This window comes from Lygodium microphyllum, chromosome 28 (genome assembly GCF_053477565.2).
Source record: "Lygodium microphyllum isolate KBCC chromosome 28, Lygodium_microphyllum_v1.1.10, whole genome shotgun sequence".
Taxonomy (NCBI): domain Eukaryota; kingdom Viridiplantae; phylum Streptophyta; class Polypodiopsida; order Schizaeales; family Lygodiaceae; genus Lygodium; species Lygodium microphyllum.
Genome location: NC_141162.1, coordinates 75,658,332 through 75,730,420, shown reverse-complemented (window position 1 = coordinate 75,730,420; position 72,089 = coordinate 75,658,332). Strand labels below are relative to the sequence as shown.

The following is a 72,089-nucleotide window of genomic DNA, read 5'->3' as shown; positions in this document are numbered from 1 at the left end:
TTGGATATGTCTCCATAGTCTCGTATTCTCCTCGAAACAGTATGCAATTGTTGATACATGCATGGATGTTATTGTAGTCCATACCAAGCTTCCGTAAAACATGTTGTGCATCATCACGAGACTCAGGCATGGTATTTGCAGGTGGTAATATATGATATTTCAATAACTTGAAAAAAATCATAAAACACCTTGAAAAGCACAAATGTTTGTAATAATAGTGCCGAAAAAAATAATCAATGAAGCGTATGTACAAGGTACCTGAACAACTCGGTTACACTCGTATCGCTTCCCCTTGGAACGGGATATCACCTCCCTGGATAGAAAATTTGCCAGCAAGACCCAATCTTATTGTATATGGTATTCAATTAGCTTGTGAGTACAATGCATGATTGATATTAACTTCAAATTACCGTTTGCTGAAAATTCGCAATCGCCTGATCAATGATCTCAGATTGAAACTTGCCAAATCGTCGTACGTGTTCTATAGACAATCGGCGTTTTTGTCTAATTGCCAACTTGCATTGAGAGCAAGGACATGGGACACGCTGATTAAGATATGCCTCGCGATCTTGAATAACATGACCTTCTTCGTTTTCCATTTTGTCTACGTTACAACAAACAATTTGTTTTTGTTATCATTCTTTTCTTTTCTTAGATTGTTATCCTCTCCTTCCATCTCTCTCTTTTTCTATGACCTAGCATATAGTATCATAGAACACTAGTATTTAGTACCTAGTACTCAGTACCTAGCACATAATATTTCGTTTTCTCTCTTCCTCTCCCTCTCTCATTTCCTCTCCCTCCCTCGCCCTCACCCTCTCTTTCTCTCTTTCCATATTAGGCTTAATGATATTTCTCTTTTTCTCTCTCCGCTCTCTCTCTCTCTCTCATTTCCTTTTTCTCTCTCCTCTCCCTCTCTCATTTCCTCTCCCTCCCTTGCCCTCACCCTCTCTTTCTCTATTTCCCTATTAGGTTTAATGATATTTCTCATTTTCTCTCTCCTCTCTCTCTCTCTCTCTCATTTCCTTTTCTCTCTCCTCTCCCTCTCATTCCTCTCCCTCCCTCTCTCTTTTTCTCTCTCCTCTCTCTCTCATTCCTCTCCCTCCCTTGCCCTCTCTCATTCCTTTTTCTCTCTCCTCTCCCTCTCTCATTTCCTTTTCTCTCTCCTCTCCCTCCCTCTCTCTTTTTCTTGCTCCTCTCTCTCTCATTCCTCTCCCTCCCTTGCCCTCTCTCATTCAAATTTCTCTCTCCTCTCTCTCTCATTCCTTTTTCTCTCCTCTCTCTCTTATTCCTTTTTCTCTCTCCTCTCCCTCTCTCATTTCCTTTTCTCTCTCCTCTCCCTCTCATTCCTCTCCCTCTCTCTCTCTCTTTTTCTCTCTCCTCTCTCTCTCATTCCTCTCCCTCCCTTGCCCTCTCTCATTCCTTTTTCTCTCCTTTCTCTCCTTTCTCTCTCATTCATTTTTCTCTCTCCTCTTGCTCTCTCATTTCCTCTCCCTCCCTCGTCCTCACCCTCTCTCTCTTTCCCTATTAGGTTTAATGGTTTTCCTCTCTTTTTCTCTCTCCTCTCTCTCTCTCTCTCTCATTTTTTCTCTCTCCTCTCCCTCTCTCATTTCGTTTTCTCTCCTTTCTCTCTCATTCCTTTTTCTCTCTCCTCTCCCTCTCTCATTTCCTCTCTCTCCCTCGCCCTCACCCTCTCTTTCTCTCTTTCCCTATTAGGTTTAATGGGTTTTCTCTATTTTTCTCTCTCCTCTCTCTCTCTCTCATATTTTTTCTCTCTCCTCTCCCTCTCTTGCTCCCACCCTCTCTTTCTATCTCTCTTTCCCTATTAGGTTTAATGATTTTTCTCTCTTTTTCTCTCTCCTCTCTCTCTCTCTCTCATTTTTTCTTCTCTCTCCTCTCCCTCTCTCATTTACCTTTCTCTCTTTCTCTCCCTCTCTCATTTCTTGTCCCTTCTTCACCTTGACCCTCTCTTTTTCTCTTTCTCTATTATTTTTAATAATTTTTTTCTCTTTTTCTCTCTCCTCTCCCTCCCTCGCCCTCACCCTCACCCATACCCTCTCTTGCTCTATTTGCCTATTATGTTTAACATCTTATCTCTTTTTCTCTCTCCTCTCATTCTCTCTTTTTTTCTCTCTCCTCTCCCTCTCTCATTTCTTCTCCCTCCCTCTCCCTCTCTCATTTCCCTATTATGTTTTCGTCTCTTCCTCTCCCTCTCCCTCTCTCATTTTCTCTCTCTTCCTCCCCTTCCCTCTCTCATTTACTCTCCCCCTCCCTCTCCCTCTCTTTAATTTCCCTCTCTTTTTGCCTCTCCCTCTCCCTCATTTCTTCTCCCTTTCTCATTACATACAAATTATACAAAAAAAAAAAGAGAGAGAATACACAGACACTCTCTCCCTATCTCATTCCCTCTCTTTCTTCCTCTTCTTTCTCTCTCATTTCCTCCCCCTCCCTCTCCCATTTCTTCCCTCTCCCTCTCTTTAATTTCACTCTCTTTCTCCCTCTCCCTCTCCCTCATTTCTTCTCCCTCTCACATTATATACAAATTATACAAAAATTAAATAAATAAGAGATAGAATACACTCTCCCTCTCTCTTGTTCTCTCATTTCATCCCCCTCCCTCTTCCATTTCCTCCCTCTCACTCTCCCTTCCTCCCCCTCTCCCTCCCTCCCCCATTTCCTCTCTCCCCCTCTCTTTCTCTCTCATTTCCTCTCCCTCTCTCAATATATATACACAAATTATAAAAGCAAAAGGGAGAGGGAGAGAGAGAATGCACTCTCCCTCCCTCTCCCTCTCCCTCTCTCATTTCCTCCCCATCCCTCTCCCTCTCTCGTTTCCTCCCTCTCCCCCTCTTTTTCTTTCTTTTTCTCTTTCTCTTTCTCTTTCTCTCCCTCTCTCTCCCTCTCTCTCGTTCTCTCATTTCATCCCTCTCCCTCTTCCATTTCCTCCCTCTCCCTCTCCCTCTCTCAATATATATACACAAATTATAAAAGCAAAAGGGAGAGAGAGAGAGAATGCACTCTCCCTCCCTCTCCCTCCCTCTCCCTCTCTTTCTCTTTCTCTTTCTCTTTTTCTCCCTCTCTCTTTCTCTTTCTCTCCCTCCCTCTCCCTCTCCCTTTCTTTCTCTCTCATTTCCTCTCCTAAACAAGCAAAAGAGAAAGAGAACTAAACCCTAAACAAGCAAAAGAAGGAGAGAATGGACTCACCGATGAGATATGGCGAGGGTTTGGCGACTCCTCTTTGCGATGAAGGCTCCTCCTCTCCTTCGCGAACGACGGCGGCGGCGGCGGCGGCAAGCCTTCTTCCTCTCCCTTTCTCACGACGGTTGCTCTCCCTCTCAAAACGATCGATGAAAATGCACGAAATGAACATGCGCTTGGTTTCGACCTATTTTTTTCCTTGTGGAGCGTCGCTATGTGCGTTGCAAATGTGATGCAGATAGCAACGCAAATAGTGACACCGCTACCTGCGTCACTACCCACCGTGGCTATAGGTTTAAATCCTTGTAGTGTATATTTGATAAAGGTTAAAAGTGTTTAAGCTTTAAGTATATGTGCATATAGGCTTGTGCATAGGTTTGTTTTTAAGTATATATGCATATAGGATTGTGTATAGGATTGTTTGTACATAGGATAGATAAATAGAAAGGTACTAATAGATTCATTGGAATTTAAGGAAGCCAATACATGTGAAATCTAGCTACCAAGTATATCAAATCAATAGGATGGCACATCATCAATGGCTTAAACTTGATTCCTTGCATCCCAAACACTTTGTAGGAATGCACCTCTTATAAGCAATAAATACTTCAAAAAGCTCAAAGTTATTCTGACTTTAATACCCAAAAAATCTTGCCTCTAATTAATTCTCTCATGGAAACTAGATTCATTGACCCATTTTGCACCCTCATCCACATACATTCTTAGCAATCTTGCATGATAAAATACAAAAAAAAGGTGTATTCTAAGATGGTTTAGAAATTGAAGAGTGGCTAAGGATGTATTTTCACACACACACACACACACACACACACACACACACACAGGGTGACTTCAACATTATAAGTTTCCATCATTGTTCATAATGTGAAATGGATTCCCATATCCAACACTTACGGCTAACTTCTTGTACTTAGCCCATCCAAAAATACAAAATTTTGTCTTAGAACCTTTGGGTTCTTAAACCATGCAGTGACTTTATGCCTCTTAGGTTTCTTAACCTTTGTTAGAAAGACACCTTCAAAGAAAATAATGATTCAAAGGTACTTTTATATGAATAATGCTAACCTTCCTTAGTCCTACAAAATATATTTTTGTATGAAGTATAAAGAGTGGGGGCAACTTCTACCCTAACAATTCTTTGAAAACTACATTCTATGCATTAACTACTTTTTCTATATGTACCAAGGCCCCAATACTTCTTTAATAAGCATACGCTTTTCCACCTTAAAGGTGGATGATTTCCTTCCTAGCAAATCAAATATAGATTTCTAGATAAATATGCTATTTTACAAAGTCTCTGACACCAACTTAACTATTGGTTCTATCAAAAGGGATAAAATTTCAGCATTACTATATGAACCTCATGATAATGGCCCTAATAATTGCACATGGGTAATATGGGGCCTCATTCAAGCCACCTCTATCCCCAAAGAGAGATTCTTATTCTAATGTGTGGACTAGTTTTGTCCATTAGGTGCATAGGATGGTTCTAGCACTTCTTTGTTTCTCTACAATCCCAAAGCACATGTGTGATTGTTCCTCTCTGTTCTACAAATCATGCACGTCAATGTAAAATGCATAAATTTGACTTGATCCTTCATTGGGAGCTTTCTTGCAAGCATCGTCTGTCATAATAAACTTCACTCTTAGTCTTACAATGTCTAACAAGTAGCTTGTTATGCCTTCTCATTTTTTTCCAAAAACAATATGTTTGAGAAAGATAGCCCATTGTTCACCTCCCATAAAAGTGAATAGCCCTTGAGCAGGGATCAACAATTCTAAGACCACCCTCACTTAAGGTGCTTGCTTCCAAATTGATTTCATACTAGCTTATTTGATCAACATTGGACAAAAGGAAATAACTCATCAATTTCTCCACCTTATCCCAATTGTCACTTGAAAATGGAAATTTGTGTTCATATGAATAGTCATTGACTAAAACATATGCTTACTAAAAACTAGTTTTCCTTTTAAGGAAACTCTACACATAAGTTCATTAATTTATTTTTTAGTTATATTATCATGAAAAAACTTTGATTCATAGTAACCCTTAAACTTATAGGGCATTATAAGGATACCCTTTTTCTCATGCAAATTCACATAGAGCTAGACACTTCACATAAGCCTTCTTGTGCTTTAAAGAAGTTTCTTAGATATTTTTCATCTTCATCCAAATCTTCAAGAACATTGTGCCAATCAAAGAGAGAGAATCATTAACCTAATGCACCATAACATGTAGTTCTAAGAAGAGAGTAAAAAATGATAAGTAACAAAAGGATCTATTGAGGATCCCTCTGAATGTCCTTGAGAAACTAATTGCTTGAGAAGAAAGGATTTCTTGACTTGTCAATTAATGTGAACAAATCTAGAAGAATTGGTAAAAATAGCATTAGTCATTTGGCATAAGATTTGCAAGACCAAGCTTTTGCAAAAGCATGTTTATTAAGTCCCACTTTCCTCTTTGCAATTTGTATTCAAATAAAAATCAATAATGACAAATATGTTCTTTTATAATGTAGTGCATATCATATTCAACGTGGCCTTATGAATCCTCATCCCATGGACTAACCAAATCACCTATCATGATCATTTCAAACCAATGCCAACGCATGAAATTTATCAAGAATATTGTAAGAAATATTTAACATATTAAGAGGTCACCAATCCTTACATTGCAACCTTTTAGGATTTTTGGGAATAAGATTTACAAGCCTTTCATTCATCTTAACACAAAGAGCACTGATTCTTCTCACCTGATTCAAGATGTTTCAAAGTCATCATCAACACATAATTACCAAAGCACTTGAAAATGTTGACCAAAAGTCCATCCCTATTAGGATTCTTGTGCTTCTACATTAAGAAGACCTCACATTTTGACTTTCATAGAAGAAGCCCTATCAAAGAGTTGGGCCTTCTCATTATTATTCAACCTCTTGGAAGGCAAGCCAAAAATCTTTAGGATTTCTTAGAGAAAGGATTTGATCAATTCAAATAATGTTAAACAAATGCTTACACAAATCTTAGCCACAACATCTCACTTGTTTGAAAATTCTGTCCTCATCCTACACTCCCTTTATGGAATCTTGCACATCCTTTTTTTTAACTATTTTGAAAAAGAAGCTTCATGAAGAGTCCCCAATTTTCAACATTCTAACTCTAGACCAAATTCAAGCACCTTATCTTCTATACCTCCTACTTTCTTAGACAGCTTTCAACAAATGGAGGATCTTGCTAGAAAATTTATGATTAGACTAGCTAAGCATAACATTAGGCAAATAATCCCAACCCATACTATCATGAGAGACTCTAATGTATCTTCTCCTACTATCTCTTGGTCCATATCCTTTAGAGACTTAAAAATGTATCCTATCCCAAAAGTCAATGGAATTAACTTTCGCATATATGGACTTCCAAGCTATTTCAATTAGACATTCATAGCCACATTGTCACAATAAGGAGACATTTAGTCAAAATGGAGATGAATCTTTAAAATAAGTGTTTTAGAATCTCTTAGCGTGCTAATTGATAGTGGTCAAAGGAGAAAGAAAAAGCAATTAAAAAAAATGTTGCTAACCATAGCAATCAAGCATAGGAGGTTTAAAAAGTAAAAAGTAGAGGATTGTGGATATTTTCATAGCCATTGACATAAAAAATTTGCATTATCATCATCTTCGACTTCACCTTCTCAAGCCCTCCCTTCATCTCTTCAATCCATCATGGTAGTAAATCATGGTAAGGGGAGCAAGTGATCCTCTTGTAATTGTAGCCTAGTTTTTTAATTCTTTCTCACCCTCTCAAGAACTTGTTGGAGCTCGGAGTGCCACAAAGTGAAGCATGAGTATCAAGAGAGCTTGAGGCAATGACTTGGGAGCATAGTAAATCAAAAGAGAACCTCAGAGCTACGTGGACGCAACACTTGGATTGGTTATTATATCGAAGTCATGTTCAAGGCTTGACTACACTCAGCAATGTAACAATATTATCTTGTCTTTCTTCCTCCTTCTTGCTTAGTGTTTCTTGTGCACTTGAGAATAGAAGAAGGAGAGCATATGGTAGGCAAAGAAAACTTGAAGTAGAAACTAATATGTGAGAGGCACTATGACATAGTGTACACTTGGATCCCTTAAATGAATAAGGATGTTCCGATTCATTGCTAGTTGTGGAGGTCAAAGACCCTATATTTTCAGTTTTGTTTGCCAAGACCCAAGACAAGAATCATGTTCTCTTATACATTTTATTTCCTATCAGGTAAAGGGATAAGAAGGATGATGGTTACTTGTGGGATACTAAGAGGATGTGAATCCACTCCCTCTTGTTGATACATAGTCCTCTCCAAGAACCTATCCAAGTAGCTAGAAAGGACGAATTGAAAGGTAATTGATCCATTGCACTTAGTTTTTGTAGAAGGAAAGAGTATATAGATTAGAATTGATCCATTGGACATAGTTTTAAATTAGAATTTTTTAGAAGGAAAGAGTATAGTAGATTAGACTTGGGAATTCCAAAATTCATCTCTATGAGGTTATGAAAAAACATAAAATATCTCACCTAATGTTTCTCCATTTAGTGGACTTTGAGTGAGGAATGGTAGATACCATGCATTAAGATGCATTGCGAGTTGAAACAATTACTCTTTTAATAACATAATATTTCAAAAAATCTAATATTTTCTTATCATTTTAAGGCTTCAAAATCCATATGCATAATTGGATGTTATCCATCTTGTAGGATTCAAAAATAGCTCCCTAGTGCTTGCAATTTATGATTTCCCTGTACATATTGATCTCCATAGCTTGTTTGCAACATCTTTACAATGAATCAATTAAGCATCATAAAAATATTTGGAAAACTAAACATTTTTTTCATTTGAAGATTTGGGAACCAATTTGTGCATTTGGAAGCTTTACATTACAAGTCATTGATGGAAAGGCATTATAATACAAATTTTGCATTGTTGATGCTTATGGTTCTGATTATGAATGCTTGAGGGAACAAAATTTTAGTTTCATAATAGAATTTGATGATATTGAAGGGAAATTTGATTGTGCTTTCGTTTTGTTCATGGTTGTAGCACTCAAAGTTTCTAAAACATAGATTTGATATAAGAAATGCATTGTCTTGCTATTTTGATTGTAAAATCACCTTCAAGAACCTCAAAATTGCAAAGTCAAGATACTTGATTGATGATTATTTTGAGTTACAACATATTGAGTCACCTTTTGGAAAACACCTAACTTCATGATATTGTACTCTCATCCTCCTAGCTTTCTTTATAACATTATCTTGAGCTAGGCTCCATGTAGCATGCAACCATAGACTCATATTGATTTGACTTGAGTCTCACCTTACACTTGATTTGAAGGCATCATTCTTGCCAAGAAGATGTTACCTCAAGGTATGCAAATAGCTTGAGCTGATACATTCACTTTTGATATCTTGAGTCAAGTCATTGACTTATTCCTCCACCTTTTAGAAACATAAAGACTCAAACCAAAAAGACCTAGACCATTACCACTAAGTGTTGAGAACAACTTGAGCTAGAAAAGGAAGAGACCACATTGATTAGAAATGAAGCTAGTTCCATTCCAAGAAACGTCCACCACTAAATCAAGGAAAATAATACATTAAGATACTTGAGTTTACTTTGGGCATTACCCTTGAGCCACTATCTCACAATATGAGACTACTTGTCAACATCAAGGATCTTGGACTTAGGCATAGGGTCACCTTGAATTTGATCTTGTTGAAAAGAAAGAATCCTTGCACCATAGTTTGATAAACTTAAAGTATTCTCTTGGAATACCTCGAGCCTACATTTTCAAGTCTAAAACGTATATCTCCATTGGACCTAAGTATCAGGAGGCATCTTTTGGAAACTTGAATTAAACATATTAGAAGCATCAATCTTTAAGCTTTATTGAAGGAGGACCCACTTGAGAGAAGATAATTACACTTTTCTACCCATCCAACTTAGAAACTATGTCATCTACTAATCTAACTGAACCTATGATAGTATGGTAGGTATAAAACCAATGATGATGTGGGTTAATATGGAAAGAAACCTCCAAAATAAGAAGCCAACACTGAGCATAACCAGATTGAACAACAAGTAATTGAGCCGTATCAAGTGATAAATTATAAGTATGTAATCATTTGAGCTATAGTCCAAGGAATTTATCTCTTCTATCTTAACACTGGACTTAGGAACAATGTTGTGATCATCAAGAGATTTGGCATGATCTTGCACTTCTCCTTTGCCTTTTTTGCAGCTATCATTGCATACCTTGTGGTATTATAGCCTTATGAGACCTTGCTTTCCACAATAATAACAAGTAAGAGAGGACTTAAGACCATGGGACTTATTATGTGATTTTCCATTAGACTGAGACTTACACTTATTGAACTGTGAGTCTCTACCAAGATTATTATTCCCATTACCACCTTGTTTGCCTCTCACTGTAAGTGCATGAGAAGTACGAGCTACATCAACATTCTTCATGTTCACTTTTTTGTGAGCAAAGCACCTACTACATCCTTGAACTAAGAACTGTCTACCTTTAGGAGGGTTCAAACTCATAGCAATGTGAAATGTGTCCCAAGACTTAGGCACTGTGATAAGCAAGAAAAGACACTTGACATTCTCCTCAAACTCAAGACCCTGTGAAGTAAGCTGACTAAAAATGGAATGAATCTCATTTCAATGAGAAGACATTGACATCCCTTCCTTCATGCGAAGATCCATTATTTCTTAAGCCAATACAGTTGCGTTACAAGACTATGCTTATCATATAGATTACAAATCTTTTCCATAATGCATAAGCAACACCCTCAGTCTCAATGAGATTATAGTATGCCTCCTTTGACAATGGCAGAATGATGGAAGACTTACATAGCTCATCAAGCTCTTCCCAATCATCTGCATCATAAAGTTCTGGCTTGATTTCCTCTAAATTCAATGGCTTGACTTGGTTTTTTCACCACTACCTGCCAAATCTGAGTCTTCTAATACTAGAATTTAATACCATCCAACTTCTCCATGTTAAAGATAGCATTGTCATTGGAAGTGTTTGAAGCACCTACTGCCATTATGTCTACCAAAAAAAGAGAATTTGAGCCACTGTAATAATAGTAAATCGATCCCAAAACCAAGCCAAAAAGCATGTAGTAGGAGGAAGATTGAGTCAATACACTACTATCCACGAGGAGGAAGCACTAGAATGCTAAAGACAAGTCTCTATGCTCAAAATAACAACAAATTAGCTCCAAAACTAAGCCAAAAAGCATATAGTAGCAAGAAGTACTAGAAAGCTAAAGATAAGTATCTTCTCTCAAAAGAACTGCTCAAATCTAATTATCAGCATGGCTATCATGAACTGCAATAAATAAACATATAACTGTAGGCAAATAAAAGAATAAGCTTCCACTACTAGGGAAATCTAAATAGCAACCAAGATGTACAATGCAACTAGGAATGCAAAGATAGTATCAGAGAGATTGTCAAAACATCCAAGGTATCAAGTACATAGATGCATACCAAGCATGTATCCACCACTAATAATCCACTGACAATAAGTAATACAAGGTGTCCAAGTCAAAGGAAAATCAGTCCACAATCATAAACCTCTGCAACAACAGTATATACATAAACTAATAAAGCATAAGAGAGTCCCCCATCGACTCAAATGAACCAATCTCTATGAAAAAAATACCATGTACTCTCGTTGGAAGCAAATTCAGAGTATGCAAGTAGCAAAGAACCTCAATGCATAGAGTTCATAGGATCCAAATGCCCAAAATACATCATATATACATTAGCCGCTATCCAAATGCAACCAATCAAACTCAAATCTAAGACTTTGAGCTCAACATAAGTATATTTGATAATAAAAAACAACCAAGGATCAATATAACCATGTAGCATACGCAAATAGAATGTAGGCATTCATTATATATTAATCGCAAATGCTTATTATCCAAACCAGAACTCTTTTATTCTATATAAAAAAGAGAAGTAAAAAGTACAAAAAATCAACCCCATGATTACTTAGATCTGTGGTTTTTGTGGCACTCTTTGTTTTGAGCTATATTAGAACACCTCAATCTGATATTGTATGCAACAGTTATGGCCAAAATACGAAAGTGTTGTTAAGCTCCCATAATTGTCCATGACATGTGTCGTATACTCTAAATCCACTCAAAAATGGATAAAATGGCTCTAAAATGAATTCTTGAAAGATAGTTTTACTTTCTCCTCTATTGCATTTGAGAGGAACAAATTGGAAGAGAATGTTGATTTTTCTTGATTTTTCTTCTCTTGATGAAAGGCTTTAATGTTTCTCAATCTCTTTGAACATCCAAAACCTCTTTCTGAGCATCAAAAGTAAAGCTATTTTACATCACTTCTAGCCACTAAAGGCTACCAAAATCAATGTTAAAATGGGCTATTGCAATCTCAAATCAAGCCTCAATGTCTTAAACACCTACTTGACTCAGATCTAAATCTTGACTATGAGATAACATCTCTATCTTTCAATGCTAGTTACTTGATTCAAGGACTTCCTTTCATGTGACCCCATATTGTAGTTGGTTTTATACCTACCATACTATTTTTGGTTTTGTATGTCTTGGAGATGATCATATATGTGATATTATTGATATTGCTTATGTACATTTGCAGTTTCCCATATATACTTCTTTTGTTTTGCATGATGTATGTCATGTCTCGACTTTGAGAAAAAGCCTTATCTATGTTGCACAACTGGATTATACTAGTTATCATGTCTCTTTTGGCAATTTTGCATCGAAAATCACTCATAGCAACCTTTTTTTTTGTAGAGGTGCCAAATTAGTAGTCTTTATCCTTTGCTTGTTTTTGGGTCTATTGATCATGTATTGGCCATCACTGATCTTTCTTATGTATCTCTATGGCATCATCACCCACTCAAAGGAATGAAATATTTGACTTGTTTGTAGTATCTCTACCGACCCTGGATATTCTTGTTTTGATTCTTGTGAGCATTTTTAATATGGGAAGAAAATGTGTAATGCTTATAAGAAGTTTGACTCTACGTGCATGGATGAGTTCTTGGCTCTTATGATGTTTGTGATCCCATGTCCTATTAGTCTTTGCACAGTGCTAAGTATTTTGTTATATTTATTGATGACTTTTGGCATAAATTTGGGCCTATACCCTACATAAAAAAAAGAGGTTTTAGCTTTCAGTATAGACATAAGATGAACTGCCTAAGATCAAATAATGGGCATGAGTAGGTTTCATGTGCTTTTGAGCAGTTTTGTGATGATCAAGGCATTAAGCATCAATTGACTACTCCATATACCCCATCCTAGAATGATGTGGTAGAGCACATGAATAGGACCATTTAGGAGAGAGTCTATAGTATGCTCAATCACGTAGGCTTATCCCATAAGTTTTGGATTGAGGTAGTTACTACTATAGTTCATGTCATTAATAGACCCCCATGCACTGCTCTTGGTGGTAGAGTTATAGAGGAGATATAGTCTAGTAAACCTCCCTCATATACACACTTAAAGAGTCTTTGGATGTGAGACATTCTGCTATATTCCCAAAGACAAGTGCAACAAGTTCGATCCGAGGTCTATCAAATGCATCTTTCTTGGATATGGTGATGTAGGTGAGATGGGCTATCGTCTTTGGGATCCACAGGCTAGGAAAGTTATCCCGAGCCATGATATAGTGTTTCATGAGGATAAGATGTATATAAAACTTGAGCAAGTAATGGAGATACATAAGGTGATATTTTAGGAGGAACCTCTTGTTACTATACAACCATCCCCCATTAGATACCATGCAGTTATTGTGATGCTCTAGTGGCCTAGGATCCACATATTATGCAAGATCATGTTGATTATGGATAGAGAGGATAGGATGTACCATCTCCACATCTAGTTTTGTGACACTCTACTAAAGCCTTGCATCCTCCTGGTTGTTATGAGCCCTCTATGCATTATATCATGGTGATGGATTTTGATGAGTACCTTACTTATGAGGAGGCTATTGCATAGAGGTGATAGTTTTGCTCAAAAGAGGGCTATGTAGTCAGAGTTTTACTCATTACAAAAAAATTATATGTGGCATTTGGTTTCCTTGCCTAGTAGAAAATATGCATTGCTATGTAAGTTGGTATATAAGTTGAACAACACCCATGATTACACTAAGCCAGCATATAAGGTCCATTTGGTTTTAAAGGGTTTAAATAGAAAAATGAGTTGACTTTGATGACATCTTCTTCCTTGTGGTCAAAATGACTACCCTTTGCTTGTATTTGGCATTGGTTGCACAATTAGATCTAGACTTGTATTAGATAGATGTTAAGAAAACTTTTCCGCATAGATGAGGGCATTGATGTTAAGAAGGCTTTGTGGAAAAGGGAAGGGAACACCTATTGTGAAAGTTGAGGAAGAGTCTCCATGGACTTAAGCAAGCACCGATGTAATGGTATCATAGGTCTTATGCATTTCTACATTCACAAACTTACTCCTGTAATGCTATGGATCCGTATCTCTACAGGAAGAAGGCTCATAATGGTAGCCTTATTATTACTCTATATTGATGATATGCTAATTGGTAAGACTACTCGCATTGAGCTTGATGCTTAAAAGGCTATGCTCAAGAGGATATTTGAGGTGAAGGACATAAGTCATGCTTTTCATATGCTTGGTATGCACATTACACACAATTGCTTTAACTCCTCTACATGTCATAGAAGAAGTACATTCATAGGATCCTTATGCTATTTCATATACAAAAATGGTAAACCTATTGGCATGACTTTACTTTCTCATGTGAAGGTTAGTCATGTAGATTGTTCCTAGTCAGATGATAAGCGGGCTCCATCGAGACAGCTAAGATTCCATATGCAGTTTTTACTATGATAGAATAATAAAGGGAAGGCAGGTCACACATTGTGACTCTTGGACTTCCCATAGATTGGTCTTGCTCTCTTGAGTTCAACCTCCATAGCCATAGCTCTTGCTTCTGCTTGTGCTCTTCTCTTTGTTACTCCTACTCGCCCTTTCAATATTAACTTTGCAAATCTGCTTATAGAGCTAAAGTGGTATAACATACCTTATTCATAATTTTTTTTTTCATGTCACCCTAAATATTGTCCCATTGATAAAGACATGTATGCTAATTAGCAACGACCTAATAATCGTGTCATGTATATTAATTAGCAGGGACCTATTATCTATTTGTTGCTAATTAGAAGTTATTTGATTATGTGCTAATTAGAAGTTTTTTTACTATGGGCTATTGTGCTAATTAGCAATTGCCTACTTGTGTATTAGTTATAACAGTTGCTTGCATGTGTGCTAATCAACAATTGCTTACCTATGTGTTAATTAGTAGTTGCTCGCGTGTTAAACCAAAAATATTGTTCACATCTTAGAGATGGTGTCATATTGCACACTTTTAACACCTAGCACAACAACATTAGAGAGAGTATCTAAACCTTAGCAAGTGACACTTTTCTTTACACACTAGTATAATGCCTTGTACAAAAGGTACTTGGGGTTGCTAGCTATCAAAAGTAAGGTTGGCCCCAATAAAGCTACCCTAATCACTACACAACAAAAGGCACACATTTGAAAACTAAAATAGTAGTCACACACACACACACGCACGCACGCATGCACACACGCACGCATGCACGCACGCACGTAGGCACGCACGCACGCATGCAAGCATGCACACACGCACGCACGCACGCACTCACACACACACACATCCCCCAAGGTCATCATCATAAAGTTAAGGCCACATTTGACTTTTTGTAGAAATCTTTCAACTAGGTGTGATATGTATTTTTTAGATTTTCTATTCCTCAATAAGAACATTTTAAAACTCAATAGCAAGCTTCTCAAGTGGTGGCATAGATCTAGTGAAGGTCAAAGGCCTTCAAGCCATTTTCTTAAGTGGTACCCTCTAAAAGGGATATTGTCCCTTCTTTGTCCTTCGTGACACTGTCTCTTTCTATAAGAGTCTCCTTTGAAACCTCCTAATTAATAACATCTTAAGTGGCTTTATTAGTATGCACCTACTTCTTAGCCTCTTCTTTGTCCTTCTTGTTAGTGGAATCCCCTTGCACAATGTCCAAGGCCTTTGCAAACATGGCATGCATCTAAAAAAGAAGAGAATTTGGCCTTCCGCATGATTTTGAAACTAGAGTTTTCATTTTGCTCAATAAAACTCAAGTGGCTTATCTCTCTTGTCTAAAAATATGTCGATGGCACTCTAATATCTACAACATAATGCATGTTTGGCATAATACCACACAATCTGAATCTAGAATCAGGCATTGCATCACCAAATATATATATCAAGAAATACTCAAATAATGCCCATGTAATAAAAGAACAGAGCACTGCATCTACATAATATATTGGCCAAATCCAATATATCATCATGATCAATTGTCTCAATAAGAGCACATGAATGAATATGCAGTATATCTTGCAAAGTAAAATCATGTGATAAATTCAATTCAACTTCAGCTTTATATTCCAAAGGGAACATTCACCATCAAGGTCTAGCTAAATAAATGCATGAGTAAAGTAGCATAGAGAAACATATTGTTGCTAATGAAGAACAACTCCACAAGGAATATAGGCAAAACATTATGCAATTAGAACCTGATAAGAGTTCTACAATCTTGCATAATTACTTGTAAAGCATAGAAAGTATTCCCACCCCTTATACTTATGGTCAACCACATCCACACAGAAAGTATAGAAAGTATTCCCACCCATTAGACTTATAATCAACCACATCCACATAGAAAGAAATGTACCGATCATGTATAACATCATCCCTAAAGAACATAAACCCTTTCCAATTGAGAATTGTATGTACCTAAAATTTACTTATTGCATAAAACTCTCAAAATTCTCGAAAATCTTGACTATATTTAGCCACCTAACAATTTTCAAGTCTACTTGCACTTGCAATTTTAAAATATATTGTCGAATATTCTTGCATCACCCTTCACTCTTGACATTTCCTACAAGCATGATTCCTAAAAATTTCCCCCATTAGAAAACTACAAGATATTTAAGGTTTCAACAACAAATTTCTTTCAATAGCTTGAATCTTTAGAATTCTTTAAGGATTCTCATTTGAGTCACTTTGCACAAGTTTTTACATATGTAACATAACCTCTTGTTGAATATTTTCAATCAATTCATTATAATCTACAATAACCTTGTTTTTTGCAACATAGACTTCAAGAACTTGCAATTTTTGCACCACCATCGTTTCATTGGTTGCAACAATATGCATGTCCTGATTCTCTTGCTTGAAAGAAATAAGATGACAAAAAAAATTCATCCATGATAACCTCATCACTAATTGCACATTGCTCTTGAATCTTAGCACCACATAAAAATGCATCCTCTTGGCTTCTCAACTTATCTGCTTAGATACTTGTACTTTGACTAAGGTTGTTTCCATCACATAATTAGGAATGCTTGAGAGACAAACATTTGAAGTAAAGAATACATTTTCTTCATTGAAATAAGGTGTGTGTTTCTCAAATGCACCATTAGTAAGCACAAGAGTTGGGTTTGGGGTACTTGAGGATCCTCAACAACTTTGGCTCTCATGCTCTCTCACTCCCATAACCTCAATGAATGGTCAATCCAAACTAAGAAAGCACAAATCATCATCCTCCATCACTAGAAATTTAATGAGAATCATCACCATAATTTTACTTGATCTTAATTCCAAGATTTCAACCCCTTTCAAGCTTGAATAGGACTTCACTTTATACCATTGCATTCATCGTCCCAATTATACATAATTTCTTCAAGAACGCATCCAAAAAAATCCAACTTGTTCCATGCTTTTTCCGCTTTGGAGCTTGGTACACTTTGTTGCAACAAGAAATATGTTGTGGATGCCATAGAGCTTTTTCATTCTACATTTAAGTGGGAATATTGTTTTGTTTGGCCTAACAAACATTTTGCACATTGATTTTTCCATTGCAATCAATTAATGGTGAGTTAATGGCTAACCAAATTTCTTCTTTTTGTAAGTGATAGGTTATTTAAAATTCCTCTTCCCAAGTCTCATGGTGTAAAAACATATTGCAATGCTTTATGCTTCTCAATAACAAAAGAACATGTCACTTCACATGATTTTCAAAGGTTTGAAAGATAGGTATGGAAGATAATTTATCTTTGTGTATACCTTTTCTCTAGTTTGCACAAACCTGCAACCTACCGTACTAAGCTAGATTGTAGCAAGAAATTCATGCTCATCCCCTCCTAGCTCTTCTTCTTGATAGATTATAGGAAGACAAACAATGGCCACTACCAAGATATACTACAACAAGACATCCCCTAGTTCTTTGTCTTGATGTATAGCACCATGAGAACAAGGCTTAGCCTCTAGGGCTTAGAGTCTAGAATCTTAGATGTTTTCGTTAATTTTCAAACTAACAAGGCATCATATTTGTTGATAATTGTGTTGCTCTCCTAGGAATAGGGACAACATTGAAGAGGAAGAGAAGGTAGCATTGCAAGTGGGCTATCACTATGCCAAGGGGTGAGTTGCTAATCCAAGCTCACATGTTGCCTTCTCCTCCTATTTTTCTTCTTTTTCATATCTCGCATGCGGTATTTAGGGTGCATCAAGAAGAGGGCAACTCAAGACTAGTAACGATGAGGGTTGCTACTGGTAGGAGTATGATGAGAACAATAAATGGAAGGGGTGAGAAGACTCAGCCATTGTAGGTGGCAAAACACTACAATTGAGGTGACAAAAATAGCAAGGATAAAGTGTGAAGAGCTCCCTCTCTTTCTCTTCTTTCTTATTTCTAAAATGATCTTCTTCTTCTTCTCAATTATGCCATGAATGGCTAGTGAGATGGCAATTTCTTTTGCTTCATCTATTCTTTAGGTATGTTTGACAAATGAGGTTGGCAATGTTGGGCACATGTGAAGGTTGTCGAGATGCTGCATGAGGCTAGGCTATTAAATCACTTTCTTCTTCTACTTACATCTTCTTCTATTCTAACACTGCCACTTTTCCACTTTTACTTCGCTTTTTGATGCCCATGGTAGCAAGCAAGCAACCAAACAAGGAGCTAGACAAAAACTTTCTCTACTTCTCTTCTAACAATGGGAGAGTTGCTCATCCCTCTTCTTCTCACTTCTTCCAATTCTTATGAGGCTTATTCCATTATATCCCCTTTCTTATTGGTGCTTCTCAATTCTTCCAATTCTTATGAGGCTTCCTCCATTTTATCCCCTTTCTTACTGGTGTTGCTAATAACATTGATTAAAGGTGTGACCTTTTCTTCTCATTCCCATGTTCTGAAACTAAGAAGTTACACAAGCTAAGGTGAGCAAGGAAGTAGTCACCACATAAAAGAGGATATTCAAGGTTGCATTGCTTTTCAATTTCTTCTTGTCCTTCTACACAAGTATTTCAAGAGGTAGAAGGCTACTCCTTACATCCACAGCATATTCTTTCAACTCCCTTGATTCTTCTATCTTGCTCTCCTGTATATAAAATTGAAAATCCCACCTTCATGAGGATGAGACAATGTGATGGTCTAAAAGTTGTGGACACAAGCTTTGAGTGTGCACCACCTTGTAATGTTGCCTTGATTCTTGACCTAATTTTTTTGTCAATGAATCTCACCATAGAGTTATCCTTGGATACTTTGCACTTGCATTTACCATTTTGAACTTCTGCTTGGACATATTTGCCAAAAACCCCAAAAATTTGAACCTAAATCTTGAATGTTGAAAATTTGAAACACAGAAAGAATGCAAGGGTGCATCAAATCCCTCTCTGATCTAAATCAACCTAAACTTTCTTTACCTTCCTAACTATTTTCTACAATTGTTCTTGACATCATCCTTACATCCTAAAACCGAATGCTTAAACCCAAAGTTTTTATAGGTCAAGTAGCTAACCCTAACCCTGAACTTGAAACCTTGAACCCACATGTAATCACCATTCTTGAATATAAATCCATCTTTAGGATATCGATTAAAACCACTTTGGCACAACATTTCTTCCCTTCTTTGCACTAATATGATCATTTAAATATAGATAATGAGTATGTATATTAGTTTACACCTCCTAAGAGTGAGTGCACATGCTAATAAGAACTATTCAAGGCTAACATCTCTCAAATCATTCAAACTTGTTTCCCTTGAAGAGGGTGTGGATTCCACGAATGAGAGATCCACATGGACACTTGGAGAGCAAGACCTCTTGGGAGAGAAACCCAAATAACAAAGGCACTTAGTGAAATGGGTTCCCCTTATACCAATTGAGCAACACAATAATCAATCTTTGTCTTATTGAGGTTGAAGGGGATGCAATGGCAGTGGAGAAGGAGAAGAGGAAGATGCAGGAGAGAAGAGCACACACAATGTAGGTGCTGTCCAACTGAACTGACAACCTTATTGCACTATCATATTATATATGAATAAAGAATGGGTGGTCACAGTGTACGGGGGCAGGCCCAGAGGCCTTTTACCCCAACAACCTCCCACTAAAAGGCCAATGTGGCTGGGGAGTGAAAACAAAGAAAAGAAAAAAAGACAAGGTGAGGAATCATGACATCTCACCCAACGCCCAGTCGAAAAGCGAGCTGTGCAAGAAGTGTGAGGAGCCTCTACAGAAGAAGAGTCAAGCATCCCCGAGTCCATGACATCCAGGAGATAAGTGATCCTGCAGCTCCATACAATGGAGCAATCCAAGAATGCTTCTTATGAAGCAAGCACAACTCATCAGTGTACGGCTGTAAAGGATCAGAGTCGCACATAGCATCACCGTGGCGCATACAAGACAATGGAGAGCAGTCAAACTCTCCAGAGTCAATCATTGAAAGAGAGCCAACATCCTGGATATTCGTCCAACGGGGTCTCAAGACTACATGTGGCCTCAGCGAAGCAGAAGACTGATATATGGTTGATTGTCCAACATGCAAAACTACAAGCAAATGGCTCTCATGAGCCTGCAAGGGATCTAGCAACTGACCACCAACATCCTGACCCTGACTGCTATGCATAGCTATGCCATCTATGTCAATAAGTTTCTCATTTTTAGCATAAACAGCTTGCTGTACTGGCACTATAACTGCTGTAAAATTAGCCATAAAGCATATCGAACGCTCATCAAGAGGTTTGAGAGGTGTCTGCGTCTCATAGAAGACAACATGATGGTTGCATATGACCTACTGGGCATCCAAATCCCATAATCTGTAGGCCTTAAAGTCACCATCTTCATAACCAAAGAGGATACATCTAGATGACATAGGCTCATGTGGCATACGTACAAATGCCCGACGACAGTCAAACATCCTCAAGTAATCATAGGAGGGTTGCATGCCTCATGGGGAGTAATACCATCCAAGGTCAAGCACAGCGTCATGTTAACCAAATTGACTGCCGTCATAAGGGTCTTAGCCCAAAAGCTATAAGACAACCCAGCTGTGGTAAGCATAGAAGCAACCTTTGCGTGTAAGGTCAAGCACATGCCATGAGCAATCCCATAATACCATGGGCACAAGAAATCAATGCCATACTGCCGACAAGAGGTATGAAAGCTGGGAGAGAGAGCATGACTCTCATAATTCATCTGCAAGCACCTAGGCCTGCTACCAGCAGAATCCATAAACCTGTCAAGCATAACTGTAAGATGGACATGTCTGAAAGTAGAGAATCCATAAACGGTGGGTAGCATGATAAAAAAAGGTCACAAATTACGATGCTCCACCAAGTGACTGGGAAGGCATAGGTCCATATACTGCACAATGGACAAGATCTAGAGGAGCATGCCTCGTACGATTGCCATAAGCCAAGGGGGCTCTGCAAGGACCAAGAGTACAATCAGGAAAAGCATCAATATCTGTAAGTGACATAGGAGGCAACAATGAGTCTAAACAAGACAAGATCTCCATCTCTCTGTGGTGCATATGGCCTAGGTGATAATGCCATAACAATGCTTGTGGTATCCGGATAACTGCAACCATAGAATCTCCCACATGAGAGACATGCATTGGGTAATGTAAACCAACTCTAGAACCTCTAGCCAAAACCAAGCAACCATGACAAATCTTCCATGACCTATCCTGAAGAGAAATAGCATATCCTGCATTATGCAACTAACTGACAGAAATCAAGCTCTTACTAAGCATGGGAACATGTAAAACATCCTTGAGTATAAGAGAAGTCCCATTAGGCGAAGGTAGATGTATATTCCCTGTACCAAAAATAGCATAAGACTGCTCAAGGCCCAAATCAAAGTTGCTGCAAGTACATTAGTGGTAGAAGCATGCTACAAAGGCTCATGAAACCTCAACAGATGGGAGGACATAAAGGCATGAACCAAGGATGCAAAAGTGTCCACATGAAGAAGAGTCGTAGCCAAGTGCATGACATAACCAACCATAGTACGGTAAAGCATAAGACATCTGTCATAAGAGCATATGGTATTTAGCCATGAAATCAACCCATAACCATAATGGCAAACATGACTCTGCAGTATATCAGACCACATAGTAGCATCCAAGTCAATACAAGACCGGTAAGTGGCATAAGATCCTGCAATGGTCAAGCTCCAGGAGAAGCCCAAGTATCTGTACAACAATATCCAAATAAGTGACTCTGTAAAGTACATGACAGTAGACAAAGTGCATAGCCGTGTAAGCATCAAGAGCAATTGTTCTCTGACCTATATGGGCAAAAGCAACCCAACTAGCATAGAAGTTAGGCAACACAAAAGCAACAAAGCCATAACTATTAAATCCAAGCACTATCAAGAAGTCTAGTGATCAAGGAGTAACCCACAAAGAACCAAGCATCAATGAGCAATGAAATCTCAACAACCAATTGCCAAGAGAATGGAGAAAGCACTGCTCAAAACATGTATCTGCATCCAAGTAAATCCAAGATTCATAATCGGGGCATTAAGGGCCAAATAGCATCCAAGCTATATAAGTGATAAGCCAACCAAATGCAAACTACTCCACAAAATTCTCAAATGCAAGTCGATTCAAGCCCAAACATCTGCCATACTATAGCCAAACCCAAAGCATCCACATCAGATATCAGTCCCATAATGGGTAGCACGGGGCATAAACCTTGTCAAGTGAAATACCAGTTGCAAAGAAAATGACAGTGAACCAAGAATTGAGCTCTACTCTTTGCTCAAGAAGCATCTGGGAGTATAAACATCAAAGTGGCATCATCCAAATATATCAGGATATCATCCCGAGTAGTCGAGAGCACCTATAGACCATAGGCATAACCAAACTGGAGGTAAAATAACATGACAACTAAGGTAGCATAAATCCCAACCAACAACGAAGTGTCCGCATCCAAATCAAGGCTCAATAGCTCTCAAATAGCATATTCGAGCATAAACCATGATGACCAAGCATCAATACATCCAACAGGACACCGGAATGTAAACAAAGAGCATTATGCATAAGCCGTCCTTGATAAAACCTTGCTGCCTAAACAATGTACATCAGTAAGTCCCTGCATAAATCGAGCTATGGAAGCTCAAACCAAGTCCCAAAGCATCTCAAAACATTGAAAAAATATCCCCAAAGCATTTGGGCATCAAATACCAAGTCTCGGGAGTATCACATAAGCTAAGAGCATGACATTTTCTTATTGTAAATCAACTCAGATCCGTTACAAAAAACTCTATGATCAGAATTTGGCAGATCTGACATCACCATTGCGTCTGGAGTGTGCCAAAACCCCAAGTTAGACTCTTACGTTGCCTAAATCGGGTTCCAAATGCCCAAGATATGAGAAAAAATGGGATTTTTGAGCCAGATATTAGAACATGCGCAAAAAAAACGTGAGTTGCTACTGTGGGGCCTGCTAGTTATGCTCAGGATAAGGGGGCAAATGGGGACATACAAGGTGCCCAATGAAGCCAAGGAACACCTGCAAAGAGCCTATGAGGGTCGGGGAGAGGCGGGAGATGAAATCTTACCTTGGGGGAAAGAAGCTGTGGCTGGCATTGAAGCTCCAAGCTCTAGGTCTTCAATCCGGGCTAAAGTAATGCCGAGCCAAGCTCCATGATCAAGCTCTGATCCAAAGCTCTAATACCAGTTGAAGGGGATACAGTGGCAGTGGAGAAGGAGAAGAGGAAGATGCGGGAGAGAAGAGCACACACAATGTAGATGCTGTCCAACTGAACTAACAGCCTTATCGCACTATCATATTATATATGAATAAAGAATGGGCGGTCACAATGTACACGAACAGTACACGGGCAGGCCCAGAGGCCTTTTACCCCAATAGAGGCTCATTAGTAAAACCCTCTTTTCAAAAACATTTAGTGAAGAGGAAGTGTATTTGCTCTCCCACAGCATAAACTAAACAAACAGAAAACCAGAGAAAAGCACACAAAATCTATGTGTATGGCTCTGCCATTAATCTCAAAACAAGAAGAAACCACAAATCTCACACTTAACAATGAACAAAATCATCATCTCTATCTTCATCCTCCATAACTTTAGTTCTACGAGAGAAAATGGAAAAGTGAAAAGAGAACTTTTTGCACAAAAGACAGAGGAGAGAGAAAGATTGGCACCATAAAGGGAGAGTGTATCTTGGAAGAAAGGAGAGAGAGAGGCACATAATCAGCAGTGCACTCCATCCCACCTTTTCCCCAAAAGACACAACCCTTCATATTTTTATTATTTCTTTGATTTTAATACATTTGTATTCGTAAGGCTTTAGGCTCTACATTTCAATTCTTTCTAACCTTTTGCAAATGCATGCACGTACACTTTTGTGTATACTATTTATTAATGATGGATGTGGATGTGGCCCTCTCATGTGTAAGGTGTATTTTAGTGCTTTTGGAACAATGTAAATGTTATCCCCTTTACAAAAGATGAAATTATGATATATTCACGGATATTTTTGTGCCTTGTTTTTATGCTTATTTTGGGTGTCATCACATGGCTTGAAAATCGATTGGAATAGAATTACTTAGAAGGGATTTCCCTCATAAATTACAACAAGAGATTGTAAAATCATAATAAGAAAAATATAATGAATCGATTGACCAAGCCTTGTTCTAACCATTCTTGTGCAAGGCTTCTTGTTCAAGACTCCCTTTTCCCTCCATGGTAATAAAGATGAAGTTTGCTACATGATGCAACAAAGGTAAGTACTTCCTATGCAAACTTGTTTTCTTTGGAGATACACCATGTACTTGAACACCTACAAGGGGGTCACCTCCCCTCCAAATACTAGCCGAGAGTAGGCAAGAGCTTTGTTGGCATTGTTGCTATGTTCAAGTTTGCTTATCTCTTGAATATGCAAATTCTTGAGCTGAATCCTTAAGGTTTTTGTATAGTCTATTTAAAAGCTTTTCTTTTGCAAGTGCATAATACCCCTAACCCTAGGCAAAACTTAAAAGGGAAAATGAGAGTTAAATAAGCAAAGGGCACCATGGCTTGTAATGGTGCACGGCGCATGCGGTCCATGTGGCTACCACGAGGGCAAGAACTGAACAAATATAACGATTGATGTCCATGACCATTGACTGAAGTATAGAGGTGGCGAGGCCTAAATATTAAAAGTTGTGGTACCCTTGAAAATGGTTTCATCCTAGAGAAGAGGCAAATATTTAATAGCCTTAACATGAATGGCATTAAATATCCAAAAAAAGAAGAAGCTATATACCTCTCTTTAATATTTATCGATGGGAGTGGTGAGTCGGTGACCACTGGTCCCAATGTAAAATCAAGCAACCCTTCGGCATGACTCACCTCACACGTGTACGGTGTCAGGTACATGCAAAACAACAAGCTGTTCTTCAGAAGTCGTCCTATTGACGAGTCAATGACCAGACCCACGACGCCCATGTGATACAATGTTTTGAAAGAGTAAAGATCCATACGTCAAAAGACAGAAACGTCACGACTCACAACGCACCGTCGCAGACCTTATCACAGCCATTGAACGGCTTTCGCTGCATAATTATTTGTAGTCTCCTTCTATTACTTTATAAACGTGGCTAGTGGGGCCGTGCCACGTGGCTACGCGTCTTTTTGGCAGCAAGTCGAAAGCCTGTTAGCCTAGTACGGCCCAAGTCGAAAGCGGTCGGGAAGCCTGTTAGAACGTAGCCTAGTACCGCCCGTAGCTTTGATGAATCTCAGGCTCGTTACGCATTGCGATGTGGACGGCGGACGCCCTCAAAGGCGCCTATACATTTCTTCACAATATTAATTAACAATATACTATTCTCCGCATCAAAAAACTATTTGTGTTGGGCCCAAGTTTATCTAGTTCCGATACATGGAGAACTGTTCAAGAATCTTATTACTGGTACGGAAGTACGTGTCTGTCTCAAACTGAGAGAGCGAGTTGGGGGGGGAGAGAGAGTGTGTGTGTTTGTGTGTGTGACTAGTTAAAAAGCCCTTTCAGGCCCTGGGCCCTGGGCTGGCAGTGGGCAGGCAGGTGTAGCCTTAGTTATACATGCCAGCAGAGACACGCAGACACAAAGAGAGAGAGAGAGAGAGAGAGCGAGCGAGCGACCGAGAGAGAGAGTGTGTGTGTGAGCGTGTGTGTTTTTCAATATGCAAGACCTAGTCCCTGCTCACCGAAGTGTCTCCCTACTCATTAATCCTACCTCTACGCTATCCAGCCCCGTGTTCAGCCCTTGTAACCCAACTCTGCTAGGCTATAGCACATACGTCCAACTTACCCACCATCAAGCGCATCATCATCGTCATCGTCATCGTCATGAATATAATCCTGTGATCGTCAGATCAGCCTCTAGCGGCAACGCGCCCAGCAGTGGCACCAGATCGGGACTCGAGCAAGAGGTCAAGTCCGTGCCCCCCACCACAACCTACAATGGCCCGGCATCAGAATCTACTGCTGCTGCTAAATTCGGAGGAGGAGCAGCGGCAGCGGTGGAATGGAAAGGCGCTGCGCTTGTGGAGAAGCTCAACTTCCTGGACCTCAACAACGCGGTGGCTGATGTCGCCGACAAGTTTAGTGAGCTGTTTGGCTCGCGCGTAAACCTACAGCTCGTTAGCGAGGACGCCCTTGACTCAGGCAAGTCATATACCTCGCTCGCGAGCCATCCACTCTGATCGCCCGAATCTGAATCAAAGAACTCTTCCTCCTCCGAAGCTCGTGCTGTGACCTCCACGGTCTTAGCTAACATTTACTCTGGTGAATTCCCTGTTAGTGACCTCGTCAATTTGATGTTTCGAAGGTGATCCTGGGTTGATATGGCTTCTAGCTAGGCCCTTGTGACTGCCCGGCTTTCAAATCTAATCCCACGCAATTTCCATGTCCTTACCCACGTCGCCACGTCCTGAAACCATGATCGATGGGCGCGTGGGAATCCCCTCGAGGATAGGATTTCAAAGTATTGTATTCTTGTTGTGTGCACACACTCACCGTTCACGTCTTCCCTGGATAAATTGCCTTTCTATCTTTTGCTCGTCTTTCACATATCATTGCCTCCTAAAAGGAACCCTTTCTCACCGTGAAAAGATCGCTTTTGACTGACTATTCATGACCCGAGCGACTTCAGATTGGGTCTCACATCTTTAAGTCAACTTTCCTATGTTTGCAATCTCGTTTGAAAGAAAGGCTTGACCTCATTCTCACAGCTAAACGTGAAAATTTGAATGTTTGCAAATTGCAGGTACAAAGTGTGGCAAGAAAAGTGTGAAGGTGTGCTTGGAAAGCTGGTTTCAGACACCAAGTAGCCTTGTTGCTGATCAAGGTACAAAATACAACATAAGCTTCAAGGTGGACAAAGATTTTGGACAGCCAGGTGCCATTCTAGTAGAAAATAACCACCCAAATCCTTTTTTCTTGAGAAGCATCAACCTTCAATCACCATCTCAACCCGATGGTATTACCTTCACATGCAATTCATGGATATATAGCCCCAAATTATCAAGTGGCCCTCGCATTTTCTTTACCACCAAGGTGATGAACTTTATCTAAAATCACGATTTCCTTTATAACCATATTCCACCTCCTTTATGAGCTTTATTAGTCATAGCTGCATAATTGTATTGATCTCCATCTTGGGCTTACATTTTCCATTTGTTCTAACATCTTATGATGGTCTAGACTTAAATATGATATGGTCCAAAAAAATTTGCTTCATTTTGTGCTTATGCCAATACGTTTTCCCTTGAAAAAGGTCAATGTTTTTACGGTTGGATGTTTGCCAACATTTTTCTAAATTTTTCAAATGATTGATTCTATCATGCTCATGCTGCAGACAAGGTGACTACAATGTTTTTATGGTTGGATGTTTGCCAACATTCTTCTAATGTTTTCAAACGATTGACTCTATCATGCTTATGTTGCAGATAAGGTGACTAGCATAGGCCCACGACTCTTAAGTACTTATGTGTCCCTTAAAAAGAAAGAAAATAATAGATGTTACATTAGATTTAAAAAAAAACTAGTATTTTACATTTTAGGACATGGACCACCGACCAGCCCACAGTTGGCCATGTCACTTTTGCCCATTTTAGACCCAAGCCATATGCAAGTCGAATCGACTTGCATGAGTGGTAAAAGTTAGTTTTAGGTGCATGATTGGGATGACTGAACTTTACTTCTTCTTCTTTTTTGCAAGTAAAATATGGCTGATTATATTACTCAAAAAACTGATTACAACAGAGTGCTCATGCTCAATAGACTAGCTGGAGCTGATGCAAAGTAACCAATACATCATGTATACAAGTCTCTCAAGGTGGTCTAGGGGGGATGGGGGCAAGAAGCCATGGGGGGGGGATATATCGCCAACTGGAGCTGCCTGCCTGCATCACGAAGAACATACCCTGGCCGTTCCAAGTATGCATGAAGTGACCATAGACGTCCTGACGAGCCTTGGACTCGCCCTGCACCTGATCCCATCTCGGCCGTGGAGGGAGTGGAAGATGGAGGTCCAGAGCTCTGCTAAGGTCGCATGTGTTGAAAGTCTCTCTTTGCCCAAAGCCTCCTGACACCGCGCCTTCCATATATGCCATCCAATAAGACTCCTAATGATCTCCCATACCTCCAAGCAGTCTGTTGTGGATTCCAGTACTACCTGGTGGATGGGTAGAGACTCCACACCGACGATTGCGCACAACCCTGCCTCGATCATGAGTATTGTGTCCTCCATCCTGGCCTCATACAAAAGGTGACGGCCCTGGCTAATTGCCTGCCAATAGAAAGCTCCCCATGAGATACACCCAAGGCTGGGTGCTATATGGCGAAGGATGTGGCATGCTCCTCTCCATATGAGCTGCGCCTTCTCACATGACCAAAGGCAGTGCTTTGGGGTTTCCAAAGGTTGTTGTGTGCAACGCTTACAACCTCCCTCCTTCTGCATTTGGGCAAGCCAACTTCCCACCGCCAAGCCTCCATGTGCCACCAGCCATAAAAAGTACGACACCCTCCTCGGCCTCCAGCTATCTCATAGGTAGTGCTAGAAGGCTCGTTGGAAGGGCTCTGTAATGCTGTGCTCCGCCCCGTGCCTATTGCGTGACGACGCCCAGTCCATATCCTCATGCATCAATACATGTCTGCCAATCCTATAGTGTATTCTAGGAACCTGGGTGGCTTCTTGGCGACCACATAGGTCGACCATAGCCACTCTCCTGGATCCCACTCCAACTCATCAAGTGGTCTACCCTCCCAGATCCAAAGGCGCCACTCCTTGAGCTTCTTCCAGAAAACATAGGGGTCCAGTCGCCATGTCTTCCCCTGAAGGCCCACCACCTAAATCCTTCTCCATGAAAGGGTGGTAATCCCCTCATCCTGCTGCCCTCTATCAAGGGCCAGATGTCCCCCCTCCTGAATGGCGAAGAAAGTCCCCTGTGGGGTGCCACCCACTCTACCTGCCACATGAAGGGGGATGCTTGCTAGTGAAAACCTAGCTGCCCATACCTCCCCGGGCTCTATCGGCTCTTGTATATCGGGGGAGCAAGCCACTCTTGAGGTATTGCTGTATCTATCTCTCTTCTCCTCAACTCCACTCCTCTCTAGCAACCTGATACGCGCTGCAACACCTCCTCATTTGCCATCCTGTACGCCTCTCGCCATGTCCTGATGGTACGAGCCGGGCCGGCCTCCCACCCAGCCCACTGGATGTGGGGGCGCTCACCTATTTGTGCCTCTTCCCGATCTTTGACCTGGGTATTTTAGATCACCGATTGACGGTCTATTTCCTCCTAGCAGCCTTGGGGGCTTTGGATTAGGGCCTTACGGAGGCCCTGCCACATGCAGAGTAAGCTGCGAAGGAAAAGTGATCTGGGAGGGTGATCTGGACTAACGTGAAGATCCATACTAGGAACGGCCTCCACTCACCGCGAAGCCTCGATCTACAATCCTGAAGGCCCTTCTGTAATAAGACCTTCCAAGTCTACCTGCCTGGTGTGAGACCACGGGCAACTAGCTTGCCCAAGAGGGCCATACTCTAATACTATGTGTCTATGATCCCAAGCTCTCCCTCTGACCTATGTTGTATGATGGTTGTCCATGCCACCTTGGCCCTGGAGTCCTTGGAACCATCAGACCTTGACCAAAGGAAATTCCGCACTAGGCGGCGAAGCTGCACTACGCATGATGAGAAGCACCAACACGAGGCGATGTACCAGGCCGTCGCTAGAAGGACCTAGTTAACCACCAGGGCTCGTCCGGCTAGTGAGAGGCATGAACCGTGCTCCAGTAGGTCAATTTCCTCCGAATAGAATCAAGGACAGGAAGAAACTGTTGGGCAGGAGTGATGTCAAGTCTCACTTGGAATCCTAGGTATCGGACGGTCTGCCCTCTGCTCACCCATCTAAATCCTAGGTGGACGCCCTACTCCGTGCTGGAGTTCGAGTCTGTGAGGAAACCAACCAAGTTTCACCAGTTGATTTTCACTCCTGCTGCAAAGCAGAACATGTCAAGAGCTAGCCTCACTCTCTCTAGCATCAACTCATCGTCCTCTATATAGAGGGTTGTATCATCTGTGTACTCTGAGTCTAACAACTCAGTCTCCTCTCTCACTGGAAGTCGGAGGCCGCATAATCCGCTCATATGTGACCTGAGGAAGTGAGACATCACCTCTGCGAAGAGTAGGACATGTATGGGGCTAGGGGGCAGCCCTGTCGAATCGATCTCTCTGGTCGAAACTCCTCCCCTCGCCTTCCACCTATGAGAACCTTGTTGGTGACCGATCTGGACAGGCCGGAGACCCCACGAATCCAAGCCTGGGGGAATCCCAACCTCACCAGGGTGCCCTCTAGGAAATCCCAGTCCACCCTGTCATAAGCTTTCTTGAAATCTAAGAGTAGTACTGCCAGTCTCTATCCACTGTGATGAGCCCACTCTGTCACCTCAAAGAAGGTAAATACATTGAATAGGATGCTTCTATCTTGGACAAAGCCTGACTGTGTGTCATGGATGATATCTGGAAGCACAGGATGTAGTCGCCTACCAATCATCTTTGCCAGTGCCTTATAGGCCACTGACAATAAGGTGATCGGTCTCCACTAGCAAAGATGATATCTGGAAGCACAGGACGTAGTCACCTACCAATCATCTTTGCCAGTGCCTTATAGACCAATCATCTTTGCCAGTGCCTTATAGGCCACTGACAATAAGGTGATCGATCTCCACTGGGAGAGCTCCAACTAGTCTCCCCCTTAGGGGAGAAGACTGATAAGGCTTGTCGAGAGACTCCCTAGTATCTGTCCTAAAGTGAAAATCTCCTAGAAAGCCATCAGTAGGGGGTCCTTCACCACTTCCCAGTAGGTAGTGAAGAAGGCCTTAGAGAGGCCATCTTGCCTCGGGCATTTCTGCCCATCCTGTGTATGGAAAGTCTCCTCTAGTTCCTTCTCTGTGAAGGGGGTTAGGAGGGAGCATTCCATCTCCTCTGTGACGAGGGACGGGATGTGATCTCATACCTCTGTCTACATCTCTGTCCTCTAGCTGAAGCTTTCTCCTGTTGGAAAAGGCCCATGTAATAGTCAGTGGCAATCTCCATCACCTCATTTGGGCTAGAATGGGTCCTCCCATATTGATCCTGAAGGATGCGTATCTACTCTCCTGTGGTGCGGGGCAGGTGCACTTGGAAGAACTCCCTGTACATCGTGTCCCCCTTTCGTGCCCAGAAGGATGCTGAGGTGCGGAAAGAGAACTCAGAGCGCCTATCCTCTAGGCCAGCAATGGCTGCTCACGCGCGCATCTCCTGTGCGTGGAGGGTGGGATCCTCTAGTGCCTCTTGCAATAATCTCTGCATGGCTGCAAGGTCCCGCTGGAGTGCTCTCTCCTCCCAACACTGTTGCCTGGCTTGTATGGTTGCCTCTTGGCAGATTCTACTCGACTTGACTAGGACCTCTGCAACCTCCTCTGTTATCCGCTCCCTCCTGTCCCACTCTCTGGTCCAATCTGCTCTATCTATCTCCTCACCTCCTCCATCCTATAGATTGAGTCAGGGATCTGACAGGATCGTGTGTTTAGGGCGGATGTTGGGGCGTCAAGTGTTAGGAGAATCGGGCAATGATCAACGGACAACATCGTGCCTACCAACTACTCAATCTGGTCTCCATGAGATCTTTCCCACTTTCCCACATAAAACCTGTCCAACCACTCTAGCGGGACTTCACCTAGCAGCCTATATCTCCGAGAGAAGTCCAACGACCTCTCCCTCCTATGAAGGCAAGGTTTTTCCAGGCATCACGTGCTCCGACTGCAAGCAAAAGATCTCCCATGTCTCCTGCTCCTCCCCAGCCATGGCTTGATAGTTTCTACCTCTGCCCTATTGGTCCTCCAAGACCTCTAGGTTGTTGAAATCTCCTCCAACAATCCAAGATTCCACCTCTGGAAGTCCATCTGTGATCTCCACCCAGAACTTGCTGCGTGCCCTAACCTCCATAGGGACGTAGACATTGAGGACTCCAATACACAAGTTCCCAATATCCAATATGATCCATAGAACCCTTCCTGCCACTATCGTCCCGTGGTCTCGTACACAGGCGGTGAGACTCGGGCCAATAGAGGTGCATATGTCTCCACTCCTGTCGTGGGCACCTATGGCGTGCTCCCAGTAAGTGTGCGAGCTGCCCGGAAGAACCTTCCCAATTTGCTGGGCCTGGGTGGGAGTGAGCTCATGCTCCTGCAGAAGCAAGATGTCGATCCATTTGGCAAGGGTAGATTGCAACTCCTGCCGAACAATCAACTTCGTGGAATCACGTGCCCCACTATAGTGGAGACTATTCATATTCTAGGATGCAAGGTATAAGCTCATGGGGAAACTTGTGACTGACCGAACAGGCATTTGTTCGGTGTGGATGCTGTTGATGAGGAGGAGAAACTGTGAGGCATGTAAGTGCGCTTTGCTGCCTGTCTAGATGGTGAACTCCAGTCCCCCATGGTGGCCCTCGGTTGTGGACCATAGGGGTGATAGATACTCTAGGTGGTACTATCAATGCATCTATTAGCCATGCTAAGAATTGCGACTCTGTACACTGGTAGAAATAGGCCGTCTATGTCGGGGCCACTCGATCACTTCCCTTGGAGCTCTCCACTGTGGAGGGGCTCGAAAGATAATGCTCAAGTGTGGGACCTCGGCACCAGCCCACCAGTTAATGTCCATCATGCAACCTGGCCACTGTTGTGCAAACAGTGCCAATCTTTTATCTCCCATCCATTGGGAGATGTGATCTGCCACCTGACTCTTCAACTCCTCCTCAATTTGTGTATTCGTCCACTCCCCTAAGTAAGAGGACTGAAGGAAAAAGGCGTAGTTTGGTACATTCGGTGGTGCTAGTAGATGGACCTTGCCTCTCCTTGACTTACAAACCACGAAGATCTCCACCTCTAAAGGTAGTGGGAACTCTTCGCGCTTCGCAACTCGTAGGTAGGACCACGGGCCACTACGGAAGAACTCCTGTGGCAACAGCTGTGCATGTCTTGGGAAGGTATGGTGAGTGGCAGGGGTGGATGAGCTAGTGGCTGTGTGGGAGGGGGAAGACTGTTGGTGCACGGAGGAGGTAGGTGTGTGTGGCTCATCACCTCCTGTGGGAGGAGGGGGGCTGGGTCTGGGGGGGCTCACCTGACCCGAGTGCGGATCAGGGGGGGTGCTCGATAGGGGGGGTGGTGGGGGGGAAGAGGATCGAGGGATGGTGGGATGGATGGAGATGCATGGTGGGTGTGGGGGGGGGGGGGTGGGTGGCCCTGGCAAGGGGGGGCTGTGGGCCAAGGTCAGTGGGGGGGGGGGGGGGCATGGGATGTGGGGGAGGGGGAGGGGGGGTGGAGAATGTGGAGGGTTGCGGTCCTGTCAGGTGGGACAGATAGGGGGGCTGTGGAGTGCTCTGCCAAGGGGGGTCACATGCTCGCCTGCACCTTGCTAACGAGACTGGGTGAGGAGCTGGCTGTGCCCCCCCTTGCCGTCTCCCTCTTTGTCGTCTCTAGACCCGTGTGAAGCCTTCAGCGTCCACCTACGGCCCTGTGGGTGGAGCCGCCTTGGCTACGAAACACGTACAAACTGCTGCCTGATGCCCAAAGTCGTGGCAGTGCAGGCACTGCCCTAGTTGCCTAGTCACAATGATCTACTACCTAAAGGAGTGCCAGTCTGTCACAATCTCTAGAAACTGTGGGATATTCTTGACCTCTTTTACATCCACCCGTACCTTTGGGACTCCTGTTGATGTCACTGCATTCGTGAAAGGTGGGGGAAGAACAATGCCGAAGAGCCATCCAAAGTCTTCCACCAACTGGCGATAATCAATCGCTAGGCCGGGGAAAAGAAGGGTGACTGGGTGCCAAAGAAACCTGTTGTAGAGTGCAAACGCCTCCACAGTAAAGCCACTGTAAGGGACCATGTATATGACCCCCTTCGTGGATACATATGGTGAACTGGCGAGTAACTCGTGAGTTGCGTCTGCTGAGCTAAGCCAAACCATGAAGATCCCTTGGCCCAATAGAACCACCTCCATAATCTGCGTTGTGCCGATGCGTAGTGTGGAGTGAAGCCAGTCCCGAAGTTGGGCCCTAGCTGGGGAATGTCCTACTACCTGACCATAAATCGATGTTTCCATTAGCTCCAACTCCTTAGCTCAAACGACTAAGAGCTGCTCCTTCAAGAGGACTAGGCACAAGGTGTTTGTTGACTGGGGCATAGTTTCCATGCATTTCGGAAACTGGAAGATACAGAGTTTCAAAGTTTTGGCCATTTGAAATTTTGGTGGAAACAACGTTTCGGAGAAACTAATAAATTATGATTAAATATATATATACACACACATACTAAGTATACTAGAGACTAGAGTCACACTGTCACTGGTGACTGAACAAACTTAATTTTTAGCACAAGAATCCAACTTCCAAGACCCATGATTTAAATTTCACAAATCACATTGCGTAGCAATTTCACATAGTTATCAATTTCGCAGGCTGCAAATCACAAGATTGAAGAAATCTTAAATCACCCAAAATAACTTACAATATTTTGAAATAAAAGTGTAACATACTAACACCATAACATCTGTCATCCTAGAATCATGATTAGAACTTAAAAGTTAAAAGTCAAGTTCATCATTCATGAGACTCATCACTCATCACTCATGATAATACGAGTAGTCATTGGTGAGAGATCATAGTACTAAGTAGATACACAATACATCAAGATTCATCATTCATCATTTAAATTTCAAAAGAAGGCAACCTAGATTCTAGAATCTAGATACATCTAACATAAACAAAAGACGATTTAAAGACTCAAGAGTCAAGACTATAAGCTATAGCAATGATCATATGATGTATCATGTGAGTCGTGACATGTCTCAAGAGTCAAATATCAAAGTAAGATAATGGATCTATGAGATCTCAAAGAATTGATAACTTCAAAGTTCAAACAATGGCCACTGGCCAGCCATGGGAAAAAACATAATCAACTGACAACTGACAACTGTCAACAATGCTCAACATCAAGGATAAAATCAAGGCTCAAGGATCAAGGATTTGTAGCAACATCATCTAAGCCAATAGAGGTGCTGTCATCTTGATCCTCCTCTTGCTCATCACTATCCACATCAGCTGATGAGCCAGAACTATCAGAAGCCCTTGAATCTGCTAGAGCAGCTGAAGTGGTAGCTACATCTATGGCTCTCTGATGTTGTGAAGCCGTCCTGTTGCGCGTGGTATGGCTCGGGGCTATCATCTCCTGGTAGAGCATGGTATATATATCCCCCTCCTCTGGAGTGATGTCTAGAACAAACCTCACCTTCTCTATGTCGATCTTGTCAATATTTACCTGTGTTTATTTGACATAGAGATTTTAAAAAGTTATCATCTTTAGATTCTAGAATTGGCATTCAAGAGTCAAACTTCAAAGACCATAAGCTATTAGCAAAATATAAATATAATCACTTACGTAAGCTCGGGATGAATATTGTTTTTCTCAAGCAGTTGGAGGTTGCAATGGCAAAAGACCAACCTCTCTAATTGAGCAATGGTAAGTTTATTCCTTTTCTTTGTATGGAAAAGAGCCCAAGTACTCCAATTTTTCTCATAAGGGCCTGAGCTACAATCTTGTGAGAGAACACGTACAGCAATGCGTTTCTATAAATGATCATTCAAATAGAAACACAAATGGAGCCATCAGAATCTAAGATTCAACTTTCAAGAATCAAACTATGCAGTGAATGCTAGTGATAATAAATTACAAATATGTGATTATGTATAATTATTAAAAGAAATCTTGGGATTGCAAATTACCAATGTGGGCGCACAATTTCCATAATTTTTCCACCATGAGATAGGCTGAAGTTGAGTCTCTCTCAACTTCACAGTCTCTCTACCAAAATGCAAGCTCTCATTGTGGAATGTCAAAAGATCATCCTCAAACCTTTGAAGCATTGACACATCGCCACCTATCACCTTTGTCATATACTCCATGAATCCCTCCTCTAGCTCCTCACACTCACTCTGCTCATCATCTCGCCAAAGAGGATGCAAGACATAGGCCACTACATGAATTGGTCTATGAAACCAATTCCATCTCCTCTTCCACATAGCTACGATTTGAGCAGTCCTTAAGATGTCAACATTGAAGAAATGTCAATTCAAGTCTCAAGAATAGTTATTCAGATTTCAAAATTCACACATATAATATCAATTTGTAAAAATTTAAAGACTCAAGAGTTACTTACTTGTCCGAGGGCAAAAAGTTATATATTTTTAGAGCCTCTCCTATCTTATCCATATACTCATAAAGAAGACCCATAGTGCTACCCTCCATATCGGTAATGCGTAGCACTGTGTAGATAGGATTGAAAGTTCTTGCCATAGCCTCCACATATTTCCACCAAGTATCATTCATGACATTGCACCGAAATGCCATGGTCTTTGGATAATCATACTCATTCCACTGCATGAACTCATTAGACCATATAGTGCGCACCAACTCCTTGTGAACACGCACCAATCTCTCAAGCACAATGAAGATGTAGGCAAATCTAGTGGTGGAGAGTTTTAAGAGCTCAAGGTGGCTAAATGAGCAAAATATGATAAGAACCTTGGGCCTCCTCCTCACAAAATTGACCATACTTGTGGCGGTGTTGAATATTGCCTCAACCCATTGAATTTTGCCTATATCCTTAATCAAAAGATCAATGGAATGAGAAGCACATGGTGTCCATACAATGCTTGGAAACTCCTCCTCTAAAATGCTGCCCATGGAGACACAATTGCTTCCATTATCGGTCACAACCTGCACAACATATTCAGGCCCAATTTTCAAGATGACATCCCGCAAATGCTAGTATATAAATGCACCTGTCACTACAAGGCCTGGCAAAGAGACATCAATGGCCTTCACAAACATAGTGCCCTTACAGCATGAGACCTTGACATTATACACATTTCTCCTATGGGCATCAGACCATCCATCACACAAAATAGTGCACCCATACTTCTTTCATGCATCTTTCAATGGCTCTAATGGAACCTCAATGCATGCCTTTTCCTTCTTGAGCTCCCATGTGCGTAGTGCCTCTAAGGATGGGCCCTCCCATTCACATCCAATGCGGCTGATGGCTCTTATGGTTCGACTCCATTGCTTTGTTTTAGCCACATGGAAGGGAATAGCACATATAATGAACAATCTCATCAACTCTCGAGTTGCCTCAGGTATGGCTTGCTTTTGGATAGCAGCATGTATGCTAGCCCTTTGTAATGAACCTCTAGGAGCACCTGAAACATCAGGTTGAGGCAAAGGAGTTATCGTCGCACGTGAATTAGAGACTGAGGCTGAAGCGGATGCACTTGCAACAGGATTTGATGCAGCCCTACTTCTCTTTGATGGTCCAACCACACTTGTGCTACCCTCTTGTTGCTGAGTTGTGGCTAAGTCTTGGTCCTGTTCTACACCAATTGTCGGAAGACCAAGATGTTGCCTCCTCCATAAATCAAGAGAAAGCTTCACATCTCTTGGCACATTTGTGCATGGAGTTGTGTCTCTTCTTGGCACATGAGCAAGATGGTCTTTGACCCTAGTGACACTCCCTGTTTTCACCATGCCACAATAAATACATAGGAATACCTTGCAACTTTACAAGGGAGGGCTCCTTGTTCTAGTGGTTTGTTCTTTTGTGGGTAGTGCTTGGTGTTGGAACTCACGCTGGTTACACACCAAGTGATGGACGACTAACCCCTGTCCAAAGTGTGTGCATGCACTCTTTGAAACTTGGCGTGGACATGAGTGTCATACCTTTACACATCAAATGGACACAGCTTGTAAAAAATAAAAAATAATAAATTTATAAAGTTTTTGATTGGTTGCAAATGCAAAAAGTGCACCCTTGTCCACCACTTTACAAATGGGCAGGCCGGGAGATTCCCCATCTAAAGGTGGACAGGTTCACTTGTCTAGCGAGTAAATAACAGGTCATGTCCTCTCCAATGTGTAAAGGATTGTGGATGCCCAACCCTTCAATAAGTGTTTTGATTGGTTAAAGCTTACAAAGTGGGTGTTTGTCATTTGGTGTGTAACTAGCCTCATTTCCTTGAACTGTTTGTTGTCCCTACCCCACTTTAGATCATTCCACCAAAGACGGTGCCCGCACGTGGGGGTCTCCATCAAGGCACTTGCTATTTGCAACTCTTATTTGAAAACCCTTTCACGCCCCTACCTCAAGGCATTTCACTGCTTTACAAATTACAGCTTTCTGTGGGAACTCGGAAGTACCTAACAGAAACTTCACACAAATTTCTATCATCTACGACACCATCAGCAAATCTCTTTATTATTATCAAGCTGTTTATGTTTCAGGAGGATATGTTTTGGAACATTGAAAAGTTGATCGTTCTCCCTAATCGTGACTCTCGTACCCATACGTATAGTAACTCCTGCTTTTGCTCTATTCATTGCAGCTTCAGTATTGTCCTTGTAAAGTTTGGTTGGCAAAGCCACCAAGATTACATTTTCTCCTGTCGCTCATCTTCTTTGCCGATTGATTACAGCGGTGTGTTCCGAATCAAACCCCTCTTGGTTTAGAGACCCTACGAGCACAAGAGCTCCAAAACCTACGAGGGACAGGAGAAGGCGAGAGGATTGTCTCCGACAGAATCTACGACTATGATGTGTATAATGATCTCGGGCGTCCAGATGACAGTCCTGAGTATGCCAGGCCTACTTTAGGTGGATCAGAAGAGTTTCCTTACCCTAGAAGATGTCGGACCGGGCGTCAAAGAACGAAGACAGGTAGTGTTAAAATTATTAATTGGATGTTTGAGGGAAGCTTAAATGCCTTTCATGTTAACACTAATATAATATAAAAGGTCAGCTTCCCCCCCCCCCACAACACTTCAATGGATGGGCATGGGGTTATTGATGGAGAGAGGGTCTTATCAGGTTCTAGGTCGCTGAAAGATTAGGTCAGGGCCGCACCATACATGGTCTTCCTTGGCTCTTCTCTTCGCAAACAATGTTTCAGAGGTCTTGTAGCACAAAATCTTGCGGTCCAAAGAGCAAGCTATTACATTCTGTAACTGCAGTTATCATTTGCTTAGATTTTCGTGTCTAAATTGGCCTACTTAGTAATTACATACGCAGTACCGTGAAATAGCACGTGCATGTAGTTCTAAGATTTTAGTGAGGTGGCAGATCCGACGGCAGAGATGCCCGTACGTGGAGTGTATGTTCCTCGAGACGAGCAATTCGATCGTCTGAAGACGTCCGATTTCTTGGGCGCGGGTCTAAAGGCCGTTCTCCACATCGTCCTGCCAGCGCTTCGATTGCTGCTGAGGGGGAGTGCAGAGTTCCCATCGTTTGAAGCCTTTGAAGCACTGTACGACAGAAGTAGCATCGACGCCACACGAGCCGTCACCAAAGAGAGACTCGACAAGTATACACTCTGTTCTCTCTCTCTCTCTCTCTCTGTCTACGCACCTAACATAACAACAACAACAACAACAACAACAAGAAATTCGAGGCATCTTTCAAATTTAAGTCTTTCTCTTTTAAAAAAATAAAATTAAAAGAATGTTTTTTAAAACCAATAAGTAGCCTCAAATTTGATCACAAAACTGCTAGCACATACAGTACCGTCCCATTGAAGCAGGCGATGCGGTAGGAGGGAAAAAAGAAGAAGAAACACCTGGTCCTTTCTTTCCGGCACCTTACTTTAGAATCCAGGAATTTTGTTCATGGGCAATTGTCCACACTAATACCTCTGGGAAGGTGCTGCAAGTCATTATGAATCATTCGATTGGAAGACTCGATTAAGTTGCTCCGTCACCCCTCTTTCGTACACTTTTGACAGGATATCTTCCCTACAAAAGGAGAAGGATGCTCGCCCTAGCAGCCCCTCTCCGTTTGAGATAATCCGAGAAATAACAGACCCCCAAGGAGGAGATCCCAAGCTCTTCACCTTTCCTGTGCCTCAAATCCTTCAAGGTATGCATTAATCCAACCCACTCTTCAGAGCATATAGTAAACCACAAGCATATGCACATGACTACACGCACATTAATTTCATGCAATGTTTTACTACGAATCACACCCACTAAGCTTAGAGTACTATAAGGTACGGTGGAATGCAATTCTAGTAACATCTAATTACTTAAATAAATCAACATATGCACGTGCACGTGCATGCACGCACACACATGTGCAAGCCACAATTTACTTGCGTGTCACAAATCAAATATTATCAATCATAATTGTTCTCATTACATCTTTCTATGTGCAATCTCAATTAATCAAACAAAAGAGACATGGCATAATTACTCAATATGTGCAAGAAGTACAAGCAAGCCCTTTGAGTATTCTAATGAGATGGTGTGATGAGCCATCTAGAGCCATGCAAATCTTTAGATTTTTTGAGCTCTAGCTTACTAACACACTCATACCTGAAGTTTAAGTATCTCCACATTGCATTGTGTCTAAAAGTAGTAGCATGGGCTAACAATGATAGCCCTAGATTTGTGAAAAGATTTAATGATTGAGCTATGTTTCTCGTAACTACATTAGGGAGAACGAATTGAATGATCTAGGATCTATTATCCTTCCATATGTATCCCATTTTCTCTTTACTTTACTTCAAATAATGTGTATTGAATTCACACAAATCATTGAAGCACTTGTAATGGGTGTGCTATTGCATCCACTTGGTGGGCTTGTAATGCTAGCGTTTCCTCAACTTGAGGCCATTGCTATTGATAAATCCTCTTTTTTGCATCCTTACCATGGTGTTGTTTACGTTTTTGCTAATATGCTGGGAACTATATGTCCATGCCACTAGATCTTGTCTCTACATGAGCCTTTACTTCTTAATTGTATTGAAACCACAATTAGTTTGTATGGAATGTCAACTATCCAGAATTAGTGCATATGGGATGTCAAGTATAAATTTTTGCCACATTTACATTATGTTTGAGATTTTGTGGCAACAAGGTAGTATCAATAGTCATCACCAATACTATTGCAAAGAGTGAGGATCAAGATGGCACACTTCTAGATGTGACCTTGACTAGGTCTAATATGACACACTCCAAGAGGTTCAACGAGGCATCAATGAGCTAGTCTAGGACAAACTACATATAGTTTAGGCTATATTTGACTTCCCCACTATTTGCAGACTATTTTGGATAAAAAGTGCAGGGTTTAGTATTAAATTTATAAGTTTGAGACTAGTTGCTAGAACAGAAAATGAATACACCAGGCTCTAATCTAGCTAAATTGCATAGAAAAATTGAAATAATGTATGCATCCAACCTCTTTAACAAGATGGATCCATAAATCCCCAAACTATCTTTGCAATGTGGTTACGACAAAGCTCTATCAAGAGGTTGCTATTGCAAACTAAAATCCCATGAAAAATCAATGATAATAAACCTCGAAAAATCAAAGAAAAGCATGTTTTGGATCTACTCTTGTTGACATAACACTTTGAATTTTACAATTTTCTTACTACTCTCGATTGCCAAGCAATTGAACTAGCTAGTCAATTGTTAGTTTGAGTCAACACCTATTTAATGATTAATCTTGCTTTCAGCCACTTCAAGATCAAAATTTGAAGATCACTTACAATATTGTATCAAAAATTTTTAATTCATGTTTTGATATAACACAATTCAATCAACCTTCACACACTACTACCCCGAATAGATAAGATCCGAGCAAACATTCTATTCTAGTAATCCTTGCACTTGCAAGCATGGTTCAATGTGCATATACTTTAGAAAATCAACACATGCCAACATGAAAATAGAGTTTTTTTTTTCAATTTTAAGTCCAATTTAACCTTGATTAAACTTGCTTTACAGAGGGGCACAATGTCCTAGACTATCTAGTTGTGATTAGCTGCTTTGCCTTCATATCTCATGACTTATTCGTGACGTTGCCTAGTCTATTATAGAGCATGCAACAAATGAATACTAGGCAAGTGGGCAAGCTATTTTTAGAGATTTTTTTTCTTTTTGGATTGGTTGAAAGAAAAATTCTAACCAGACAATTGAATTAGTTGAATATTCTAATCTCTACTCATACCAAATCCATGCATTGATTGCCTTTTAATGTAGGCTTCCTAAGCTATGTCATAGAAGGTTTTTTCTAGTGCACACATCTTGACATGAAACCCATCTTACTAATGTATGAGGTTTCTCTTGGGTGGATGGTAAGGATGTTCGATAGTTCAAGAATTAGTCGTGTCATGCAAGCATAACCAAAGTGTTGCCCTTGACTATAATTGTGCCTTCCATCCATCTAGGGTGTCTATTAGGCAATACCCCCTCTAGTGTTTGAAGTGGGAACTGTACCAATATTCAATGCCTTTCATTCTTTCTCTCATTTGGGGGATAGTAGTATTGGGCACTTGACCCATAGACATCTTGAGAGGTGGGGATTTGAGTATCTTCAAATAAAGTTGGTAACATAATGGCCATGAAAGGATACCATTCTTACTTTCTAGTTTTTAGGGTCTAAGATTTTTAGTAATTTTTATTTGAATGCTAACATTGTAGTTCTTCCATCCAGTGTTGAAGTTACCTGACAATTCTTGCATGTTGATCATATAGTGAATACGGGTATGTGGCGAGATGATTCAGAGTTTGCTCGACAAATGTTGGCAGGGGTCAATCCTATAGCCATTCGAAGATTGGAGGTAACATCTCCTTTTTGCTTTGAGTATGGTCATTACCTAGTCATTTAGGTTTGTCTTGTTTGATTGGCCAATGAATAGGTCTTCCCACCAGTGAGCACACTTGACCCTGAAAGGTACGGACCTTCTACCTCAGCAATAACTGAAGACCACATAAAAGGCTTTCTTGATGGGATGACAGCACAAGAGGTTAGTTACTAGATTTAAGGAAAACATGTATGTTTACAATCTTTTTGTGCATTAACTACAATATGGGTGCTTATTCTTTCACCAACTTGGCCCTCAAAGTTGTCATTTTATTTGTCCATGCTCAGTGTGTACAAGAATGTGTTGCCTTCTATCAATTGATAATAATAGGCTCCAATGCTCAAAATCAGGAATTGTTATAGCGTGTTCTTTAAGATTCCACATAAGTTGGGGTCACACATGTTTGTGAGTCATTCACAAGATTGAAATACATTTATAAAAATGACTCGCAAGACTTTCTCCCCTCTTTATAGGCTATCACAAAGAAGAAGCTTTATATCCTTGACTACCATGATGTTTTTATGCCCTACATTGAGGCCATCAACAAGCAAGATGACAGGAAAGGATATGCAACTCGAGCTTTATTCTACCTCACAAGGAAGGACATCTTGCAACCTATTGCCATAGAATTGAGTCTACCCCCGTCCTCTGATGGGAAGGTGGAAGCAAGCCAAACTGTATTTGTTCCACCTCCGCTTGGTCAAATAGATGACCTTTGGAACTTGGCCAAGATACACACGATTATCAACGACATGGGTTTTCACGAGCTAGTAAGTCATTGGTAAGTATGCTTGTTAAAAACAAAGGCATTGCAAATATGATTAGCACAACATCAAGATTTTGTACCATATTGTTTTGATGATTGAGATGCTTGTCACAAAAATGAAACTCAAATTGCTTGTATTTATGTATGCAGGTTGAAAACACATGCTTCTGTGGAGCCCTTTGTCATAGCAACAAATCGGTGCTTGAGCGCTATGCATCCTCTACATAGTCTTTTAATTCCACACTTTAAGAACACCATGAATATCAATGCTTTGGCACGTGGCAACCTCATTAATTGCTATGCAGGATCGATCCTTGACGGAGGCATAATAGAGTATGGTTTTACTCCTGGCAAGTATGCCATAAGAATGAGCTCAAAGGCATATAAAGGGTGGTCACTAGATGAGCAAGGTTTACCCGGTGATTTGCTTAAAAGGTGAGGGAAAGTACGAATGCCTATGTCCCTATCCTTTGTTCGAGTTGTTTTTGACTAACAAAAGATGAATGATTGTACCAAGTTTTCTCAAAAAGCTTGTGTCAAAAGTTGTAGGATCATCAAGTCTGTCGAGTGTTACTCATCACTCACATGGTATAATGTACAAGATTTTCAACTGTGGCTTTGGCAATGTAAAGAAAAATTGGGAGTTGGTTGCTTTGTCGGAAGGGTATCTTTTCTGTGTGTCTTCATCAAGGTGAATTGTAAGACCCCTCTAGTCTCTCGTCCTTCCTTTCCCCACCTTTTCCTAACTCCCATAACGGTCGCGGAGGAGAACTTATCACGTCTATGACAACAAAGAAAAAGGGTCATAGTAGGGTAAAGGGGCCAATAAAGTAGCGCCCTCAAAAAGGAAAACATGCCCCACCCCAATTGAGTGACAATTTTACAAGAAAGATGTGGTTTTTAAAGCCACTTAACAATATAATATGAATTTTAAAAAAGTACAAATGAGCTTAACTTAAGTCAAACAATTGAGCCATGTAAAATTTTTAATATTTTAGATTTTGTAAAACCCTAAAGTGATGCATCCTCGAGTGTCACTCTATTGGCTCCTCACTGCTCATCTTTTATGAACCTTTGATTTGTAGCTAAGGCTACTTGATAAAAATATCAAAATATTCTAATATCTTTTCTTTGAGCTCTATATAATATAAATAATTTGACCATTAAAAAACATTTATGCAGCTCACTTGGAAAGAAAATTTATAATGGAGGATTGTTAGTTAGATGACAATCTATTGGCCTCTTTACCCTAGAGTAGTTGTGGCACGTGGGTGGATTGAACGAATAAAGTTCCAGACTTGCGTAAAGTTGCTGATTTTCTGTTGGTCTTTTTCGGGTGTGGAAATCAGGGGCATGGCCGAGTGCGACCCATCTGCGAAGCACGGCCTCCGTCTATTCATCGAGGACTACCCCTTCGCGGCGGACGGCCTTGACGTGTGGGCGGCCATCAAGGGTTGGACCACGGACTACGTGGGCATCTACTACAAGAGCGACGCCGACGTGGCGGCCGACGTGGAGCTACAAGAGTGGTGGTCCGAGATCCGGTACAAGGGCCACGGCGACAAGGCGGGCGAGGATTGGTGGATCGAGCTGGATACCCGGGAGAGGCTGGCAGACGTGGCGACGACGGTGATATGGATGACGTCTTGCCTCCACGCGGCGGTCAACTTCGGGCAGTACGCCTACGGCGGGTACCCACCGGCGAGGCCGAGCATGGGCAGGCGTCACGTGCCGGCGAGGGACAGCCCCGAGCACCGGGAGCTGCTGCGGGACCCGGGGGCGTTCTACATGGCCACGCTGCCCCCGGCACCGCCGTGCCTCATCATCATGGCCACGCTGGAGATCCTGTCCTCTCATGCTGTCAATGAGGAGTATCTGGGCTACGCGCCGCTGGTGGACGGAGCGAAGCCCGAGTCGGAGGTGGCGCGCTCGTTGCGGCGCTTTCGCCAGCGGCTGGCGGACGCGGAGGCGGACATCCGAGAGCGCAACGCTAACCCGGCCTTGTTCAACCGGCGCGGCCTCGCCTCCATCCCCTACACCCTCCTCCTTACCACCTCCAGTTATGGCGTCACGGGCCGCGGTGTACCCAACAGTATCTCCATCTGAATTGGTAGCTTTGGTCCCACACCATCGCAGCGTGCGGCATGCCGTACTGTTAATCGTTGTTGTTGTTATTACTATCGCATGCTGAAGCCGCAAAGCTATGTTTTAAGCGTTGCTCGTTGGCAAAAGTAGGGTTGCCGTTTAAAATCACCGTCTTTCATTCATGTAAGAGAAATACTAGCTAAAATCATAATACAAGGGATCTATGATGAGAAATGGAGACATGAAAACTGATCAAATTTGCATACAAGCTTGTGTTAACCAAGAGGCAATCGAATAGGCAGTCAGTACAACTAATGTGACTCTCAAAGGCCTTCCCTAAAGCAACTCTATCTCTCTTATCATTGAGTATCCATTTCCATATTGCCCGCATCTCCTTTTGGTTGAGGTCCTACTTACCTCATTCATCATCCATTTCCTTATTGACTGCAGCTCCTTTTGGTTGAGGCCCTACTTACCTCATTGATCAACTTTGACTGCTTATAGCAAGTAGTAAGTGCGAGCTTTTGTGTTTCCAAGATTCTACCCTTGTTTTCTAAGAATCAACACCCCCCTTAAGAGCAAGTTGTGTTTAATTGATTGCATTGAATGGTTAGAAGTACACTAACACCCCGTCCCCCCTTCTTTTGCCTTGGTTCCTAACCAAAACCCCTACTTTTGGCCTATTAGCTACAAAGCAGACTTATGGATCATTGGTTTATAGAGTCTTTTGGGTAGTAGAGATTACAATGAATTTTGATTATAGATACAAGAGATTCCTAAAGATGAATAAACTCTAATGTTATAGCAGACTTGTCTTCTTATTTCATGATGTTTGTTAGCTTGATTTCTCTTGTGTGTTTTAGTGTTTGGGATAATCTTTTGCACCTATAACACATGGGGTTCATTTTTGTGATAATAGATTCCCTTTTCATTTCTAACTCTACCATAGTGGTTGCACATGCACCTATTTACCTTGGTCGTTGGATTGTCTTTTGAGAAAAGAAAATAACTCTCTTGTGGGAGTGGTTCTAGTTGCTTATTGCCCTTTAAGTTCTTTTTGTTGAGTAACAAAGAAGAGATATAAAGCTCCAAAGTAATCGTTTCCTTATGTCTAGGTGTTGAGTCATATTTCCTAGGAAGTATGGCTATGCATAGGAATGGATCCATTTGTGCCATTTGGTTGTGTCACAATCATCCTTAGCTCTTTCACGTGTTCAACTATTGAGTCTTTGAACTTCAACCTAAGTCCATGGAGCTACACCTAAAGTTCTTGATTTTTAGTATTGGGACCACAAAATTTACATAATTCATCGCAAGTTATCTTTTTAGTTAGTGTGTGGTAGGCAAGAATAGGGCCTAAGTGTAGACCAATGAGGGCTAAGTCTTATTGATCATTTCCTTTCCAATTTGAAATATTTGTTCTTGGTATGCTATAGTAATTATGTCCTACAGTCACTATTTGTGCACGAGGAGAAAGGCCACATGTGTTGATCATGTATGAAACATTTGACTATTAAGTTTCTTTATGTGAATACATAAGCTAAGACTTGCCATTTCTAATAGAGAGAGCTTATTGACTTATAATGTCACTAGTAGGCTCTTATTCTTAAAAAAAGTATGGGAATAGATTCAAGTATGTGACTTAATAACGAAACATAAAGGGATGGCCATGGGAAAAATAAACCAAACTCACTTTTGAAAGGAGCTCAAGTGCTCTTACAAAGATTGATTACAATAAATATAATAGGTCTTGAGCATATATGATTTTAGTGGCTATATGTCGCAAAATAGCTGTACTTTTATTTTTTCGGATCTTTTTTTGAAACTCGAGTAGGTTGAGTTATAACTCCAAAATTTTTTATTCGCCAACATTTCTAAGATATATTGAGATTTTGAAGGCTCTTTCTCCATTCATGCGAAACAAATATTGAAAGAAATATATTAAATTCGTCACAGTATTTATAAGTTATAGGATATATATGAAAACATTCGCCACATGTACATATGTACTCATACACATAGTACATACATAGACACATGTTATATACTACTTATCCTTGCTCCTTCTTTACATACTCATACACATGACTCACACACACCCCTCCAGAGTCCACACACACACATTACTCAGCATTACATCTACTCTTGTATTCATACATACATATACACAATTCTTAGAACCAAAATGTTTGAGATACTCATGGTTCAATAACTTGAGCTAGTCAGATCTTTGAAGCATGCATCTTGAAAGTTGCAAAGCAAGAGAGAGCTCTACCTAAAACCCACAAATGCTAAGGGACTTCCCCTCTTCATAGACTTGAGCAAAAAAATGCCCCCCCTTCATGAATGGTTTATCCAAGAGCAAGCTAATTTTAGCAAGGTGCCAAGGACTCTCTCCATGTCCACATCCAAGATTTCAGCAACACACTAGGACCAATCAACAACACTCTTGGGCTGGCTCAACTTTGTGCAGCATTGGGAGATTCTTGTGGAAAACAGTAGCATATCCTAGTCAGTAGTCATCAATAAAGGTGCATCTATTTTTGTCCTAAATAAATGTGATAGTCTCTCGTTGATGCTTAGATTTGAGATAGTTGAAGTAAAATTGATATGGAGCATCTCTCAGGAGGTTCCACCTATCTTAACAAGAGGATCCAAAATTCAAATCTAATGTTTGAGCTACTAACATACAATGATAAGTAACAATGCCGATCAAGAGGTTGGGACCCTCAAGTGGTTAGCTATTTGAAACTCCTTCTCGAGTAGGGTTTTATACAAGAGGGGGTGATACTCTAATTTTGGATGTAGACCGGGTTACATTAGAGAATGATGGAGAGAATAGAGATGTTGTTGCAGTGAGTTGGATTCGATTGAATTGTTTTGATGGTACATTGCTACTCTACATTGCTCATGATTTGACAATCCCTACATGCACTGTCAACTCGATGCATATACAATTTCTTCTAAAACAGGCATTGAGAGTTTCATTTTTATTTCATTTCGTTGACTTGGGATTGATCCTAAATTTTTGTAGTGCACAACTAGGGATAAGCCTAAGCACTCTAGCATTCTTCTTGGGCAACATCTTTAGTACGACTCGTCATGACTAGCAGTTGCATGGGGCATCCTTCAATATGTATAGGCATGTGGTTCACAAGCAAGCACATGAGGACGATTTTTAAAAAGGATGTCCATAAATTTTTCCACATTGGCCATTTGGATTGAGACAAACTTTTGTGGAGTACTAGGGAACAGCCTTCTTATGCACATATATTCAAGCTAAGTTGAGTAACACCTTAGTAGGATCGAGATTCATGCTCTATGCTAGGGTGATAGTTGTGTGAACACAAGCTATTTGTAGTACATGGTGCAAGTGAAACTCACGAGTCACTACATGGTCTAGGTAGTAGGGACCAAAATAGATGTAGCTAGTTTTCCAAGCAGCTCAACAAGATAGAGGTACTCCGATATTACCTTTTTCAATGACATTTGTATACGTGGTGGTATTACTTTTTGATTATAAGTCACTTGTGAATGAGGGAAGGAGAAAATTGACACAAAAGAAAAAGGCTTGTAGGTGATAAGTCTAGCAAGAGATGTTGAAGACTTAGAGAGCTAGCAATGCGGGTCGAGGGCTAGAAGTTGTACTTTAGGTGCGAAGCACTGACCTGAGCGCATAGAGCTGAGTAAAAGCATTTATAAGTCTAATCTTTATGTGAAAAAACCTTGCATGACTATTGATTCATAGGTGTGTGAACCCATAATGTTCTCCTAATGATAATAACTCCATGGCTTCTTTGTGATCAAAGGCACAAATATCTTCTAGATATGCTTCCTATTGGCCTTGGAGTGTAGGAGCGCATTCCAAGTGAGTAATACTTATAGTTATACATAGCAAAAGAAATGATCATGTTGATGCCATTTGCTGATCATCTTGAAACGTGGTGCACTCTCTCAAGTGCCTCTTGTTGGATATAAGGAATGACAACAATAGCAAAAATGGCATTTGAAATGTTATGTAGTTACTTCAAAGCAACATTGCACCTTATTTTCCAAAGAGTAATGTTTATGTAGATTTTGATATACAAATGGAAATGATGGTAGGCAAGAGAATGTTTATCTAGATTTTGACTAACAAATGGAAACGATGATAGGCAAGAGAATGTGGGTGAGTTCAAAGCTTCACAAGAGACAAAGTAAGTATTTTATGAGCTAGATTGCTATTTTTGGATTATGCCAGCACAATTTTTGATGCATTTCTCCTAAGATATTGAATATTCCCATGTAGTGTTGCCACGGTACTTTTATTTAAGTGTGAGTTGATAAGGTTTGATGTGGATATGAGATAAGTGTGTTACAATCTAAGGTTCATAGGTTGGGGCTAATAGAAAAATGGCAATTTTGTGCTAGGCACTGCATTAGGGAGCATGTATGCTAAGTGTTCTATGCTTGTAAAAGTGCAAGAAGTGTTCAAGAAAAGCTTATAGCACCACATGTAGTCTCTTGGATTGTCCTAATTGCTCGATATATAGACATGGAAATCATGATAAAGCTTTGAAATGCTCTGGGCACATCCAAGATGAAGGTCTCTCTCAATGGTGGGACAATCACAACAACAAGGTTAGTTTGCCCCAATATATTTTATTATGAGTCATGATGTATTCCACATCTACAAAACATGAAATCTTGTGAGCTCTCATAGGGACATGACTTTTTCTTTTGCCCTTCTTTAACCACCGGCCAATGCAAGGTCTCCAGTTTTCAAGCACAAAGTGATAGTAGATGCCTTATGGTTGGATTGCCAGTACAATCCAACCTAGGTTTTTGAAGAGGTCAAAAATTTTGAATCAATGTCTACACTTAAATTAAGTGAAGGGGAGCCTTAAGAGGAAAATGAGCTGTCTTTCCAAAGGAGACTACTCATGTTCTGGGATTGATGAAGCCTTGTGCAAAGCAAAAGGATCTATTCATGGGCACAAGGCTACATGAGGACATTTGCAAATGAGGGTTTCTTGAAAGAAGCCCCTATGTTGCAAGCACTTTAATAACTTTGTATGCTAAATGTGGTGCTCTTGCAAAAGCACAACAAGTTCTTGACAAATATATTGTTCATGATGGATTCTCTTGGACTGCACTGATTGTTGCAAGAAATGCACAAAATGGTCATGGGTGATGAAGCTCTAAAATGCTTTGATAAGATGCAGCATTACCTTTCTCCATCTCAAAGCCAACATGGGCCCGTAACTAGCATGACCGGCACACATAGGGGGAGTCTCGATCCATGTGTGTATTTATCCACAACCCACTACATGGGTGCCATAATATCATCTTGCTTCATCATGATTCATAACAAATACCCCCCCTCTCTATACAATAATCAACCCATACACTCCCTCTCTCAAAATTAAAAAACATGAATTAAAAGCTCTCTCTCTCTCTTTCTCTCTCTCACAAACATATACAAACACACACGCACCCCTCTCTTCTTCCTTTTTTTTTCTTTTTTCATAAAGTTTTCCCTCCTTTTCTCAAAATCTCTCTCTCTCTCTCTCTCTCTCTCTCTCTCTCACTCTCTCTCTCTCTCTCTGTGCCTAGTTATGCATTACTTCTGATGTGCTGGTGGTCTTCACACTGACTTGGTATTCACCATGTCGTTTTCTCAAGGTTGGAAATATATCATCTTTGGATCATTTTCTGCTATCCTCCCCTGTTATGTAGTCCTATGTGTGGTCTTCCTTAGCCAATTCTTTAGGATAAAGCCTTCGTGGATGACCTACCTCGTCAACCTCTAGCATGCCCCAGCCACCCAACGTGCCCCCACGTCCTGCATTTAGTAGTGAAACCCCACATCCAGCATTGAATAGCTTCATTGATTAAACCAAGCAAGGTAAGATTTCAACAAAATTGGACTATATGCCTTCACTGATAAGCTTTTCTATTGCAGTATAAATGGCAACTCACTCTAAAAATTACCTACCATGTTTCTATCATTTTGATTATAATGACAACTGTAGCACACGTAGGCTATATGCCATCACTGTTTAATCATGCAAAGGCTTCTACTCCTATGAGAATATTATTTTGAGGGACTTGGAAGGGGATTTGTATGTGGCCAGTAAATTTGTGGACATGTACTACAAATGCTACTCCCTTGCAGAAGCACATCTGGTATGGTTGCATGGAATGCCATGCTCGCTAGGTATGTAGAACATGGGCCTTGCGAAGAAGCATTGAGATGTTACAAAATGCTAGCTGCAAAGCATACATGCAGATGCTATTACATTTGTCATGTATTTGAAAGCTTGTGGGACCTTGGGGGCATTAAGACATTAGGCTAGGAAATACATACTGAGATCAAGAACTCAGGCTTAGGAAACGATCCTACAATAGGAAATGCATTTGTAGACATGTATGGGAGGTATGGTTCAGTTGGCGAAAGGTCACATGTTTTCAACAACATGTTGATAGCTCGGGTAAGTTACTATATATAAAAATGTGCATCATGTGAGTTCAAAAGAAGGGATTTTTAAAAAAGACAGTCTTATATATGTACATTCACAGACAGCCTTACAGATATACATTCATATATTTAGTAGTGAAGTCAATGGACATGTCTACACTCCTCTTAATTAATGCAACACAAAGGAAAAGATAGGACAATCTGCTTTGCTAAGATTTCCTACATCTCCAATTATCTTCAATGCAAATGCCATTTGTTCAATGGATTCTTTAAGAAAGTTTGGAGATCCAAAGATTGTAGTAGCATACGCAATGCTAAAGGAAAGAGAGGGATGTATTTGATGCCCACAGCATGTCATGAAATTTTGGTGTAAGTGCATGATCATATGATTTGAAAATCTAATGACTTGAAATGAAATGAAGAGGATAGGACTTTACCTCAAACACTTTAGTGACTCACTAAATGTACTTGGATGGTTCAAGAAAGAAGTAGCTAAGATGAACAAGAGGCCATTCAACTAGCACAATAAGAGGTCATTTAGGTATGCCTAGGTGCTAAACAAGCTGAAGGCCAAGTGTGAGCATTGCCATTGATATCTCTTGTTGGAATTTGAAACAATGGAGTACTATTGTGCTGTTTTATTGAAGCCCTTGGTCAACATGACTTCATCAAGCACTTGATTATTGGGACCTCTCAGGTTGAGTGTGTATGCCTTATCATCGACTCAAGTGCTGGGTTTTGAAGCTTGTATTTCTAAATATGGAAAGACTCATAAGCATGCCCTCATTTCATTTACCCTGTATGTGAAGCAGATAATTGGCCATTGTAACAAGATGGATGCAACAACTTTGAAACACTTAAAATCTTGTTATGATGAAATCATTAAGGAGGTGATCTTGGTATGGTTTTGTATATTCTTTTCTAATATTAGATTTTTGATATATGGAAGACACTAATTTAATATTTTTGAAGGCTAGTAGGCATGTAGATATGTTAAGAGTCTATTAAACACACTCTCTTGCTAGTTTGGCTTGCACATGAGCCTCCCACTTAGTCATGTAGACTATTAGTATTTCCATGCTAGCTTCTAGTGTATACTCTATGGTCCTTGCCTCCTTTAAAGAGAAAAATTGAGCCAAGGAAGAAAGAATCCATATGGCTAGCAATAGTGCACAAGGCCTAGATCTACATTGATACTCCTACATTCCCCCTATGTTAGTACCATTAGGAGTGTGGGAGGGTCCCATGGATATGGCACTCATGGCACCAATGGTTTCTCTTGCCTTTTTTTGGAGGTAGGATATATTGGCCAATGCAATATTTTCATCAACATAGTATTCAATTCCTTGAGTCTATAAGCATGTGTGTACAAGTACTATGTATTTTATAGAGCAAGGACATTTTATGCATCACATGTCTATTGTGTATGTAATATTAAAAAATTGAGTTGTTGCATTAGTTGGAAAGGGAAGAGAAGGTTGGGGGGGATACGCATTCTATATCCAAGGTTGGCCATCCATATATGCACACATTTATGGTCACGTAATCGAAGACATACATATGAGAGCTCAACATAGTTTCTTCAACCTCTTGTACATGGACCTGGAGTGAAGTAGTGTACAACAACTTCACTTCACATGCAACAAAATATTGCTTGCTACTATTAAAAATGAAAAGAAAATAATTTTTTGTAAATGTAATTTTCAACAAAGCACACTATCCACCACTAGCAATGTAGGCCTTACTCATGCTGTGCAAAGTGCACCCCCTCTAGCACACACATCTTACAAAAATATCTTCCATACATCCAACACATTCTTATATAACATAATTGAAAAGTTTCCTAAGGTAATTACAAATAAAACCCTAATAGAGAAATCCAAGAAAAAGTACAATCTAGAAGGCTCTAAGATAAGAGCTTGTGACGGGAAAAACATCTTTATCATATTTATTTGTGTTGTTTGTTTATTTATTTATTGCAATCAATTTGTGGCTTTAATATCTTTTAACCTCACATTCATTAAGTTTTGGATATACCTCCTCTACTCTTATTTGGGCAAGCCTTTTGATTACATTACCTTGTTTAAAATTAAAATTGAAAATTCAAATAATTAAAAAAATAAAGATTCAAGCATGCTTTGTTTTGATTACTCATTATTAGGTGTAGTAAATAGAGTGAATGATCACAAAGCCACTACTCTTGGTTCAAAAAGTCCATTCAATTTACTCTAATTAATAGTCTGGCAATTTGCTCCAATTAATTGTCTTGCGGTGGTTCGCAGGCCACACACACACACACACACACATAGAGATATTGCAGGTCACAGGTTATGAGGAAGCTCTTTAGGTTTGTAGAGGTGGGAGAGACAACTCAAGAAAATGGAAATGGAGCACATGTAAAGGGTCTCTCTCTCTCTCTCTCTCTCGTTTTCCAATGGCCTGCAGGGGCAGGGGCTCTCTAGCAAGAGATGGCAGGAGGCTGGTGGATCTTGGGAGAGTTTGGTGGCCTCACTTTCTCTTTCTCTCTCTCTCTCTCTCTCTCTCAGGAGCAAGCTCTCTCTCTCTCTCTCTGAATGAAGAGGATGTTTGGCATGGTTGCTGGTCGCGAGGCACTCCTGCACCCAAATTGTCAGAGAGCCAGCGCCAACGTGGAGCCAAGGCCGGTAGAGGCAAAGGCCTGGCAGAGTAGTGCGCCAGCAGGGATTGGGAGGAGCAAGAGGAGGATGATGACTCTATGGTTGCTAGCAGGGAGGCGCTTCTGCACGAATCCTGCACTCGAAGAGCCAGCCAATGTGGAGCCAGGGCTGGTAGAGGCAAAGGCCTGACAGAGTGCGCCAGGGCTTGGGAGGAGGAGCAAGAGGAGGATGAGTATGCCACAACACTCCATGAGAGGAGGAGGAGGATACACATTGACACGGCTTTGCCTTTGCGCAGAGGTAGGTGAGCAAGCAAAGCAGCGTGGAGAGAGAGAGAGAGAGAGAGAGAGAGAGAGAGAGAGAGAGAGAGAGAGAAGAAGGTATAAATGATAGTGTGTGCAGAGAGAGAGAGAGAGGACACTTGAGCTTGAAGTGAAGAGGAGGAGGAGGAGGGGGAGGAGAAGAAAGGGCGGAGGAAGAAAGAGTGAGAGAGAGTGTGAGAGGTATGGCACGCTACGACAGAGCGATCACTGTTTCCTCCCCAGACGGGCATCTATTCCAAGTGGAGTATGCGCTTGAGGCCGTTTGTAAGGGCAACGCTAGTGTTGATGTTCGCGAGACCGACACGATTGTCTTCAGCGTGGAGAAGAATTCCACTGCCAAGCTCCAAGACACAAGGACTGTTCAAAATAATTTGAAACTTGATGAGCACATTGCTCTAGCATTTGCTGGCCTTACAGTAGATGCTCGAGTCTTGGTAAATAGGGCATGGGTTGCCAGAGTCATAGATTTACTGTCAAGGATCCTGTAACTGTTGAATACTTCACTTGTTGTATTGCCGGCCTACAGTAAAAGTATACACAAAGTGGAGGAGTGAGACCATTTGGCATCTCTACATTGATTGTAGGATTCGATTCATACATAGGAGTAATAGCTTTGTATCAAACAGACCCGTCTGGGAAATTTTCAACGTGGAAAGCCAGTGCAATTGGATAGAATTCAAACTCTATCCATGAATTTCTAGAAAAGAACCATACTAAAACATCTAGGATGGAGACTGTGAAGCTTGCAATACGAGCTTTACTAGAAGTGGTTGAAAGTGGTAGCAAGAATATAAATGTTATTACGACAAGAGATAAAGGTTTGCGGTTGCTAGAGGAGTCTAAGGCCGAAGAGATTGTGGCAGGCATTGAAGGAGAGAAGGCAGCAGCAGCTGAGGTTGCCAAAAAAGGACCACCAAGTGAAATCTAGACTAGAAATGGAATGATATTTCATAATCACAAATCTTTTTATGAGAGAGAGAGAGAGAGAGAAGAAGAAGAAGAAGAAGAAGAAGGGCATCAATATGGACAGTATGCAAGGAAGAAGAAGAAGAAGAAGAAGAAGAAAAAAAGGAGAGAGAGAGAGAGAGAGAGAGAGAGAGAATTAAAATTTTATTTAAAATTGTAAAAATGATTTTATGTTTAATGTCTAACATTCAATTCTTTGTTTTGGTGCAGATCACAAAGCTTGATGATGGTTGTCGCTAGTCTTTTTGCATTCGTTTCGCGTCTCTAGGCCATCTCTCTCTCTCATTCTCTCGGTTGGCTCAATGTTCCTCTCTCTTCTCATTTTTAATTATTACTTATCATTGGTTAAGTGTTTTCTTAATTACTTGATTGTTTGGTATTTAATATCTAAAATTATTTAATTGTTATTAGTTAAACATTTATTTAATTATTAGTAAAGCCATGATTTGCATAGTGGGCATATTTATGAAGTTTGTGAGAGTACTAATAAGAACTTTATTGGGGATTTTTTTAGATAGAGATTAGTATGCATGTGGTAAATCTCGTTTTCCTACTTTGGGAGCTTGCTTTGAATAATATGGTGAGCATTTTGTAGCTTATTAGTTAAGTGAGATAAGTATTTTCTACTATGTATAGTACACTTTTTTGCATGTCATATATCATGAATATATTTTGCAAAGCTTTATCATTACTAAAAAGCTAAACTCTTTTATGAACCCTTAAGAGCTAGTTGTGATCAATTCTGTGATAAAAATAGTGTTTTGTATTTATTACATAAGGGTTTGCTAAATTCTTTTCTTAAAAAAATAAAATTATAGTAAGGGATTTATAAATTATGTTAGAAAGTTACAGAAAGATTTTTAAAAAAACACAAAAAATGTTACATAGGGATATATAAAACATGCCATGAATACACCTCATATATAGGATTCATACATAGTGACCCCCTTGAGCAAACCACAGGGATTGGATTGGGACTTAATGCTAATGCGAGGTGGTGTTTACCATTGATAGTAGGATACCTTACCACATGCCAAATTTTTTCAAGAATACCATTAAAAAAAGATTAGAGAGTAGGCGATATGGTGTGTGTGGCAGGAGAGGCCCATTGATTGGCATGTTGTTGTGAATTCGGTGTATGCATGTCATGAGATAGTCCTTTCTTGTCACGATGTGTGCATGTATGTGTATGCGAGTATGTGTGCACATATTCATATGTGTGAAAGGAGAGGCCGTTTGAATGGTATGCACCGTGAATTCGGAATATGCATGTCAAGAGAACTAATAAGGCAATCCTCTCCTATCACTCACTGTGCGAAGGTGTATACTCTTCACATGCACATATATGGCAAGGGATCGTTGACTGGCATGTATGTGTGTCATGAGATGGGTCTCTTGCCATGCATTATTTCTATCTTTGATTCTTTGTGGGTACGTATTTTGTAGTTACTTGTGAGATACATGGATTGGCATGTGTCGTATATTCAACGTATACATGTCATGATACTTGTCTCGTGATGGGTGTGTGTGTGTGTAGGGTTGAAAGGTGCTTGTCAAGTAGGCACTCAGTCATGAAGTCGGCAAGTGAGTGTCGTTTGACAAGTATGTCACAATTGACTTGGCATTGTATCGTGAACTCGGCATAGATGTGTCATTTTGATTGTGACACCCTCCCTTCCCCCTTGGGTATGGATGGACATTTGGTCGTGAATTCAGCTAGATAGGGTCCTAATGGGCTATAAATGAATAAATAAGTGATGGTCATTTGGTCCTGTTTTCAGCTACATAATGTCTTGACATGCAAGTTATTTAGTGTTGCTTAATGGGATGGGCATTCAGGTCGTACAGTCGACCATAAAGTGTCCTCGCTTGTGTAGATCTTTAAAACTCTAGCAATCTTTGTGTGCATTTATGCTTTTATGAGAAAATAACTTGATGTAATCTATCTTGCATCTTCATTGTTCAATGTCTAAATGATATCATGTAATTTTAACTCAATTGAAGTCTACAACACTAGTATAACCGAAAATTGGTATCATATAATTTTGTTTTTAAACAAGGATTGTATATCAAATGCTTTTATTTAAGTGATGTAGTCTAAATTACAATTGGGAGGCAAGGTCTCGGGTGCCATGCTTATAAGCTTTTTTTCCTTTGTCCTGGGGGAATTAGCCTTGTTGAGATGGCTCTTAACGTTGCCAAAGCACTCCTCATTTGCTTAATAGAGGCCATATCATCCAGTACAAAAGAGAAAATTTCATTCATTAATAGCAACGATGTTGGATTTGTCAACTTTTGCAATCGAGCATGTATAGCTATGCGTGCCTTGTTACAACAACAAGGGTTTTCACACTTAGTTACTAATGCAATCATGGATCCTAAGAAAAACTTGCACCTTTGTCACACATTGCTCAGAAATGCACCGAAGATGCTTGAAGATCTTAGGGAGTTAGTACCATCATTTGTATCAAATGAGAAGTTGGCCTTGTGGAACACAAAGTGGAGAGAGGAGGTGGCACATTCAAAGTGAGCGAAGGACTTGTTTGGTGCCTCCTCTCTGCCAAAGCGTTTAAAGATTGCAATAGGTGCAAGTCCTAGTCCCACTTCTATAGGACATCAAGATGATCTGCCAGGGGCAAGAACTATGTGGCGGACATTGAGGAATCACCAATGTGCGCCAACAATTGGCATTTCTTTTGATGCAATCAAGCCAGGCAGAGACATCGGTGAAGGCTCCTTTGGGCAGTGTGTGGAAGCCACAATAGATAATATAAGTTATTTTCCTTCAAATTTGAAATTTTGTGCCAAAATGTACAAGGGCTCTAATAATGCCAAGTTACAATAGTTTCAAGTGGAGTGTGGGATGCAAAAGGTCAATGCACTGATTGTGCGATGCATTGCCTTCACTTTTGAGTCCCCTTGGGTTATAGTTTTCCCCTTATTCAATGGTGGTACATTGAATAATGTATGTGTTCTGTTCTGTTCTTCTGGTGGAAGATTGAACTTCACTGTTCTGGTAGGAGGATTATTTTCTTTCTGGACAGGTGATTTCTTCTTCTTTGCACGTGTGATGGCAGCAACTTTCAATTCCACTAAATTGGAGGTAGGCTCTTGGGCCTTGGACGGATTATTAGTAGCACTGTTTTTCACTAGGGCTGGGCTTGCCCTTCTGAATGCCATCATCGAGATTATGGTTGGTTCATTCATGCACTAGTGGATGGGATGAAGGCGGTGCATAGTGCTAGCATTATCCATTCAGACTTGCATGCTAAGAACATAGTACTAGACTTTACCAAAGAGAACATCCCTAGGGTTGGCATCATAGACTGGGTTATTCCAAGATTGCATGTCTATCTTATTCATGATTTGTTTTGTATGATTGATGGTTTTTTCAAGTTTTGAAATTCACTATTTGCACTGTGTCATGCTTTATATCACGATGAAGTTTTGATATCTATAAATTATTTCTAATGACCAAATGTGAAACACTAGTGAGTATTCTAATGCATACACGAGGTTTATGAGTGCGAATAATCATATCTTGATATTTATATCATAGACCACAATGCTTATCATAATGCACTTAATAAAGGTAACACAGAAAATCTCATAGTCACTACAACCACTGAGAGATTTTTATCAACCTTTGATAGCTACTTTGCGATTAATTCCATGATGAACTTGGATATCAAATTATTAACCATATCGCATTTTATCTCCATTGAGCTAGTGTCATTATTTAGTAAGGTTTTTTAAAATGTGCAATGATGTATATGTACATACATGTGTGGGTGTGTGTTATTCCTTGCAAATAAGATGCTTTAATATAAAAGTTTGAAACCAATATTTTATGGGTCATAGTTAAGTTGGTAATGGTCTATATGTTTCTTTCAATTTCAAGTTATATTTGCTTTTATATGCAACTAGTACAAAATGTGCAAGGATGTGTATGTGCACACATTTAAGGGTGTTGTTCCTTGTTGCAAATAAGGCGATTTAATCTAAAGACTTGAAACCAATCTTTAATGGGCCTTGGTTAAGTTGGTAATGGTTTATAATATTATATGTTTCTTTAAATTTCAAGTTATATTTGGATTTATGTGCAATCGGTATAAAGTGTGATCATATGTGTGTATGCACGAGTGTGTTGTTACTTGCAAACAAGTTGCTTTGATCTAAAAGCTTGAAGCCAATCTTTTGTGAGTCGTAGTTAAGTGGTAATTGTTTGTATGTCATGGATAGATTGGCAACTCAAAAGTCGAAGGAGATTGACAAGGCATTAGAGCTTTTAACAGCTTTGACAGATGTAGAGACATTACTTACATTGATAGGTATTTCAATGTTTTTGGAATCATTATATTGCTTGTACTTTTTTTTTTCTAATTTTGATATCTAATATTTTGTATCTTTGTTTTATAGGAATTGTTCCTTTGCTTAGGGAGCTTAATGTCCTTGTGAAGCTTGCTGAAAAGAGTACAATTTATATGACTAAATATAGCAATATTTGGAAGATGTATGCTTGGCATTAGATTCTTTTTATGCAGATATGAATCATCCTTTGCACAAGGAGAGATTCAAAAGATGGCATGAGATCGTGAACTTCAATCAGAACCTAGCAAGAGCTTTTTAAAGATAAAAAGAAATGGTACAGTATGCATCAAAGTACATTCAAGGTTGGCACATCTTTATGTCTCTAGGAAATGAGTTCGAGGATGACTTGTTAGAAGACAGCCTGTAAAGATGGAAACTTTTAATAATGTAGTGGAGAGTGTTGAAATCACATTAGCACAAGTTGCATGGTCTGTGTCACAGGAAATAAGAGAACGATTTTCAAGAGATGAACTATTGGAGGCAATATCAATAGTTTATTCACAGTTTTGGAACCATAAGCAAGATGTGTGCTCTTCAAGTAGATTTCAAGAAAAGAGTTCATGTTTTTAAAGATCACTTTGGGAAAATGTTATAATTGCAAGGGTCTGATGCAACCTTCTTGATAATAGATGGAGATGCACTTTTGCAACAATCACAATGCTTTGGAGATACCATGTGGCATCAATTTACAGAACTTATAGAGCCTACAAAATTCGGTGCAATTACTCGATTATGGAACAGGTTGAGCATGAGTCAAGTTCTCCAAGATCGTATGCCTGAATATTTTCGACTTGTTGACTTGGCTCAAACAATAATTTTAGGATCCATGGATGATGAAATAATGTTTAGTATTATGGCCTTTTAAAAAAACAAAGTGCGCAATAAGTTAAGTATAAACTTGGATACTTGCATGAGATTATATGTTTCCCATCAGTACTCAGTAGATAACTTTCCCTATGATTGAGTTTTTGCATATTGAATATTAGTCAATACTCGGCGAAATCAATTGGATATCAACACAGGGTCGACATCAGTACCATCATCATCATCAACAAAACTACATGAAAATGATGAAGTTCCTAGTACTGATGGATGGCAAGCCTAAGATAATTTAGTTGCACTTTGTATAATCAACTTGAATGGTGAAGTTTTTGTATAGACAATCCAAGTGAATGTTGCACTATGGCTCATCAATACATTATTTATAGGTGTTTCCTCACAAGAAAGTTGAGCTTTAATCAATGTGTATTTACTTGATTTACCTTACTTTAGTTGTACTGTTTTATTTGCAATAACACGGTCATTGGTTGAATTATCTTTCATTCAATGTTTTTTCTACGTTATTATTAAGAAAAAATTACCATCTTGAGTTCAAAAATAACATTTTAAAAATTTTATTACTTTATTATTTTCATAAGAAATATTGGCCAACCGATTATAGGATATATTTGGATTAGAGAACAAATCGCCACACTTTCGAAAGTCTAAAATACAAGTATACTTTGGCTCTTAAAATCATCTATGGTCTTGAGTAAAGGATGGTCTATATATATAGCTAGGTTTTCAGCACTTCTCTTTATTCTTTTACCTCTTCTTGGTGATGCCCTTCTTCTAAGCCTTGAATGTATACTTGCAAGTCAATTCCTCTTCTTATAGTTGTTAATGTTTGCAAATGTTGGTGGACTCTTGGTATTGATGGGATCATGGGTCTTCCATTTGTTTCAACATTGATTATATAGCTTGAGGATACAATGGATATGACCTCTTGGATTTGAGATTCACCTCACAAGAATGTTCTACAATGCTTATGACAATGGGACCTAAACTTCACTGATATACAAGGCTTTGAAGTGAGATATAAGATTTTGGATAATTTAGGTGAAATGATTGAGCTTGAAGTTTAACAATTGATCTTGAATATGAAGTGAGTGTTTAGAGTTCGTCTAAGGCAATAAAAGACATTGGTCTTAGTAAAAAAAAAGATGATATGTAAGCCAAATAATTGTCCTTAATCGAAAAAGATGACATATAAGCCAAATAATTGAGAAACCTAATTGAATTGCAAACCTTGATTATTATGGAGTTTGAAGGTTTAGATTAAAAATTTGCCCTTTAATGGAGGATGGTATGCTCCTTCTCCATTGCTTCTCTAAGCTCCAAATTATGCTAAAGGATTGGCTAATAGCCATTAGTCATGCTCCTGACCGTTTCCAAAATTTTCACCTACTATTCACAACACCTTTGCGATCACATTCTTTAGCCAAGTTCCACCTTTTTTGAAATCAAAGCTGATGTGGTTCACAAAGAAACAATACTAAGGGGTTTTATGGGGATTTTGATAGTAATATACTTAGGCCCATATAGTGGTAATGATGTGTTTGAACACACTTAGAACCATCGCAATACTTTTTTCTGCTCACTAGGAGGTCTTTTTTCTTTAGGCTTGTATACATGTCCATTCACTCTAAGGAAAACTTATTCTTGTAAACATTCTACTTTGATACTTCTCAATAGACTTTATGTTGTATGCTTGCAAGCTTATTCTTTGTTGAGCTATGTGTGCTGTAGAAATTACACATCACAACGGAGAGAATCTCAGTAGGGAGTAGAGACACACATCAAATATGAGAAAAATAGACTGCTTTAATTTCAAATGAATTGATACAAAGATGGCTTTGTCCACCCATACGATTCCACTAATGAAGCTTTGATGGCGATCCAGACAGATGATAGGCAAAAAGCTTAAGGGTAGCTGGAAGAACTCTGATTGGGTGAAAGATAGATTTTCGATGGCTTTGGAGGGGTCTTCCTTTTATAGCTCAAGAGGATAGTTTGGTCGGTACGAATCTTTTCAAGTTAGCCAAGGAATATTCTCTCTATTGTTGGGTCATGGATGCTACCCTTGGCAGGGGGCTGCTGGCCCCCTAAGACCCTCCAACCACAAGGACACCCTAAAATAGGGGCCCTTGATAACTCCCACATCCCACAACTCGATGCATTGTGCCTCGAGTTGCTATCGGCATAACTATATCTAACCCAAAGGCTAGATCCATAAAGGTCACATTTTTGCTATCTAGTCACATAGACCTTATCTAACATAAAAGTTAGGACCCACCCAATGTCCAAGCTCACACATGGCTTCTCCTCATAATGGGGGCCTTACAACTTAGAGCATCATAGATTATTGGTGGCACCTTACAAGAGTGGGGAATTGAGCATATCTAGTAAGTGCATCCTTGTAACTCTGAATCAAACATTTGATATCATAGTCGGCTTTGATCTCTGGGTAGATTCACGAACACCCTTTGCCTCATGTCCTCTAATTGGGATGAAATTTGATGAGCAATTATGGGTTACCTAATAGTAAGGGCGAGTCTTTGGAGCTTCGCATTGTTATATTTTTATTTGGGTTTATTTAGACTCCATTCGTACTCTTGTCAATACTATGCAAGCTATTTTATCCTCTCTCTAGAATTTCCAAGAATATTTATTTCTACAAATAAGGTCTTTTACAATCTACTTTGTGTTATATAGCACAAGTTGGTACACTACAAGGATACAGGTGCATAGCAACGGTGGTTTCTGATGTAAATTAGCAACGTTGCTATTTGCGTCGCAAATAGCGACGATACTCATATGAAAAAACGCGGGTCGAAACACGAGTGTGTCATTTTGCGTGAACGAACGAAAGAGAGAGCGAAAGGAAGACCAACCTCCATCTTGCATTTGAGAGGGAGAGGGAGAGGGAGAGAAACAGAGAAAGAGGGAGAAGAAAAGCTTCTCACTGCTGCCGCCGCCATTTGCAAAGAAGAGGAGGAAGCGTACGGAGGGCGAAGAGGAGCCGTCGAATCCATCCTCGGGCCTTTGTAGTGAGTGCATTGTTCCCTCTTGCTTTGTTTTTGTTTTTTCTCCTTTTCTTTTGCTTGTTTTTGTTAAAAATCATATGTATTGAGAGAGAGAGAGAGAAAATGAGAGAGGGAGAGAAAGAGAGAAAAGGAAAGAAGGAACGAGAGAGAGAAAGAGAGAGGGAGAAAACATTAAACATAATAGAGAAAGAGAGAAAGAGAAAGAGAAAGAGAAGGAGAGGGAGGGAGGGAGGGAGGGAGGGAGGGAGAGAGAGAGGGAGGGAGAGGTTGTTGTTATTGTTGTTTTATTTCTTCTTTTCTTTTTTTCTTATTTGTTGTTATTGTCGTGGTAGTGGTAGTGGTAGTTTAATTTCTTATTTTCTTGTTTGTTGTTATTGTGGTAGTCATAGTAGTGGTAGTGGTAGTGGTAGTGGTAGTGGTAGTGGTTTAATTTTTTCTTTTCTTGTTTGTTGTTGTTGTGGTAGTCGTAGTCGTGGTTGTAGTAGTTTTCTTGTTTGTTGTAGTAGTAGTAGTAGTAGTAGTTTTTTCTTCTTTTCTTGTTGTTAGTAGTAGTAGTAGTAATAGTAGTAGTAGTAGTAGCAGTAGTTTTTGTTGGCGTTGTTGTTGTTGTTGTTTTTTCTTCTTTTCTTATTTATTGTAGTGGTAGTGGTAGTGGTAGTGGTAGAGAGAGACGTTTTGTTAAAGGAAATTGGTAGTAGAGAGAGAGAGATGTTTTGTTAAAGGAAATGGGAGAGGGAGAGGAAGAGAAAAAGAAAGAAGGAACGAGAGAGAGATTAAACATACAACATAATAAAGAAAGTGAAAAAGAGAGAGAGATGGAAGTAGAGAAGAGAATGAATGGATAAAAAACAAAGAGAGGGTAAGATCTTGTTCTTTAACATCTTCTTTTCTTATTTGTAGTAGTAGTGATAGTGGTGGTGGTACCGGCGAGGTCTGGTACAATACCACGAGATGAGAAACACTCCAAAATATGTTAATTTGTGGGTGGGTGGAGACTTTACATACGTTAATTTTATTGAGTTATAAGAGAAGAAATTCATTCTCAAAAAATTTAAGAAAAAAAAAGAATGATAACGAGAACAATTTGTTTGTCGTAATGTAGACCAAATGGAAAATGATGAAGGTCGTGATATTCAAGATCGCGAGGTGTATCTTATTCAGTGTGTCCCATGTCCTTGCTCTCAATGTAAGCTAGCAATTAGATGAAAACGTCGATTGTCTATAGAACACATATGACGCTTCGACAAGTTTCAATCAGAGAGCATTGATTAGGCAATCTCAGATTTTGAGTAAATGGTAAGAAAAGTGTATATCAATCATGCATTGTATTGACAAGCTAATTAAATACCATATACAAAAACATTGGATGTGGCTGGCAAATTTTCTATCCAGGGAGGTGACGTCTCATCCCAAGGAGGAGTGCACCCTTTGCGGCCAGTTAGAAGATTTCGTGGGCATGCAATGGATGGAGTGCATGAGCCAATCCATCACTTGGAATGTACTACCCAATCTATACCATCAATACCAGAGGAGATAGGCAGCCTTCCAGACTTTCCTACAATCTTAGAGCCTGAGATGGAGGTAATGATCAATGCATTGATGCCCACGGATGTCGAGACATCTGATCCGCTTAGAGAGGAAGCATCCATACCATTATATGATGGGTGTCGAGTATCTCGCCTGAAGATACTACTTGCACTCCTAAGTGTGTAAGAAAAATACGGTGGAGCGATGCGAGTGTGATCGAGTTGCTCATGTACCTTGTACGTATGCTTTGTTGATTTCTTTTCGACACTATCTTAAAAAACATTTGTGCTTTTTCAAGGTGTTTTATGATTTTTTTAAAGGTTACTAAAGTATCATATATTATCACTTGCAAATACCATGCTCGAGTCTCGTGATGATGCGCGACATGTTTTACGAAAGCTTGGCATGGACTACAACAGCATCCATACATGTATCAACGATTGCATACTATTTCGAGGAGAATACGAGACTATGGAGACATGTCCAAAGTGTGGTGCTCACAGGTATCGACAGGACTTGCAAGGGCAAACCATCTCTTAAAAATTTCTTAGACACCTTTCGCTTATCCCCTGCATAAACCACATGTTTCGTACGTTCGGCATGGCGAGCTTGACAATGTGGCATGCGCAGAATAAGTCCGCGGATAGAGTTCAACGAATATCAGTAGATTCATGCACATGGATCCACATTGACTCTACCTTCCTAGGCTTCGTCCGAGAGCCAAGGAATCTTCGGCTCGGTCTTACTATGGATGGTGTGAACCCATTCGGTTTGCGCTCAACTTCTTAGAGTGTGTGGCCTATAGTCCTTGTCAACTACAATATCCCTCCATGGCTTTCTACGAAGAAAGGACATCTCATCCTTAGCTTGCTCGTTCCCAACCGCTACAAAGTCAAAAATATGAACATGTATCTTCGTCCATTAGTCAATGAGCTTAAGATTTTGTGGCAGGAGGGGATCACCGTGCAAGATATGAGCAAGCGCGATGGTCGACGGTCCGCCAATATTCGAGCCATTCTCATGTGGACCATGCATGACTTTTCGGGATTCAGAGAGTACTCAAGTAAGTAGACTTCCGTTCTCATTGGTAATATCTATTATAGCTCGTTCAAGTTTATATTCACTGGATAGAGGTATTGGGATAGGTCTGGTTACCTCCGGTTATCATGCATGTCCATTGTGTGGGCCACAGTTAGACTTTTGAAGGCCACAAACCATGAAGAAGATGGTATATCAAGGATACACCACTTTTTTGCTAGAGGGTCATGAACTCAGTGAAGGTTTTCTTGGACGACCTCCAACACATATGAATGCTCAAAGCTGGTATGAGCTGAAAATGATCCACATGTAGTCACATCCAAACGGAATGTGACGGTTCTCAATTTTCTAGGAGTTGCTGTATTGGATTCACTTACAAATCAATCACTTGTTGGATCTCATGAATATTTTCAAGAACGTGGGCAGCTTACTATGGGACCACATCACATGAAAGAGAGACACTATAGGGGCACGAATGGATTTGAAGGAGGTAGGTAAGATGGAGGCGCTTTGGCCGCAGTTGAGTGCTGATGGTCGTTTGCAGCTATCTTGCGCTCCTTGGTTTTTGTCCACTAAAGAAGAGTGCATTGTGAAGCAAATAGTCAAGTCTATCCGCACTCCGATGGGTATGATGCGTTCTCTCAGGTCCGTGTTTTCTAAAGACGACCAATTTTCAAGGCTAAAATCCCATGATTGGCATAAGATATGTCAGGTTTGTACTACGAATGGATTGTAAGTGGCCTACATATTTTGCTATTTGGAGTGTAGTCATTGTTCATAATGCTTTCTCGTTTGTGGTAGTTTGTACTATCAATCGCGATCGCAAGACGCCTTACTCTAGAAATACCGGGGCCATTTACAAGTTATTAACTTTAGTGCAATGGATCTCACAGAAGGAGATTAAGATATCCTCTATTGAATCCACAAGGCCGGGAGCAGTGGAGATGGTCTGTCTCTTTGAGAAATACCTGCCTACCAGCATGCTCATGATATAAATCCATCTTCTTGTGCATCTTGTAGATGAAGTGGAGATTGATGGACCTGTCCATACGCGATGGATGTTCTTCTTGGAGTGCTTCATGAAAACCTTGAAAGGCTTTATGCGACAACGAGCTCGACCAGAAGATAGCATGGCCGAAGGTTGGCTGGTATCTGAGGCATTAGTGCATATTTCACAATGGCTACCAACGGTGGATTCAGACAACAGTATGTTATGGTCGATGAAGGACGATGATAGACTGTTCGGAGATACGGTGGTTGGAAATAGGGTAGAAAAAAGAATGGATACTGCAATGGAGGAGAAAGTGAATCACTTTTGTATGTTGCACCATGCCTTCATGGAGACGTGGCTCGCTAGGTACTAGCAAGCTAGGAAAGATCGGAAGGAAGCACGATTTGAATTTCGACGTAGTACATGTCATTGACCGATTCGATATCTCGAGGGCATGGAGGAGATACCATGGTTTATGTCAATGCGATGGTTGCATGGAGCTTTAACTGTAGCTTTTCGCGAAGGGGCGAAGGTCTCAACTGAGGAGTGGGAATTCTCGAGGGGATGTAGTTCAAAGGTGATGACGTGTTTAGAGCTTGTCATATCTATATTTTATATGCGACAACTAATTGAGTGTTTCAATGTATAGTACAAAATATATAGTGCGGAGTGGTCGCATGGACAACATTTTCGCATGGAGCGTATTGACAAAATGTGCTCCACAACAAATTGTGGTATCATGGCAAAGTTTAAGCAAGAGAGCCGATGACGAGCAATGGATCCAAACACAGTTATAGATGAGATGGAGTATTTTGGAAACTTGCAAAGTATTGTCATGATGGATTACCGTAGCTTCTTCATGATCCTATTCGATGTGCAGCGGTTCAAAGTGGTACTTGAAGGAGCTGGAGTAACAGTTTGACGAGGTCCATCTGGATTTCTCAAAATAGATTTTAAAAAAAATGAAAAGATTTGCGTGACAAGTTTGTGTTGCTGGCCCATTATAAACAAGTGCATGGACTCATGTTTTTTAAATTGTATTACGACATGGTACATGTCACATTAGTTAAATCTCTCTTGTACGTGATTTTGAACATGTAATTTTCTATCCAAACCCTCGACAACCTTGATGGTGGTACGTTATACATTCAGCTCCTTGAAGTGCGAGAGTATATGATCAAAGTGATGTTCTGAGCATAGATGAGGACAATATACAAATAGAGGGGTCGATATTGCAAGGGGTGGAGGCCACCGAAAGCTTGGAGTATGTAGAGAAGTCAACATCGGGTAACAATGATGAAAATACAGGAGTTCAAGAATTCTTTGAGAATGAGGTGGACTCATCCTTTTGTGGTGACATGTCTATCAACCTTCTAGTGTATGCAGAGTTGTGTCAGGAGATTGACATGGGACCATAGGATACTTCATACTTGGATCACCCACCTATTAAATTCGTTGACGAATCGCTTATAGGGATACATAAGATATACATTTTAAGTAAGATCATTTTTTAAAGATTTATATTACCGTGCTTTATATGATTTATATTGATGATGCTAACATCAATTTTTGTATGTGCAAGTGATCTTTGTGGATATTTAGATCATCACGATGAGTTAAGGAATGAGTGACGAGGAGCTACATGAGATCTTCACATGTATGTCTCTAGATCAGATGGCTCGATTCAGAGATATGGCAGACTAGGAGCAATCTCGGACACTATCGGGCAATTCTATTAGATCTACTTTGGTGTGCTCAGATGCTTCAATTTCCAGTAGACGAGTCAACGCTCCAGACTTGGGCCAGATGGAGGGAGTGGTTCAGGGGGATGCTGCGGAGACCTGGATGCAGTGAGCCCGTAGTCGGCTCGGGATACATGTGCTACTCCTCATTCTCGTGGCGGTTCGAGAGAGCGTGGCTCAGGTGGTTGTTGTGGAGGTATTGACGCAGTGTCTCCATCTCGTCGTTCTTCTGTTGGAGTTGCGTCACCCGTAGGATTTGTCACACCTATGGAGATGTCTACGCCAGTCACTCCAGCTTTTGCTTAGCCATCCGTAGGTGGCACCCCTATGGGTGCTACTCCAATAGATACTACCGTCGTAGGTACACCAGATGTACAGGGGTCTCCTAGATATGCCTAGGAGCATGGTCGTAGATGGGAGAGGACATATCTTAGGCATACCCTAGAGGGGTATGGATACCTTGTAGATAATAGGAGAAGAGCCATTATCATGAATGATGAGGGGAGGAGAATGATGGCTCGTATGAGAGAGTTGTACCAATAAGTTTTTCGGCACAACATCTTGGATCATTGGAAGAACATACCGGAGGGGAGTAAGAACTACATAGTAGCATCCTCGCATGAGGAGTTTCCGATACCAACCACAACAGATAGGTATTCCATGGGCTGGATGATGGAGTGCATGTGTGCTTACATTTCACACAGACGATCGAATGCATGCAAGGGCGCTGAATTAGGGAGGAGGCTACAGATTCTCCAGGACGTTGGAGACAGCAGCGCGAGGCGACGAGGGCACGATTGGAGGCCGCCGGAGTTGTCCATCATCTTGGGAGTGGCAGCCACATGACATATCTGGAGGACTTTGTAAGTTTTTCTTTTGTTCTGCTTGCTTATTTTTTTGCAATATTCCTTGTACGGACAATCGTGTTTCTAACTATTGTATTTTGTTCTCTTTACAGCACTCCATTACAAACCGCGATCCCACCGGCCTAGAGACTCGATATGCAGAGAGACACGGTCTCACTGCATTGATCGACCGATTGTATGGACGCAACGACTCTGTAAGTCACTCATCTTTATTGTCTATAGTTACTAAGTTTAATTAAAATGCATTATTGTATGGTGGATTGATGTGTAGTTGTTTCTTTTTTTGTAGAGTCCGTTCGATGCTCCTTTGCGGCGGGACGAGGTTTCGGATGGCGAGGATCTATAGCTCGCCCTTGGATCCCTGGAGCTTACATACTCTTTTTTTTTTGTCACGTGATTTGTGTAGGCATTTCCTATGTAGTAGTAGTATCTTGCCATGATTGTACCACTCGCTTTCATTACACAATCATGTATTTATTTCATGTATCAGTATTATGATTCAAGTACACTTTGCCTTTATTTATACGAGCATTGTACACATTACTGAAACTATTTTTGTATGACCCAAATAAAGGCCACAAATTTTTTTCCCCTGTTACCATCGCTATTAGCATCGCAAAATTTACTACATGTGTCACTATCAGCGTCGCAACATGCATTGCAAAGCGTCGTTTTTAGCGTCGCTATTTGCGACGCTGATATCGATGCTGATAACGACGCTGATACCGACTGTTCTATGCTGTCGCCAATACCGATGTTTTTTGCGACGATGGGGGCGAATTTTTTTATGAACATTTTCGTCACTTTAAACGTCGGTATAAGGCCTGTATCTTGTAGTGGTATTTGTTGTAATTTTCTTCTATACATGCGACTTTTTCATCAATTGCACTCATGGACATGGTTGACACCATATGTGCATTCAATTTGTTGGTTGCTAAGGATAAGTTTGATACAACCAACTATTTATTGTGGGCTTATATAAATATCAAAGATATTGAAGGGTAGATATTTAATGCAAATTAAGTTTCGCCAAGTAGTTCACTTGTGCAAACTATTCTCAATGGTCTTGTTTCTTATTACAATTTTGTATTTACTTAAAAAAAAATGAAATGAAACTCCAATGCTTTGTCATTTGAGGGTTGGATTTTTACTTTACTGTAAGAAGAACAATATTTGCAAACCAAATCCATTATATATGTTGGAGTTCAGGATAGAAGAAACAACATGTACGAACTAGATCCATTATGGTGTTGCAATTCAAGCTTTTGTGGCTAGTCAAATCCATTACGTGTATTGGAGTTCAAGCTTTTGTGGTTTGTCAAATTCATTATGTGTTGGAGTCTGAGAAAAAAGCAAAAATTTGTATTTATCTTTTACATAAAGAAGAACAATAAGGACAACAAGGAAAATGCAAAAATTTTGCAAGTATTGCAAGGCAAGAAATTGTGTCATTAAGGACTATCCCAAACTAGTTGTGAAAGAGGCTAGTATGACTATTATAGATACCTCTCCTTCGAATTCAAAATTTGCAATGTTGGGAAAGATAAAGAGTGGGC

At 40.4% G+C, this 72,089-nt stretch overlaps 2 protein-coding genes, 1 long non-coding RNA gene and 1 pseudogene across 5 annotated transcripts; 3 read left to right on the top strand and 1 right to left on the bottom strand.

Annotated features, from left to right (window-relative positions):
- Positions 1-25,703: 25,703 nt before the first annotated feature.
- LOC148011615 (putative linoleate 9S-lipoxygenase 5) lies at positions 25,704-46,283 on the top strand. The gene is made up of 10 exons (XM_087670892.1): positions 25,704-26,316; positions 26,918-27,207; positions 38,731-38,971; positions 39,374-39,614; positions 40,032-40,165; positions 42,787-42,872; positions 42,951-43,058; positions 43,370-43,677; positions 43,813-44,097; positions 45,012-46,283. Exons 1-10 carry the CDS (start codon positions 25,833-25,835, stop codon positions 45,766-45,768), a joined length of 2,934 nt encoding a protein of 977 aa, XP_087527018.1. The 5' UTR covers positions 25,704-25,832; the 3' UTR covers positions 45,769-46,283.
- On the bottom strand, positions 35,849-37,026 carry LOC148011616 (uncharacterized). Its single transcript, XM_087670893.1, has 2 exons — positions 36,420-37,026; positions 35,849-36,301 (listed from the first exon to the last, which is right to left on the bottom strand). Exons 1-2 carry the CDS (start codon positions 36,944-36,946, stop codon positions 35,944-35,946), a joined length of 885 nt encoding a protein of 294 aa, XP_087527019.1. The 5' UTR covers positions 36,947-37,026; the 3' UTR covers positions 35,849-35,943.
- An 8,207-nt stretch (positions 46,284-54,490) lies between the features above and the next one.
- On the top strand, positions 54,491-61,675 carry LOC148011613 (uncharacterized). Of its 3 annotated transcripts, none has more exons than XR_015689358.1 (4): positions 54,491-55,143; positions 56,343-56,425; positions 60,375-60,463; positions 60,552-61,675. It is a non-coding gene; the product is annotated as an uncharacterized LOC148011613 (long non-coding RNA). The 3 variants fall into 3 exon arrangements; XR_015689360.1 differs by having other exon boundaries at positions 54,491-55,147; XR_015689359.1 differs by lacking the exons at positions 54,491-55,143; positions 56,343-56,425 and having other exon boundaries at positions 56,721-60,463; positions 60,552-60,777; positions 61,133-61,675.
- On the top strand, positions 55,162-56,323 carry LOC148011614 (proteasome subunit alpha type-7 pseudogene; annotated as a pseudogene).
- Positions 61,676-72,089: the final 10,414 nt, after the last annotated feature.

Bases quoted from the DNA above. Each gene is read 5' to 3' on its own strand.
- LOC148011615 (XM_087670892.1), top strand. From the start codon at position 25,833: ATGCAAGACCTAGTCCCTGCTCACCGAAGTGTCTCCCTACTCATTAAT. The intron at 26,317-26,917 runs GCAAGTCATATA...TGCAAATTGCAG, and splicing joins CGAGGACGCCCTTGACTCAG to GTACAAAGTGTGGCAAGAAA. The intron at 43,678-43,812 runs GTAAGTATGCTT...TTATGTATGCAG, and splicing joins CACGAGCTAGTAAGTCATTG to GTTGAAAACACATGCTTCTG.
- LOC148011616 (XM_087670893.1), bottom strand. From the start codon at position 36,946: ATGGGCAGCATTTTAGAGGAGGAGTTTCCAAGCATTGTATGGACACCA. The intron at 36,302-36,419 runs GTAAGTAACTCT...TGACATCTTAAG, and splicing joins AACTTTTTGCCCTCGGACAA to GACTGCTCAAATCGTAGCTA.